This window comes from Aegilops tauschii, chromosome 6 (genome assembly GCF_002575655.3).
Source record: "Aegilops tauschii subsp. strangulata cultivar AL8/78 chromosome 6, Aet v6.0, whole genome shotgun sequence".
NCBI lineage: Eukaryota > Viridiplantae > Streptophyta > Magnoliopsida > Poales > Poaceae > Aegilops > Aegilops tauschii.
In genome coordinates, this window is record NC_053040.3 from 196905443 (window position 1) to 196977531 (window position 72089).

A 72089-nucleotide genomic window follows, 5' to 3' on the forward strand; every position below is an offset into this window, starting at 1 on the left:
ACAAGCAAACGAAAAAGAGGCAAACGGAAAAGAGAGGGCGAATAAAACGACAAGGGTGAAGTGGGGGAGAGGAAAACGAGAGGCAAATGGCAAATAATGTAATGCGGGAGATAAGGGTTTGTGATGGGTACTTGGTATGCTAACTTTTGCGTAGACCTCCCCGGCAACGGTGCCAGAAATCCTTCTTGCTACCTCTTGAGCACTGCGTTGGTTTTCCCTTGAAGAGGAAAGGGTGATGCAGCAAAGTAGCGTAAGTATTTCCCTCAGTTTGTGAGAACCAAGGTATCAATCCAGTAGGAGGCTACGCGCGAGTCCCTCGCACCTACACAAAACAAATAAATCCTCGCAACCAACGCGATAAGGGGTTGTCAATCCCTACACAGTCACTTACGAGAGTGAGATCTGATAGATATGATAGGATAATATTTTTTGGTATTTTTATGATAAAGATGCAAAGTAAAATAAAAGCAAAGTAAAAAAGCAAAGGAAATAACTAAGTGTTGGAAGATTAATATGATAAAGATAGACCCGGGGGCCATAGGTTTCACTAGTGGCTTCTCTCAAGAGCATAAGTATTCTACAGCGGGTAAACAAATTACTGTTGAGCAATTGACAGAATTGAGCATAGTTATGAGAATATCTAGGTATGATCATGTATATAGGCATCACGTCCGAGACAAGTAGACCGACTCCTGCCTGCATCTACTACTATTACTCCACACATCGACCGCTATCCAGCATGCATCTAGAGTATTAAGTTCATAAGAACAGAGTAACGCCTTAAGCAAGATGACATAATTTAGAGGGATAAATTCATGCAATATGATAAATAAAAACCCATCTTGCTATCCTCGATGGCAACAATACAATACGTGCCTTGCTGCCCCTACTGTCACTGGGAAAGGACACCGCAAGATTGAACCCAAAGCTAAGCACTTCTCCCATTGCAAGAAAGATCAATCTAGTAGGCCAAACCAAACTGATAATTCGAAGAGACTTGCAAAGATAACCAATCATACATAAAAGAATTCAGAAGATTCAAATATTGTTCATAGATAAACTTGATCATAAACCCACAATTCATCGGTCTCAACAAACACATCACAAAAGAAGATTACATCGAATAGATCTCCACAAGAGAGGGGGAGAACATTGTATTGAGATCCAAAAAGAGAGAAGAAGCCATCTAGCTACTAACTATGGACCCGAAGGTCTGAGGTAAACTACTCACACTTCATCGGAGAGGCTATGGTGTTGATGTAGAAGCCCTCCGTGATTGATGCCCCCTCCGGCGGAGCTCCGGAACAGGCCCCAAGATGGGATCTCGTGGGTACAGAAGGTTGCGGCGGTGGAATTAGGTTTTTGGCTCCGTATCTGATCGTTTGGGGGTACGTAGATATATATAGGAGGAAGGAGTACGTCGGTGGAGCAACATGGGGCCCACGAGGGTGGAGGACGCGCCTCGGGGGGTAGGCGCGCCCCCCTACCTCGTGGCTTCCTTGAAGCTTCCTTGGCTTAGGGTCCAAGTCTCCTGGATCATGTTCGTTCCAAAAATCACGTTCCCGAAGGTTTCATTCCGTTTGGACTCCGTTTGATATTCTTTTTCTGCGAAACTCTGAAATAGGCAAAAAACAGCAATTCTGGGTTGGGCCTCCGTTTAATAGGTTAGTCCCAAATATAATATAAAAGTGAATAATAAAGCCCAATAATGTCCAAAACAGAAGATAATATAGCATGGAGCAATCAAAAATTATAGATACGTTGGAGACGTATCAGCATGCCTGTTGTCTCAGTCAAAATAGGAGATCACTCTTATCATGGTTTATGTGACATAGGTGCTAGCATGAGTGCTATTCCTTTTACCTTGTATCAAGAAATTATGGATGATATAGCACCCGCTGAAATAGAAGACATAGACATTACTATTAAACTTGCTTATAGAGACACCATCACACCACTTAGGATTGTTAGAGATGTTGAAGTCTTGTGTGGGAAAGTGAAATACCCTACTGATTTTCTAGTTCTTGGTTCCCCACAAGATGATTTTTGTCCCATTATTCTTAGTAGACCTTTCTTGAACATTGTTAATTCTAAAATAGATTGTGAGAAACAAACTGTGAGTGTTAGCTTTGGTGATGAGTCTCATGAGTTTAATTTTTCTAAGTTTAGTAGAAAACATCATAAGAAAGAATTACCTAGTAAGGGTAAACTAATTGGTCTTGCTTCTATTGTCGTGCCTCCTGCTGATCCACTAGAACAATATTTGCTAGACCACTAAAACGATATGCATATGCATGAAAGAAATGAAATAGATACAATTTTGTTTGAACAACGACCTCTGCTCAAACACAATTTGCCTATTAAACTCTAGGAGGTCCTCCTCCACCTAAGGGTGATCCCGTGTTTGAATTAAAACAATTGCCAGACACTTTGAAATATGCTTATCTTGATGAGAAAAAGATATATCATGTTATTATTAGTGCTAATCTTTCAGAACATGAAGAAGAAAGAGTATTGAAAATTCTGAAGAAGCACTGAGATGCTATTGGGTATACTCTTGATGATCTTAAAGGCATTAGTCCCACTCTATGTCAGTACAAGATTAATATGGAACCTGATGCTAAACCCGTTGTTGATCACCGACGACGTTTGAATCCTTGGATGAAAGAAGTGGTAAGAACTGAAATATTAAAGCTTCTTGAAGCAGGTATAATCTATTATAAAGCTGATAGTAGATGGGAAAGTCCTGTTCATTGTGTCCCTAAGAAGGGAGGTATTACTGTTGTTCCTAATGATAAAAATGAACTCATTCCACAAAGAATTGTTACTGGCTACAGAATGGTAATTGAGTTTTTAAAATTAAATAAAGCAACTAGAAAAGATCATTACCCTTTGCCTTTTATTGATCAAATGCTAGAAAGACTATCTAAGCACACACACTTTTGCTTCCTTGATGGATATTCTGGTTTTCTCAAATACCTGTTTCACAACCCGATCAAGAGAAAACCACCTTTACTTGCCCTTTTGGAACTTATGCTTATAGACGTATGCCTTTTTGTTTATGCAATGCACCTGCTACCTTCCAAAGATGTATGACTTCTATATTCTCTGATTTTTGTGAAAAGATTGTTGAGGTTTTCATGAATGACTTTTTTGTTTACGGAACTTCTTTTGATGATTGCTTAAGCAACCTTGATCTAGTTTTGCAGAGATGTGAGCAAACTAATCTTGTCTTGAATTGGGAGAAGTGCCACTTTATGGTTAATGAAGGAATTGTCTTTGGGCATAAAATTTCTGAACGAGGTATTGAGGTGGATAAAGCTAAAGTTGATGCAATTGAGAAAATGTCATGTCCTAAAGATATTAAAGGTATTCATAGTTTCCTTGGTCATGCTGGCTTCTATAGGAGGTTTATTAAAGACTTCTCTAAAATTTCTAGGCATCTTACAAATCTTTTACAAAAGGATGTTCCATTTGTTTTTGATGATGATTGTGTAGAAGCCTTTGAAACACATAGCCTTAACTTCTGCACCTATAGTACAACCACCTAATTCGAACTTGCCTTTTGAAATTATGTGTGATGCTAGTGATTATGTTGTTGGAGCTGTTCTAGGACAAAGAGTTGATAAAAAATTAAATGTTATCCATTATGCTAGTAAAACTCTAGACAGTGCTCAACAAAATTATGCTACTACTGGAAAGAATTTTTAGCGATTGTGTTTGCCTGTGATAAATTCAGATCTTATATTGTTGATTCTAAAGTAACTGTTCACACCGATCATGCTGCTATAAAATATCATATGGAAAATAAAGATGCTAAACCTACACTCATTAGGTGGGTTCTCTTGTTACAAGAATTTGATTTACATATTACAGATAGAAAAGGAGCTGAGAACCCCGTAGCTGTTAACTTGTCTAGGTTAGAAAATGTTCTTGATGACCCACTACCTATTGATGATGGCTTTCCTGATGAACAACTAGCTGCAATAAATATCTCTCATAACACTCCTTGGTATGCTAACTATGTCAATTACATTGTTGCTAAATATATACCACCTAGTTTCACATACCAACAAAAGAAAAAAAAATCTTCTATGATTTAAGACATTACTTTCGGGATGACCCACACCTCTATAAAGAAGGGATAGATGGTATTATTAGACGTTGTGTACCTGAGCATGAAAAGGAACAAATCCTACGGAAATGTCACTCTGAAGCTTATGGGGGACATCATGCGAGGGATAGAACTGCTCATAAGGTATTGCAATCTGGTTTTTACTGGCCTACTCTCTTCAAGGATTCCCGTAAGTATGTTTTATCTTGTGATGAATGCCAAAGAATTGGTAATACTGGTTAGTGTCAGGAAATACCTATGAATTATTCACTTGTCGTTGAACCATTTGATGTTTGGGGTTTTGATTACATGGGACCTTTTCCTTCCTCTAATGGGTATACTCATATTTTGGTTGCTGTTGATTATGTTACTAAGTGGGTGGAAGCTATTCCAACTAGTAGTGTTGATCACAACACCTCTATTAAAATGCTTAAAGAAGTTATTTTCCCAAGGTTTGGAGTCCCTAGATATTTAATGACTGATGGTGGTTCACACTTTATTCATGGTGCTTCCCGTAAAATGATTGCTAAGTATGATGTGAACCATAGAATTGCATCACCCTATCATCCTCAATCTAGTGGTCAAGTTGAACTTAGCAATAGAGAAATAAAATTAATTTTACAAAAAACTGTCAATAAGTCCTGAAAGAATTGGTCTAAGAAATTAGATGATGCACTTTGGGCCTACAAAACAGCATATAAAAATCCTATGGGTATGTCTCCTTATAAGATAGTTTATGGAAAAGCTTGTCATTTGCCTCTTGAGTTAGAACACAAAGCATCTTGGGCAATTAAGGAACTCAACTATGATTTCAAACTTGCCGATGAAAAGAGGTTATTTGATATTAGCTCACTAGATGAATGGAGAACCCAAGCTTATGAAAATGCCAAATTATTTAAAGAAAATGTTAAAAGATGGCATGATAAAAGAATCCAAAAGCGGGAATTTAAAGTTGGAGAATATGTTATTTTGTACAACTCTCGTTTCAGATTCTTTGCAAGAAAACTTCTCTCCAAATGGGAAGGACCATATATTACCAAAGAGGTTTACCGCTCTGGAGCTATCGAAATAAATAACGCTAAAGGTACTAACCCGAAGGTTGTCAATGGGCTAATAATCAAACATTATATCTCAGGTACGCATGTTAATGTTAAGCAATATTATCCAAACTATGAAACCGAAGGAACACATCAAGGAAACCTTCCGGAACACTCCAGAATCGTGAAAAATAGGAGGTACGTGATACGGTAAGTAAACAGACTCTAAAAAATCCAAAAAAATATTTTTTTGTCAGTTTCGGAATATTACAAAAATTAGGAAATAATAAACAACCCAGAAGGCAACCGAGGAGGGCACCAGACACCAGGGCCAGGCGCGCCCAGGTGGGTTGTGCCCACCTCAGGTACCTTCCGAACTCCGTCTTTCTCCCATTTGCTTGTTTCCCAAGATAAAAAATCATTATATACCCCCCGAACCTATTAACCACCGTATCACGGAGAAATCTTCTGTTCTCTTTTCTTGTTGTTTTCTGTTAGATCTGTCAAGCCAGGCTTCATGTCTTCTCCCTCCTCCAACAATGTAGAAGAGGATGTTTGTTTGATGAAGATGGAATTGAAGAGAGAAGAACCAAAAGAAGCCTTCAAGGGGGACAAGAGCAAGGAAGCTACTGGAGATCAAGCTACAGCATTAGAGCAGGCCTTGCCCACGAAAGAAGAAGAGGAAGATATCCTTCAACCATACGATGAATATCTTACCCCCACTGAAATTGAAGCTTTTAGGACCATTGAAACAGTTCATGTTCAAAACAAATATCTCACTCATGAGAATATTCTATTCCAAGAGCACATCATTGCCCTCGAGAGCGTCATCCATAGATTGGAGTATCTTTTGAGCCTGAAGGATAAGCTCGCTTCTACACCACCATCACCTTCTTCACCACCAAAGGAGACTTGATTTTATGGTATGGGCACTCCCCTTGGCTTGTACCAAGCCTGGGGGAGGTGCCCCGATATCGTATCACACTGCCACTTTTGCCCTTATTTATCTTAGTTCGATCTTTAGTTATATTTTGAATTAGTTGAATAAAAGTTTAGTTTGATCCTTTTAGAATGTTTTGCTTAGTGATCTATCTATCTTTGTACTCGTGTGCGAGATATATAATAAAGTTTAGTTTGAGTTTTGCTTTCTTTACTTTTATGTTTCAATCAAAATAAAGACAAAGAATAATGAAAAAAGGGGTCATATGCTATACTTATGGTAAGTAATGACATCACATAAGGAAAAGTATAAGTAGTGAAATTTATTGGAGATTGACAAACACAACATTGGTCAATGATGCAATTCATGAAAATTTAATAAGGGAAGAGAAGATTCACATGCAAATACACTATCTTGGACATCTTTTATGATTGTGAGCCCCCATCAAAATATTTTATGCCAAAATTGTTGACGTTGGACAAGGAAGACAATGTAATGATTTATGCTTGTTCATATTCACATAGAAGTTAAATTGTCATAGATCCTTTAACATGTGGTGCTTGCCCCCTATCTTTGTTAGCCAAAAATTCCGCACTAAGTACAGATACTACTTGTGCATCCAAAAACCCTTAAACCCACATCTTGTTTTGAGAGTGCATACCTACCTATGGATTGAGTAAGATCCTTCAAGTAAGTTGTCATCGGTGCAATAAGGCAATAAAAATTGCTTCTAAATGTGTTGGATCATTTAGTGTAAGAGAAAATTGAGCGTTGTACGAACTTGTGATGGCAAAACAATAAAGGCAACAGACTGCGTAATAAAGGTTGCTATCATGAGGGGCAATACAACGTGACGTTCTTTTTCACTAAGAGATTGAGCATACAAACCAAAAAGCACATGACAACCTCTGCTTCGCTCTGCGAAGGGCCTATCTTTTACTTTCATGTATTTACTTTTATGCAAGAGTCAAAGTATTCTTCCCTATTCCTTTTTATTTTTTCTTTTGCAAGCATCATATGGTGAGGAAAGATCTAGGCACATATATCCAGCTAGATATGAGTGAGCATGTGTTATTATTGTTGACATCACCCTTGAGGTGAATACGTTGGGAGGCGAAACTATAAGCCCCTATCTTCCTATGTGTCTAGTTGAAACTTTTTGCTCATGGGTATGTGGTGAGTGTTAGCAATCATAGAAGACTATATGATGGTTGAATATGTGGACTTGCCAAAAGGCTCCGATATGTGACCCTTCATGAAAACATGATGAATTGTAGTTGCAAAGTTGACTAAGAACATAATTTATTGGTTTTCAATAGAGTTTATGCTTTATACTTCGATGTTGTGATGAATTGTTACTTCTTCATGAGAAGTTTATGATAAAAGCTATGTGATAAAAGTTCTATGATAAAGTTTGTTGTTGTTCTAATAATGTGCATGATGCTTCTATGTCCGTATTTTGTTTTATTCGACACCTCTCACTCTAAGCATGTGGACATGTTTTTCGATATCTGTTTTTTTCGTTTGAGGACAAGCGAGGTCTAAGCTTGGGGGAGTTGATACGTCCATTTTGCATCATGTTTACCTACTGTTGTTTACTATGTTTTTATGCATAATAATGCTTTTTGGAGTAATTCTAATGCCTTTTCTCCCATAATATGCAAGGATTATACAAGGAGGGAGAATGCCGGCAGCAGGAATTCTGGACCTGAAAAAGCTACGTCAGAGTTACCTATTCTACACATCTCCAAATGAGCTGAAAATTTACAGAGAATTGTTTTGGAATATATGAGGAATATTGGAGCAAATAACTACCAGAGGGGGCCCACCAGGGGGCACAACCCACCTGGGCGCGCCAGGCAGCCCAGGCGCACCCTGGTGGGTTGTGCCCTCCTCGTCCCACCTCTGGTGTTCCTCTTATGGTATATAAGTAATTTTGACCTAGAAAAAATAAGGAGAGGACTTTGGGACGGAGCGCCGCAATCTCAAGGCGGAACTTGGGCAGGAGCGATTCCGCCGGGGAACTTCCCTCCCGGAGGGGGAAATCATCATCATTGTCATCACTAACAACCCTCTCATCTTTGGGAGGGCAACCTCCATCAACATCTTCAACAGCGCCATCTCCTCTCAAAACCTAGTTCATCTCTTGTGTTCAATCTTTGTACATGAACCTCGGATTGGTACCTGTGGGTGACTAGTAGTGTTGATTACATCTTGTAGTTGATTACTATATGTTTTATTTGGTGGAATATTATATGTTCACATCCATTATTCTATTTAATACCCCTCTGATCTTGAGCATGATTATCATTTGTTAGTAGTTACTTTTGTTCATGAGGTCATGAGAGAAATCTTGTTGCAAGTAATCATGTGAACTCGATATGTGTTCGATATTTTGATGATATGTATGTTGTGATTCCCTTAGTGGTGTCATGTGAACGTCGACTACATGGAACTTCACCATATTTGGGCCTAAGGAATGCATTGTGGAGTAGTTATTAGATGACGGGTTGCTAGAATGACAGAAGCTTAAACCCTAGTTTATGCGCTACTTCGTAAGGGACCGATTTGGATCCAAAAGTTTAATGTTGTGGTTAGATTTTATATTAATACTTTTCTCATAGTTGCGGATGCTTGTGAGGGGGTTAATCATAAGTAGGAGGTTTGTTCAAGTAAGAACAACACCTAAGCACCGGTCCACCCACATATCAAATTATCAAAGTAGCGAACATGGATCGAACCAACACGGTGAAAGTGACTAGATGAAATTCCCATGTACCGTCAAGAACGCTTTGCTTATTATAAGAGACCATTTTGGCCTGTCCTTTGCCACAAAAGGATTGGGCTACCTTGCTGCACTTTACTTACCGTTACCGTGGCTTGCTCGTTACAAATTACCTTGCTATCAAACTAATCTTGACCGGCTATTTCAGTGCTTGCAGAAATTACCTTGCTGAAAACCACTTGTCATTTCCTTCTGCTCCTCGTTGGGTTCGACGATCTTACTTATCGAAAGGACTACAATTGATCCCCTATACTTGTGGGTCATCAAAGCACGACGGGTGGGTCTTCTACAAATGCCAGAAGCAGGAGGTCAGTGGTTCTTTTCAATTTAGTTCCTTTCCATGATTTTTCTTTGGTTTTGGATCCAAATATTGAAATTTTTGACCTTGACATGTATTTTTGGGGTAGGTGAGTTGCGGTTTATGGCGCTGGGAATTGGAGTACATTGAGTACCTCATTTACAAACACTCTCATCGGCGATGCTGTTGTGGATGCTATTAGTGCGGCGGAGGAATGCAGGGAGGAACTGCTCAAAGCACAAGAGCTTACCTATATGAATGGATCTACCAGCTGGTCTAAGAAGGTTGTTGTAGCTGAAGGTTCTTGATGTTCCTACTCATGTGCAATAGTTTGTGATAGATAAATGGCAAACATGGGAGCATGGAAGTGCCTACCTAAGTATCATAACATTGTTAATTGTGTTAAAACTGGATCAGCTTCAGTTGATGTAGTTGTTTGGGAACCAGCAACACCTTGATCTGGAGGTGGCGCATTGCCAGCACTTGGTGGTGGCAGTCCAGCCTTCAAGTACTTGCAGCCCTTCCTGTTGTGATCTGGCTCACCACAGTAAGAACAATGCATGATGACACCATGCCTTATGATTTTCTTCCCTCCCCTTCTAATGATCAACCTCTCCACGTGCTTGTCTCCTTATAGTACATGGCCTACCCACATGCTTCCGGTACAATGGTGGCTCAATTGGGGGCCGATGTAAATCCTCCCACTCTCTCCTATCTTTGCAAGGATATATAATGTTTCCATATGCCTTTTTGAACATCTCCTTTGAGTAGCAAGGGTTAACCATTTGCAGATGATCAATTCAAGCATTCATGCAGCGGGCTATCACATGAGAGCATAGAAGCCCTGATTTCTGTATTCCTTTACATGTGCATGTTTTCTTTAGCATGTCTACTATATAATTCACCCCTCCATCACCTACTAGGAAAAGACCATCTCCTGATCCCTCCACGTAGCAGGTGTTTGCAAATTATGTTGCCTTCTCAACTGTAGGGTCAAAATTATGTCTAAATGAGGGTGATTAGACTACTTGACCAAATAAAACCTAACCTTTTCCCAATTTTAGTTGTAGGCAGATTTTAGCACTTATGACAAGTCAAGTAACACCCTACACATGCAAGTCTAAGAGTATAGTAGCTGAATGTAAGACATAGCACATGTAAGTAAAGGGAATGGTTTTGAGAAGGCAAACACAATGGGGGCATGACGATTTTTGGCATGGTTCCGATAGGTGGTCTATGGTACATCCACGTTGATGGAGACTTCAACCCATGAAGTGTAACGGTTGTGTGAGTCCACAGAGGGCTCCACCCATGAAGGGTCCATGAAGAAGAAACCTTTCCTATCCCACCATGGCCATCGCCCACAAAGGACTTGCCTCACTCGGGTAGATCTTCATGTGGTAGGCGATATCCTTGCCCTTACAAACTTCTTGGTTCAACTCCACATCATGTCGAAGGCTCCCAAGCGACAGCTAACAAATCTAGGAGACACCACTCTCCAAAAGGTAATAGACGGTGCATTGATGATGAACTCCTTGCTCTTGTGCTTCAAATGATGGTCTCCCCAACACTCAACTCTCTCTCACACAGATTTGGCTATGGTGGAAGAAGGATTTGAGTGGAAAGCAACTTGGGGAAGGCTATACATCAAGGTTCAAATGGTAGTAATGGAAACTCCTAATCCCAACACATGAGTAGGTGGCTCTCTCTCAAAAAATGAATGGTGGAAGTTAGGCACGTTCTGATGGCTCTCATCTATGACAAAGAAGGGGTGGAGGGGTATATATAGCCTCCACACAAAATCCAACCGTTACACACTTTTGACCCAACTAGGTGGCACCGATCGGAAATCTCGGTGGCACCGACCTGTGTAAAAATATGAATGTTAGGAATCTCGGTGGGACCGACGGTAACAACTCGGAGGGGTCAATGTGCAAGGGCTTAGGGAAAACCTCATAAGGCAACAAAGAGTTGGTTAAGCCATCTCGGTGGGACCAATTGGAATTCTCAACGGGACCAAAACAACTGCAGCAAGCAATAGAGAGCTGGCAAGGCCATCTCGGTGGGACCGGCATCCATATCGGTGGATCTGAATTGTTAGTGTTTTGGAAGTGGCTAAGTCCAGATGAACTCGGTGGCTCCGGATATGAAGTATCGGTGGGGCCGAGTTGGAATGTAGGGTTTGGGCACATTTGGATAGAGAAAGTGGTTGAGGATTTTGGAGCAATATCACTAAGCACTTTGAGAAAATAGATCATTAAGCAACACCTCATCCCCTTTTAATAGTATTGGCTTTCCTATGGACTCAATGTGATCTTGGATCACTTAACCAAAAATGTAGAGTCTTGAGCTTTTGCCAATCCATTTCCTTAGCATTTTGAGGGGTCCACAATCACTAGTCCTTGCCATGCCAATCATTGAACATCCTGAAATATTTATCTTAAATGGACATTAGTTCAATGAGATATATGTTGTTATGAATTACCATAACCACCCGGGGATTAGTTGCACTTTCAATCTCCCCCTTTTTGGTAATTGATGACAACATATAGATCAAAGCTTCAAAAAATAATTAAATGAATGAAATACATCGTCGCTTTGAGAAGTATGTGATAGGCAAGAGCTCCCCCTAAATTTGTGCATTATTAAAAATTTGCGTTTGAATGCAAATGCACAATCGATTAGGATCATGGGTCACTCTTCCATGTAACATACAACTTGGTGGAGCACATGAAATTATATGAATGGAATAGTAAGCATGCATCACCAAAAACATAAGTGAACCATCATACACAAATAATGATTAAGGATAAGCACTAAGCATTAGATGAAGCATAGTATGATCAATCACACATAACCAAAGTATCTCACACGCATAACGAGCAAAGTAGCACAAATCAAACAGAAATAGTAGCAGAAATTCTCAAGAAAAACCAACGAGCCAAAGCAAGACACTCTCTCTCGAAGCCTGATGGTCTATACGAATTCTCCCCCTTTGGCAACAAGTACCAAAAAGTTTGAATAGGTATATAGTTATACGTCTCTCTAGGCACAATCCTTGGCAGCTTGTGAAGGTGATCTCTGGCTGGCGGCTCCGGTGTGCATAGATGGCATTGAGAGAAGTGCATCTGCGAAGGCTTCAGCTGACGTCTGCTGAGCTGGTGGCGTAGAGTATGTAGGTGGCACTGTAGAAGTAGCAGCAGGTGCAGAGTGAGTAGTCCTCCTGTCTACAACTGGCACTACAGCAGATCTGGATGCTCTGGGTACTGCCTGGTATCTCTCAGTTGTAGCTCTCTCATCTCCACCATTATAAGCTCTGGTTGCGTCAACATCATATCTGAGCTTCTCCACAATGGTTTGTACCTTAGTGATCTTCATATCAAGATCATGAACCTTAGTCTCAACTATCCGCTCTAGGCTCTCTTGGTTCTTGGTGAGGTTGGCCAGACTTCGCTCAATCCTTAGGGTAGCTTCCAGCAGGTAAGTCATCTGATCATTCTTGGACTTGAGGTTAGCAATGGGTGCATTGGGAGCAGAGGCCTTCTCGGCTGCTTTTGCTCTTGTAGCTACCTAGATCTTCTCTTGGGCTTGGGCAGATGTAGGGTGTGAAGGGTCCATCACCAATACATTATCCTTGAACTCTGGGTACAGTGGGAGATGCTCATGATCAAGTAGATAGGTGCTCATTCCAACCTTGGAGTTGATGAGCAACTGAATGTGAGGAGTAAATCAAGAAGATCTCTTTTGGTCAGTTGCAGTTCTCTTGATTGTCTCAACAATAAGGCTCATTACCTTGAACTTCTGCGGTGTGTCAAACAAATGTAGCAAGTTGATGGAGTGGCCACTGATCATCTTGTCATCTCCAGACTTGGGCAAAAGAGTGTGCCTCAAGATTGTGTTGGTGGTGGCCAAACCAGCGAGCAAATGCTTCATAGAACCAAACTTATGAGTTTCAACATCTTTTTCAGGGATGGGCTTGTGCATGTTAGCCATAGAGTTTTGATCCATCTTGGGTTTTTTCATAGACGTCAATGTCATTCTCCTCTTCTGGAGCACCAAGAAGATCAGCCTATTCAGAGATGGTTGACTGGTATCTGGATCCTTTAGTTATCCATACAATTCTACCATCAGGGTAAAAGTGTGCGGTGGAATAGAATTACATGATCATCTCATCATTCCATCTTGTGAGCTTCTTCCCAACAAAATCTGCAGCACCTGCAATCTTGAAGCTTTCATGAACATGGGGGAAGTGATCCTCATTTGCATCGATGTACTTCTAGTCCACCCACTTCATGTCACTGACTATGGGCTTCTTGTCAAGCAACATTGTCTCATATAAGTCTTGTTGCTCTCGTGTGTGGAAACAATAATCACATGCAGTCCTTCTCCTTGCAGCATACGGATCAGACAATCTCCACTGACGCATGCCCTTGTCCTTCTTGAGCATCATATTCTCCACAACAGGATGTGTGTTATCATGGTCTGGGATCTTGGGTCTCAACCTTCTGAGCACTAGTGTCTCATCATCAATCTCAGCCTCAGGCACTAGGGCCTTGTTCTTCTCACTAGTTGAAATGTTCCTCGTTGATCTCTTTGGTGCTGGAGCTTTGGGCTTGGACTTGGTGGGGGCAGCAGACTTCGTTCCATCAAACATGAGCTTCTGAGTCTTGGTTAGAGGTGCATCAACTATTGGTTCCTCCTCATCAGCAACCATGAGTGTTTACCAATGACATAGGCAGTAGTCTTCCTAGCCCTCTTATTCTTCTTTCCTGCAACAGCTTTTGTATCACTTGGCTCCTTGATTGCTTGTATCTGCGTTGGTATTTCCTCGAAGAGGAGAGGATGATGCAGCAAAGCAAAGGTAAGTATTTACCTCAGTTATGAAACCAAGGTTATCAATCCAGTAGGAGAACCAAGCAACACTATGTAAACAACACCTGCACACAAACAACAAAAACTTGCAACCCAACGCGTAAGAGGGGTTGTCAATCCCTCATCGTGATCATCGTGAGATCCGTTAGTATAATAAAGCAAATCACCACTTTAAGTACTGTTGCAAACCCATTCATATTTTATTGTTGCATTATACCTACTGTATTCTAACTTTACCATGGCTTATACCCCCTGATACAATCCATACATTCATCAAAATAAGCACACAGTGCAACGAAAACTGAATATGTCAAAAACAGAACAATCTGTAGTAATCTGTACTTTAACCATACTTCTGTAACTCCAAAAATTCTGATAAATTAGGACAACACAGAAAATTTGTATATCAATCCTGTGTAAAAAAATCAGAATTTTTCGTCGCTCTAGTGATTTTTAACAATTCTGCTACTGGACGTAAAAGTTTATGTTTTCCAACAGGATCAGTCAACTATCACCCAAGCCATCCCAAAGGCATTACTTGGCACAAACATGCACTAACTAAAAAATAAAAAGCACAATAACAACAGAGGCATAATTGTGTATTTATTGAAAAGCAGAAAAGAAACAAAAATTCAAAGGATAATTATTGGGTTGCTCCCAACAAGCGCTATTGTTTTACGCCCCTAGCTAGGCATAATGCATAGATTCAAGTATTGTCTTATTTAGTTTTTGCTCCAAGGTTTCCCTCATGATTACCTCATATGGTGACTTAATTCTAGTTGTAGGGAAGTGTTCCATACCCTTTATCGATGGAAATTGAAACTTTATATTCCCTTCTTTCATATCAATCACGGCACCTATAGTTCGTAAAAATGGTCTACCAAGTATTATGGGATAAGAAGGAGTACAATCAATATCAAGAACAATAAAATATATAGGACGTAGTTCCTATTTGCAAGAATAAGAACATCATTAATTCTTCCCAAAGGCTTTTTAATAGTAGAATCCGCCAAGTGCAAATTAAGAGAACATTCTTCCAACTTGGTAAAACCTAGCACATAACATAAAGATTTCAGAATTGTGGAAACGCTAGCACCCAAATCACATAAAGCATTGCACTCATAATTTTTTTATCTTGACGTTAATGGTGGGTTCCCATTCATCATATAATTTTCTAGGAATTGAAATCTCTAGTTCTAGCTTTTCTTCTAAAGCTTTCATCATCGCTTCTACAATATGTTTAGTAAAAGCTTTATTTTGTTCATATGCATTGGGTGAATTTAGCATGGAATGCAACAAATAAATACACTCAATCAAAGAACAACTATCATAATTAAAATCTTTGTAATCCAAAAGAGTGGCACATCACTAGGTAAAGTTTTTACCTCTTCAAACCCACTTTTATCAAAAAATCAACAAGATTTTCACCCTCTCAATTATGAGGACGCCTTCTAACTAAAGTTGACTCTTATTCAGTCCTATTATCATCAATTTTAATATTACTAAACAAGGAATCAATAGAAGAAACACCAATCATTTTAACATCTTCATCGTTACTACGAAAAAAATCGGGCAGAAACACTTTTTCTAAAAATTCTCTTTTAGCTCTTAGCATAGTGGTTCTCTTCTTACTTTCATCCACGGAAACATATAAAGCCTTAATTTATTCATCAACCCTTGCGTGGGAAAATTTTAATCTTGAGATTTTCTACATCATGCGTAATTCTACCAATCCTTCTAAACATATCATCAACCTTATTCAATTTTCTTCTATCGTAGTGTTGAAAACTTTTTGCGCATTGATAAATTCTTTAACATTACTCTCAAGATCAAAGGGCATCCTATTATTATTATAAGAAGAATTAGCATAGGAATTGCCATAATTATTAGAGGAATTTCCAGGAAAAGGCCTAGGATTAAAATTACCTCTATAAGCATTGTTGTTAAAATTGTTTCACAAGACAAAATTCACATCTGCGGGATCATTATTTTGCTCAAACAAAGTAGACAAAGGCACATCATTAAGATCAATAGGATCATTTTTACTAGCAGCCAATTTCATAAGTGCATCAACTTTTTCACTCAAAGTACCAATTTCTTCAACAGGATTAACTTTTTTACTAGTAGGTGCTCTTTCTGTATGCCATTGTGAATAATTTGCCATGATATTATCTATTAATTTAGTAGCTTCACCCAAAGTAATCTCCATAAAAGTAACACCCGCGGCGAATAAAAGATTTCTAGAAACAAAATTCAAACCCGCTTAATTTTTTTGTATAATCATCCATAGACTTAAACCATGAGTAGGACAATTTCTTAGCATTAATTTCATTCTTTACCAAGATTGCGCAGCATGTTCATGCTCAAGTTGCTTGAAATTCATAATTTCGTTTCCAAGGGAAATAATTTTCGCGCGCGGAAAATACTTAGTAATAAAAGCATCTTTGCACTTATCCCAAGAATCAATACTATTACGCGGCAAAGATGAAAACCAAATTTTTGAACGATCCTGCAAAGACAAACGAAATAATTTTAATTTCACAATATCATTGTCCACATCTTTTTCTTTTGCATATCACACAATTCTACAAAAGTGTTTAGATGGGACACGACATCCTCATTAGGATTACCGGAAAATTGCTCTTTCATAACAAGATTCAACAAAGCGGCGTTAATATCATAAGACTACGCACTAGCGGTGGGAGGAGCAATAGGAGTACTAATAAAATCATTATTATTAGTATTGGAAAAATCACACAATTTGGTATTTTATTGAGACATAGTGACCACGCAAACAAGATCTTAAGCAAAGAAAGATCGAACAAGAAAAAGGACAATGAAAAATATTTTTGTATTTTTGCAAAAAGGTTTTATAAGTGGGGGAGATGAAAACGGCAGGAAAATGGCAAATAAAGTAATTGCAAGGAGACGAGAGTTTATGCATAGGTACCTGATTGTTGATGATGTCTCCCCGGCAACGGCGCTAGAAATTCTTCCTGATTGCTTATACTACGTTGGTATTCCCCCGAAGAGGATAGGATGATGTAGAAGAGCAAAGGTAAGTATTTCCCTCAGTTATGAAACCAAGATTATCAAACCAGTAGGAGAACCAAGCAACACTATGTTAACAACACCTGCACACAAACAACAAAAACTTGCAACCCAACACGTAAGAGGGGTTGTCAATACCTCTGTGGTATTGAGATAGATTAAATTGTATAGGTTTTGGTAAATAGATGTAGCAAGAAAAAAATAAAGAAAGAAAATTGCAGCAAGGTATTTTTGGTTTAATATGATAGGAAAATGGACCCGGGGGTCATAGTTTTCATTAGAGGCTTCTCTCAAGAAAATAGCATACAGTGGGTAAACAAATTACTGTTGGGCAATTGATAGAAAAGCGAATAATCATGACGATATCCAAGGCAATGATCATGTATATAGGCATCACGTCGAAGATTAGTTGACCAAAATGATTCCGCATCTACTACTATTACTCCACACATCGACCACTATCCAGCATGCATCTAGTGTATTGAGTTCATGGAAAAACGGAGTAATGCAATAAGAACAATGACATGATGTAGACAAGATCTATTCATGTAGGAATAAACCCCATATTGTTACCCTTAATAGAAGCGATACATGCGTGTCATGTCTCTTTGTGTCACTGAGATTGAGCACCGCAAGATCAAACCCATCACAAAGCACCTCTTCCCATGGCAAGAAAAATCAATCTAGTTGGCCAAACCAAACCAAAATTTCGGAGAAGAAATACGAGGCTCTAACAATCATGCATATAAGAGTTCAGTCAAGACTCAAATAATATTCATGGATGGAACTGATCATAAACTCACAATTCATCGGATCCCAACAAACACACCGCAAAAAAAAGAATTACATCAAATAGATCTCCAAGAACATCGAGGAGAACATTGTGTTGAAGATCAAAAAGAGAGAAAAAGCCATCTAGCTACTAGCTACGGACCCGTTTGTAGCCTTCTTCGATAAATAAGAGTGTCAAACCCAATGAGGAGCTAAAGGCAGAACAAATATTCCCTCAAGTTCTATCGACCACCGATACAACCCTACGCACACTTGACGTTCGCTTTACCGGAAACAAGTATGAAACTATTTTGTAGGAGTGATGCTGGAACTACTTTGCAAGAATAAAACTAGAAGTACTTTGCAATATAGTGAAAGTTAGGTGTTTAGTAAAAGGGTTTGTGTCAATAAGAAAGTTATTTGTCCCTAGGCAATCGATAACAAGTACCGGTAATCATTCTTGCAATTTTATATGAGGGAGAGGCATGAGCTAACATACTTTCTCTACTTGGATCATATGCACTTATGATTGGACCCCTAGGAAGCATCCGCAACTACTAAAGATCATTAAGGTCGTGAAATCCAACCATAGCATTATGTATCAAGTCCTCTTTACTCCCATACGCCATAACCCACTTATCCGCGTTTAGGCTGCTGTCTCCCCCGCAACACTGGCAATAAGCAAACCATGAACATATTGCAACACCCTATAGCGAGGGCCCCTCACGTTTGCGCGAGAATGGAGGGCACCATAGGACAACACCATAAATAAAATATACAATCATACCAACCAAGATCACGATTAACCCACAGGATAAAACATATCTACTCAAACATCATAGGATAACCATAGATCATTGGGAAATAATATATGGAGTTGATCACCATGTTTAAGTAGAGATTACAACGGGGAGAAGGGGTGTTACACCGCTGCATAGAGGGGGAGAGAGTTGGTGTTGACGGTAGCAAGATTGTTGATGTAGATCGTCGTCCCGATCGTTGCCCCGGCGGCACTCCGGCGCCACCGAAAGCGAGGGGGGAGAGCCCCCTCCTTCTTCTTCTTCCTTGGGCTCCCCCTAAATGGGAGGAGATCTCCCCCTCTGGTCCATGGTCTCCATGGCAGCGAAGGGGCGGGAGCCCCTCTGAGATTGGATCTCCCTCTCTGTTCTCTTCTGTTGCGCGTTCCCCTGATCTGGCCGAAAACCGTTTCATATATTCTGGGAGATCCATAACTCCGATTGCGCTGAGATTTTAACACGATTTTTTCGGATATAAGCTTCCTTGCACCCGAAGTAGAGCTCCAACTGACGTTCGAGGAGGGCACAACCCACCACCACGCGTCAGGGGCCTCTGGCGCGCACTGGTGTCTTGTGGGCTATGTGGGCCTCCGTTTGCGGTGATTCCAACTCCCAAAAATCACATATGTTCCAAAATAATTCTCCATGAAATTTTATTGCATTTGGACTTCGTTTGATATGGATTTTCTGCGATACAAAAAACATGCAAAAAAAGAACTGGCACTGGGCACTGCATCAATAGGTTAGTCCAATAAATCATATAAAAAGTTGCCAAAAGTATGTAAAAGTTGTATAATATTGGCATGAAACAATCAAAAATTATAGATACAACGGAGACGTATCAGCATCCCCAAGCTTAATTCCTGCTCGTCCTCGAGTAGGTAAATGATAAAAAAGATAATTTTTGATGTGGAATGCTACCTAGCATAAACTTGATCATATATCTAATCATGGCATGAATATTAAGACATAAGTGATTCAAAGCAATAGTCTATAGTTTGACATAAAGACATCAATACTCAGGCATCCCAACAAACAATCATGTCTTTCAAAATATCAGTGGTAAAGAAAGCTATCCCTACAAAATCATATAATCTTGGCATGCTCTGTCTTCTTAACACAAAGTATTAATCATGCACAGCCCCGATGACAAGCCGAGCAATTGGTTCATACTTTTCAACGCGCTTCTGCTTTTTAAACTCTCACGCAATACATGAGCGCAAGCCATGGATATAGCACTATGGGTGGAATAGAGTATCATGATAGGGGTAAATATATAGAAGACAAAGAATTAAGAAAAGTCTCACATCGACGCGGCTAACCAACGGGCTATGGAGATGTCCATACATTGATATCAACGTGAGGAGTAGGGATTGCCATGCAACGAATGCGCTAAGAGCTATAAGTGTATGAAAGCTCAATATGAAAACTAATTAAGTGGGTGTGCATCTAATCCTATAATGATAAATTCGCACTAGTATATGAAAGTGACAACATAGGAGACTCTCCATATGAAAAACATGGTGCTACTTTGAAGCACAAGTGTGGTAAAGGATACTAACAATGCCCCTTCTCTCTTTGTTTATTTTCTCTTTTTCTCTTTTTTTTCTTCTTCTTTTTCTCTCATTGTCCGGAGTCTCATCCCGACTTGTGGGGGAATCATAGTCTCCATCATGCTTTCCTCACTGGGGCACTACTCTAAAAATGAATAATGATGATCATCACACTTCTATTTACTTATAACTCAAAAGAAATAAAAATTACAACTCGATACCTATGACAAAGTATGACTCTATATGAATGCCTCTGTCATGTACCAGGATGTGCAATGATCTAGCCTAACATGTATGAAAAATTATGAACGGTGGTTGAGCCACAACTACTATGTCAGCTATATGATCATGCAAAGCAATATGACAATGAATGCTCAAGTCATCAAATGGAAGCGGTGGAAGTTGCATGGCAATATATCTTGGAATGGCCATGGAAAAGCCATAATAGGTAGGTATGGTGGCTGTTTTGAGGAAGATATAATAAGGCTTATGTGTGATAGAGCGTATCATATCACGGGGTTTGGATGCACCTGCGAAGTTTGCACCACGTCTCGATGTGAGTAAGGGCAATGCACGGTACCGTAGAGGCTAGCAAATTGCGGAAAGGTAAGAGTGTGTATAATCCATGGACTCACATTAGTCATAAAGAACTCATATACTTATTGCAAAAGTTTATTAGCCCTCGAAGCAAAGTACTACTATGCATGCCCCTAGGGGGATACATTGGTAGGAAAAGACCATCGCTCGTCCCCGACCGCCACTCATAAGGAAGACAATCAATAATAAATCATGCTCCAACTTCATAGCATAACGAGAGACTATACGTGCATGCTTCAGGAATCACAAACCTTAACACCAATATTCTTACTAAACACAACCATTTACTAGTACCTCCCACACATTCCATCTCTATATTGCAAAACTATTGCAAGGAATCAAACATATCATATTCAGTGATCCATAAGTTTTATGTAGGATTTTATGACTAACCATGCAATTGACCAATTCCCGCCGACTCTCTAAATATATATAAGTGAGGCATGAGAGTTTAATTATTTCTACAAAATACCATGCTCTAATAAATATAAGTGAAGCAAAAGAGCATTCTACAAGCAACCGTTTTCTATGTGAAGAGAAACAGGCAATCCAAACTTCAAATGATATAAGTGAAGCACATGAAGCATTCTATAAAGTCATACTCAAAAGATATAAGTGAAGTGCAATGAGAATTCTATAAATCAACCATGGACTATCTCATACCAGCATGGTGCATAAAAGAAAAATGAAAAATAAACACAAAAGACGCTCCAAGATTTGCACATATCACATGAACAAAACGAATCCGAAAACATACCGATACTTGTTGAAGAAAGATGGGATGCCTTCCGGTGCATCCCCAAGCTTAGACGCTTGAGTCTCCTTAGATATTTACTTGGGGTGCCTTGGTCATCCCCAAGCTTGAGCTCTTGCCTCTCCTCCTTCTCCTCATATCGAGACTCCTCGATCTTCGAACACTTTATCCACACAAAACTTACTGAACTTTTAGTGGCGGGGTTAGTGAATATGGCAATGAAATCCCATCATGTACTGCTGTAACATTATTGTATAATTATAAACAAACATTACCCACTGTATTCTATCACAATTCTATGGCCCCAAGTCAAGGAGGCTTCAACAAGAATTCAAACATACGCAAATAATGAAGCTATAACAGCAATCTGTGAAAACAGGACAGTCTGTAAAGATTCGAACATCCACCATAGTTCTGTAACTCTAAAAATTCTGAAAAATTAGGAAAAATAAACATTTTGTATAGAAATACAGTACAAAAGGTTTCAGAACTGTTTGACGTTCCAGTGAAAAAGGTAAAATCGCGCACTACAGCCAAAGTTTCTATTTTGCATCGCACAAACCAACATCAATTTAAACATCCTAAAGGCAAATCTTGGCACATTATTTTTATAATACAATGGAATTGTACAGGGGTATAATTATATTTTTTGAAAAGTTTTTTCAATTAAGATTCACAAAGTTTCCGTGAGCATGAACAAAGTTCAAGGAGCTCCCCCACTTCAACAATGCTTGTCTCTCTCACTTTCACTTTCCTTTTTGAAAAGTTTTGTGTTCCCCTCTATATTTTTTTGTTTTTAAACTTTATAAAAGCACTCAATAGAAATAAATGACTCTCTAAAACTTTCGGGTTGTCTCCCTGGCAGCGCTTTCTTTAAAGCCATTAAGCTAGGCATAAAGTCCTCAAGTAATGAATCCACCCGGATCCCAAGGTATATCAAAGCCAATTTTAATTAACAATGATTTGGCATTTAGTAGTGAGCAGAAGGAAACATATATCATGCAATGACGAAGTCTAACTCTCTTCCTATGCATCGGCATGTCATACAAGAACAATTCATGCACATCAAGTAAAGGCCAATACATAGCATAAGTAGTTTCTTGCAATTTTATCGTGTTGGAAATATAGAGAGGCGGAGATGTAGTTCCTCTCTCATAATAACTGCAAGTAGGAGCAACAAGCACATGCATATTATATTCATCAAAATCATCATGTGTAGTAGCAAAATGCAACCCATCAACATAATCCTTAATAAGGGCAAACTTCTCCGATATAGTGTAGTTTGGAGAATTCAAAAAGATAATAGGACTATCATGTGTGGGTGCAATAGCAACAATTTCATTATTAACATAAGGAACTATAGCAAGTTCATATCCATAAGCATAATTCATATTGGGGTCTTGGCCACAAGCATAACAAGCATCAAGTTCATAAAAAATGGAATTTCAAATGAATCAACGGGATCATAGCATTCATCCTTCGGTAAGAACGAAGGGGCATTAAATAGTGTATGAGTTGAAGAGTTACTCTCATTAGAAGGTGGGCACGGGTAGCTAATCCGCTCTTTCTCCTTTTATTCTTCGCTCTCCTCATCATCTTTTTCATCCAATGAGCTAGTAGTTTCATCAATTTCTTCTTCCATAGACTCCTGCAAAATATTAGTCTCTTCCTGGACAGCAGAGTTATTCTCAATAATACATCAATATCGTAATTGTATTTATAATTATCATAGAAATATTTAAGGATAACAAGATTTTCAGGTCTATAAACTGAATCATCAAAATCTTCAAACTTCTTAAACAAAGATTCAATTTCATAAGCACCTTTAAAAGCAACAAATTCTTCTATTCGTTCCACATCATAGTAATCATATATACCATTAGCATAATAAGCCAAGGTTTCATTATTATTAAATTTGCATAAAAAGGAAGATGTGGAGCATTCATTCTAGAGCAACAAGTATAATCATGTCTCAAGCATATATCCCGAGCATACCAACGCAACATATAAATTTGATGCCATAAAAGTTTCCCTTTTTGTGTCAAGCGATAATCCCTAAAGTATTCACGTTGATCCAACGTTACTCCCATTATAAAGTTGAATGGGGTTTTCTCAGGATTATCAAAGTAGTGCATAATATCTGTCACATAACAAGCATCGAGGTTTTTAGGAGGTTCCCCATCTCCATGAGTAGCAGGTACAACTAATTTTTTTGGTGTTTCGTGTTCCATATCCATAACTAAAGATAGAGAACAACTTAGAACAGGAAATAAAAACTACTTGGTGATAAAGCAAACAAGCACACACGAGAATATTCACCCCACGCTATTACTCCCCGGCAACGGCGCCAGAAAAAGGTCTTGATAACCCACAAGTATAGGGGATCGTTTGTAGCCTTCTTCGATAAATAAGAGTGTCGAACCCAACGAGGAGCTAAAGGCAGAACAAATATTCCCTCAAGTTCTATCGACCACCGATACAACCCTACGCACACTTGACGTTCGCTTTACCGGAAACAAGTATGAAACTATTTTGTAGGAGTGATGCTAGAACTACTTTGCAAGAATAAAACTAGAAGTACTTTGCAATATAGTAAAAGTTAGGTGTTTAGTAAAAGGGTTTGTGTCAACAAGAAAGTTATTTGTCCCTAGGCAATCGATAACAAGTATCGGTAATTATTCTTGCAATTTTATATGAGGGAGAGGCATGAGCTAACATACTTTCTCTACTTGGATCATATGCACTGATGATTGGACCCCTAGCAAGCATCTGCAACTACTAAAGATCATTAAGGTCGTGAAACCCAACCATAGCATTAAGTATCAAGTCCTCTTTACTCCCATATGCCATAACCCACTTATCCGCGTTTAGGCTACTGTCACCCCCCCCCCCCCCCCCCCGCGCGCAACACTAACAATAAGCAAACCATGAACATATTGCAACAACCTACAGTGGGGGCCCCTCATGTGTGCGCCAGAACAGAGGCCACCATAGGACAGCACCATAAATAAAATATACAATCATACCAACCAAGATCATGATTAACCCACAGGACAAAACGGATCTACTCAAACATCATAGGATAACCATAGATCATTGGGAAATAATATATGGAGTTGAGCACCATGTTTAAGTAGAGATTACAGCGGGGAGAAGGGGTGTTACACCGTTGCATAGAGGGGGAGAGAGTTGGTGTTGACGGTAGCAAGATTGTTGATGTAGATCGCCGTCCCGATCGTTGCCCCGGCGGCACTCCGGCGCCACCAGAAGCGAGGCGGAGAGAGCCCCCCTCCTTCTTCTTCTTCCTTGGCCTCCCCCCTAGATGGGTGGAGAGTTCCCCCTCTGGTCCATGGTCTCCATGGCGGTGGAGGGGCTGGAGCCCCTCCGAGATTGGATCTTCCTCTCTGTTCTCTTCTGTTTCGTGTTCCCCTGATCTGGCCGAAAACCGTTTCTTATATTCCGGGAGATCCATAACTCCGACTGCGCTGAGATTTTAACATGGTTTTTTCTGGATATAAGCTTCCTTGCGCCTGAAGTAGAGCTCCAACCAACGTTCGAGGAGGGCACAACCCACCACCACGCGCCAGGGGCCTCTGGCGCACCCTGGTGTCTTGTGGGCTGTGTGGGCCTTCGTTTGCGGTGATTCCAACTCCCAAAAATCACATATATTCCAAAATAATTCTTCGTGAAATTTTATTGCATTTGGATTCGTTTGATATGGATTTTCTATGATACAAAAAACATGCAAAAAACAGGAACTGGCACTGGGCACTAGATCAATAGGTTAGTCCAATAAATCATATAAAAAGTTGCCAAAAGTATGTAAAAGTTGTATAATATTGGCATGTAACAATCAAAAATTATAGATACGACGGAGACGTATCAATAGGTTAGTCCCAAAAATGATATAAAGTTTCTAGTAAATGAATATAAACATCCAAGATTGATAATATAATAGCATGGAACAATAAAAAATTATAGATACGTTGGAGACGTATCACTCCTCAAGTGTGAAAGTCGTGCCTTCTCTTGGAGCTGTGGCCTTATCTGCCTTGGAGAATGGGACTTTTCTCGATGCAGTTCTCTCCTTGGCACTGCCTGAAGGTCTTGAGCTAGCTATTGTGCCATACTCCTTAGCAAGCACCACTTTCTTCTTCTTTGATATGGCCTCACTTGCCACAAAATCCTCATCCTCGTGATTTCAGGTTCTCTTCTTTCTAGTCCTTGTGGCAGCCTTGGGCAGTTCAGGTAAGCTCCTCGCTCCTTCATAATAGTTGCCCTTAGGACTAGATCCCTCACGGAGATCCTCATGCTATTCTGACACATTTTGGCTCTCATTGGCACTTGACATCTTGCAAAAAGACCCTGTGAATAGATAGGTATGGGAAAAGTAGATGATTCATCACAAAAAGCAGACAATTTTTCATGAAAATTGAGTTCAAATATTACTTTTAAGTTTTCACAGTATGCATTTGGGATCCACCGAGTTTATAATCTCGGTGATACCGAAGCACTCAACAGAACCAAAGCACACCATTTCGGTCAAACCGAGATGTGATTCGGTGTCTCCGAGATGCTAGGGTTTCACAGAAACGTTACTTTCGGTCTCACCGATTCGTACTTCTCGGTGGCACCGAGACATACTAGTGCAATGGCCAGGGCCAAACCGGTGACTCAAATTTTCTTTTGAACAGTTAAAAACGGCAGGAGAGGCTCCTACTGTTGCTCCATTAAACAAAATATGTACAAAGTTTGGTTTTACATGGCATAGAGGCCAGCTACATAGAGAGGTTTATGTAGTTTGTTTCTATACAACAAAAGAGGTAGAAAAATATTTGATGAACTCAGATAATTCTGGTTTCATTCTATAGCTCAGAATCTCAATATCACTCTTAAATGCATGAAGCCTGTCATGAGTTGAGGCAGGCACCCCCTCGAAGTATCTTGTATTCCTATGTTTCCAAATGTTCCACGCAGCCAAGATCAAAATTTCTTTGAAAAGTGGATGGTGCCAAGTGTTTGAAGCGTGATCAATCATCTCCTGAATGGGCCTGCTGCAATCCCAAGTGAGATCCAGAACATTCCAGCATGCAACACTAAAAGTGCATTGGAAAAACAAGTGGATGTATGTTTCCAAGGGCTGAACAGCACAAAGCATGCAACCATGATCGTCACCAATTGGGAACTGCCTCCTTATAAGCATGTCTCTCGTGTTGATCCTATCCATGAACATGAGCTAGGCGAAAACTTTGTGTCTCAGGGTGCATTTAGTCTTCCATACCATCGTGATATGTTTTGGGGCTTGACAGTTTCTAAACACAAATTTGTAGAATTTTGTGGGATGGTAGGCCATGTCCCCCCAACAAAGTATCCATTCATCCTTCGCCATGTGCTAAAGTTGAAGGCCCTGAAGCACCATCATTAAAGAGTCCAGTTCTGTTCTCGCTTCAATCGATAGGGGCAGAGAAAAATGTTTGTCTGCAAAATGTTTGTCCGACTGTGAGATGCTTTCGGCGGAAACCTAAACCTAATTTTTTTGCTCGAAACTAATCTAAGGAATCTATCCACTGGATAGAAGTGTTTCATTTGTGTCAAGATTCATGGCAAAAACCTAGTGCATTGAATCAGAAAAGTGGATGCACAAGGGGGTGGAATTTTACCCTAACTTGGTGCAAATCCCCTACAACGGCAATGGCGGGAAGGATTTCCGTTGACGACGATGGAGTCCAATGGCAAGGGCACGCTAGACGCAACGACGAAGTCCGGAGACAAGGGCGACGGCACTAGAGGAGTGTGGGAGGCGTGACGTTTGAGAAATATCAACCGTATGGGGCCCGCGGGATATATATACCGAGCTGTTGTCGCTGGCACCGAGTGGAACAAATCGGTGGCACCAAGATGTGTTACTGCGAGCAGTTACAGCATATTGGTGACTCTGAGTTGGTCTAATTGGTAGCACCGAGATTGACAGCCTAGATCAATCAAACTGTTTCGGTGAGTTCGAATGAGAGTGGATTGGCCACACTGAACCAATTTTGAAGGTTTTGGAGGTCAGTCCTTTCAGATCGGTGGCTCTGAGTGCGCCTCACCCGGAGGGTCCGAAAATGACTTGTTCATTTTTTGTGATGTAGCATGAAGAGAATTTGAGACAAGAAATCATAGATAGCTAGAGAAGGTTCTTAGGCATTCTTGTACATCCACTTGGCCAGAAAAACCAAGACAATCAAAACAACAAATGGATGTCCTCGAATGGAGAAAACATGCAAACCAACATGCTCACACAATAAAATAGCAAATGAAATATGTGTCAAACATGCACAACCAATTCTAGCATCTATGAAGCAATTGGAGATGACTAGGTCATCTATACATGAGTATATTGACTTAGGAGTCAAATGAGAAAATTTGATCGTAGGTCATACTAATCATTTAAGAACAAGTGGGGTCGCCACTTTTACATAAAGCATCAATGTGTTTACACCATTAGTGTTGCTTTAGCTCAATTTTTAGAGCGAAGCTCCACCTAGATGTGATATCCCCCCGAGGAGGGATGAGATAACCTTGGGTTTTGTCGATGATGACTTCATGTAGATAGTGAGGATGTGGATGCTCAATGTTGATGTAGACCATCAAGAGTTCGGAGCAATCCTTTGGAGTTTTGCACTTTCAATACCTACATGGGTTAGTCCCACAAGGAACATACAAGGGTATCCATAGACATAGAGTGAATTACACATATGATGATGTCCATGAATGCATTGAGTTACCTTGTGTTGGGGAACGCAGTAATTTCAAAAAAAAATCCTACGTACACGCAAGATCCATCTAGGTGATGCATACAACGAGAGGGGAGAGTGTTGTCCACGTAACCTCGTAGACCATAAGCGGAAGCGTTTAGTAACGCGGTTGATGTAGTCGAACGTCTTCACGATCCGACCGATCCAAGCACCGAACGTACGGCACCTCCGAGTTCTGCACATGTTCAGCTCGATGACGTCCCTCGAATACTATGAACATGTGTATTACTACTATCAAGATTTAGTAAAAATAGACCACTCATCAAGGGTGCATGACCATAAAAGATATTACTCATATAAATAGAACAATCATTATTCTCTGATTTAAATGAATAACTGTCTCTCATCAAACAAGATCCAGATATAATGTTCATGCTCAACGCTGGCACCAAATAACAATTATTTAGGTCTAAACTAATCCTGAAGGTAGATGTAGAGGTAGCGTGCCGACGGCGATCACATCGACTTTGGAACCATTTCCCACGCACATCGTCACCTCGTCCTTAGCCAATCTTCGCTTAATCCGTAGCCCCTGTTTCGAGTTGCAAATATTAGCAACAGAACCAGTATCAAATACCCAGGCGCTACTGCGAGCATTGGTTAAGTACACATCAATAACATGTATGTCAAATATACCTTTCACTTTGCCATCCTTCTTCTCCGCCAAATACTTGGGGCAGTTCCGCTTCCAGTGACCAGTCCCTTTGCAGTAGAAGCACTCAGTCTCAGGCTTAGGTCCAGACTTGGCCTTCTTCACTTGAGCAGCAACTTGCTTGTTGTTCTTCTTGGAGTTCCCCTTCTTCCCTTTACCCTTTTTCTTGAAACTGGTGGTCTTGTTGACCATCAAAACTTGATGCTCCTTCTTGATTTCTACCTCTGCAAGCTTTAGCATTGCGAAGAGCTCGGGAATTGTCTTATCCATCCCTTGCATATTGTAGTTCATCACGAAGCTTTTGTAGCTTGGTGGAAGTGATTGAAGAACTCTGTCAATGACACTATCATCAGGAAGATTAACTCCCAGTTGAGTCAAGTGGTTGTGGTACCCAGACATTCTGAGTATATGTTCACTCACAAAACTATTCTCCTCCAATTTGCAGCTATAGAACTTATTGGAGACTTCATATCTCTCAATCTGGGCATTTGCTTGAAATATTAACTTCAACTCCTGGAACATCTCATATGCTCCATGACGTTCAAAATGTCATTGAAGCCCCGGTTCTAAGCCGTAAAGCATGGCACACTGAACTATCGAGTAGTCATCAGCTTTGCTCTGCCAGACGTTCATAACATCTAGCGTTGCTCCTGAAGCGGGTTGCACCTAGCGGTGCTTCCAGGACGTAATTCTTCTGTGCAGCAATGACGATAATCCTCAAGTTACAGACCCAGTCCGTGTAATTGCTACCATCATATTTCAACTTAGCTTTCTCTAGGAACGCATTAAAATTCAACGGAACAACAACACGGGCCATTTATCTACAACAACATAGACATGCAAAATACTATCAGGTACTAAGTTCATGATAAATTAAAGTTCAATTAATCATATTACTTAAGAACTCCCACTTAGATAGACATCCCTCTAATCATGTAAGTGATCACGTGATCCATATCAACTAAACCATGTCCGATCATCACGTGAGATGGAGTAGTTTTCAATGGTGAACATCACTATGTTGATCATATCTACTATATGATTCACGCTCGACCTTTCGGTCTCGGTGTTCCGAGGCCATATCTGCATATGCTAGGCTCGTCAAGTTTAACCCGAGTATTCTGCATGTGCAAAACTGGCTTGCACCCGTTGTATGTGAACATAGAGCTTATCACACCCGATCATCACGTGGTGTCTCGGCACGACGAACTGTAGCAACGGTGCATACTCAGGAGAACACTTATACCTTGAAATTTAGTGAGAGATCATCTTATAATGCTACCGCCGAAATAAGCAAAATAAGATGCATAAAGGATAAACATCACATGCAATCAATATAAGTGATATTATATGGCCATCATCATCTTGTGCCTTTGATCTCCATCTCCAAAGCACCGTCATGATCACCATCGTCACCGGCGCGACACCTTGATCTCCATCGTAGCATCATTGTTCGTCTCGCCAACTATTGCTTCTACGACTATCGCTACCGCTTAGTGATAAAGTAAAAACAATTACAGGGCGAGTGCATTGCATACAATAAAGCGACAACCATATGGCTCCTGCCAGTTGCCGATAACTCTGTTACAAAACATGATCTTCTCATAAAATAAAATTTAGCATCATGTCTTGACCATATCACATCACAACATGCCCTGCAAAAACAAGTTAGACGTCCTCTACTTTGTTGTTGCAAGTTTTACGTAGCTGCTATGGGCTGAGCAAGAACCGTTCTTACCTACGCATCAAAACCACAACGATTTTTCATCAAGTGTGCTATTTTAACCTTCAACAAGGATCGGGCGTAGTCACACACGATTCAACTAAAGTTGGAGAAACAGACACCCACTAGCCACCTGTGTGCGAAGCACGTCGGTAGAACCAGTCTCGTGTAAGCGTACGCGTAATGTCGGTCTAAGCCGCTTCATCGAACAATACCGCCGAATCAAAGTATGACATGCTGGTAAGCAGGATGACTATTATCGCCCACAACTCTTTGTGTTCTACTCGTGCATATAACATCTACGCATAGACCTGGCTCGGATGCCACTATTGGGGAACGCAGTAATTTCAAAAAAATTCCTACGCACACGCAAGATCCATCTAGGTGATGCATAGCAACAAGAGGGGAGAGTGTTGTCCACGTAACCTCGTAGACCATAAGCGGAAGCGTTTAGTAACGCGGTTGATGTAGTCGAACGTCTTCACGATCCGACCGATCCAAGCACCGAACGTACGGCACCTCCGAGTTCTGCACACATTCAGCTCGATGACGTCCGTTGAACTCTTGGTCCAGCAAAGTGTCGAGAGAAAGTTCCGTCAACACAACGGCGTGGTGACGGTGATGGTGAAATAATCCGCGCAGGGCTTCGCCTAAGCACTACGTGAATATGACCGGAGGCGTAAACTGTGGAGGGGGGCGCTGCACACTGCTAACAATGTTTGTTGTGTGTTCTAGGCGCCCCCACCCCACGTATATATAGGTGGGAGGGGGAGGGGAGCAGCAAGGGTGCGCCCAAGTAGGAGGAATCCTACTTGGGGGCCCTGTCCAGTTCGGCCTCCCCCCTTCCAAAAGTGTTGGAGGGGGGAGGAAAGAGAGGGGGAGAGAAGGGAAGGGGAGGCCGAATCCTCCTCTTTCCTTTCTCTCTTCCCCTCCTTCCTTCTCCTCCTATTTGGCATATATGGGGCGCACCAGCCCACTAGGGGCTGTTCTGTCCCGCCCTCGGCCCAATAAGGCCCATATCTTTGCCGGGGGGTGCCCGGAACCCCTTCCGGTGACCCGATACATACCCGGTACCCCCAGAACACTTCCGGTGTCCGAATACTATCGTCCTATATATGAATCTTTACCTCTCGACCATTTCGAGACTCCTCATCATGTCCGTGATCTCATCCAAGACTCCGAACAATATTCGGTCACCAAATCACATAACTCATACAATACAAATCGTCATCGAACGTTAAGCGTGCAGACCCTACGGGTTCGAGAACTATGTAGACATGACCGAGACACATCTCCGGTCAATAACCAATAGTGGAACCTGGATGCTCATATTGGCTCCTACATATTCTACGAAGATCTTTATCGGTGAAACCGCATAACAACATACGTTGTTCCCTTTGTCATCGGTATGTTACTTGCCCGAGATTCGATCGTCGGTATCATCATACCTAGTTCAATCTTGTTACCGGCAAGTCTCTTTACTCGTTCCATAATGCATCATCCCGCAACTAACTCATTAGTCACATTGCTTGCAAGGATTATAGTGATGATCATTACCAAGTGGGCCCAGAGATACCTCTTCGATACACGGAGTGACAAATCCTAATCTCGATCTATGCCAACTCAACAAACACCATCAGAGACACTTGTAGAGCATCTTTATAATCACCCAGTTACGTTGTGACGTTTGATAGCACACAAGGTGTTTCTCCGGTATTCGGGAGTTGCATAATCTCATAGTCAGAGGAACATGTATAAGTCATTATGAAAGCATTAGCAATAAAACTATACGATCATTATGCTAAGCTAACGGATGGGTCTTGTCCATCACATCATTCTCTAATGATGTGATCCCGTTCATCAAATGACAACACATGTCTATGGTCAGGAAACTTAATCATCTTTGATTAACGAGCTAGTCTAGTAGAGGCATACTAGGGACACTTTGTTTTGTCTATGTATTCACACATGTATCAAGTTTCCGGTTAATACAATTCTAGTATGACTAATAAACATTTATCATGATATAAGGAAATATAAATAACAACTTTATTATTGCCTCTAGGGCATATTTCCTTCACCTTGTCCCTTGTCTTATCAACAAGAGGGTTTGTGACTCCATGAACTAGTGCAAGATGTGAAAGTTGGTTGCACAAGTATTTGCCAAAATGAATGTGACTGAAGTATGTTGTCGGAGTCACCCTCAAGAACACTCTAGTTCTTATTCTTTGGGACCCACATCAACTTGATGGGAATGCTTGGAGTTGTAGTTGAACTTGATGAAGTAGAGATTGATAAAGTCTTGGGAACTCACTTGACCATGGCTTTAGATGCTTCTTCAAATGAGCCAATCTCCTCTTGAAGCTTGTCCTTGCCTTTTAGCTTGTGGTCTTGTGGTGGAAGATCATCTTGTGCTTATGTTCCCTCAAAATAAGCGGGGTCATACTTCTCTACTTGAGGAACAAACATCTCTTGGGGTATTGATCTTCTTCCCATTCAACTCCACTGGCATTGAACTTCCGTTCAAAACCAACACCTTGATTCTTCCGGTGTCTTCCTTGTTTGCGTACAATTTTTTCAAATTGCTTACTCCCGGGAAGATTCTTGTAAACACATTTCTCTATAATTCCCTGTAATAAGTTATTTTCTTGCTCAAGTGTAACTTGGCTGAGAGAATCATTAGTGGAATCAAGAGAATTACTAGAAGCAACAATATTGGATTTAGCATGGTTATTGTTACTACTAGAAGAAGAATATTTCTTGCTCTTGTTACTAGGTTTAACTTGTGCCATGTAAGTAGACAAGAGGAGACGTTTGCCAATGTAAGAATAACTCTTCTTTCGGAGATCATCATTGATTGCTTTTAGGATTTCATGCTCTTGCTCTAAATTTAGCTTCTCGAAGTGTAGCTTCTCGTGAGTTCTTAGGATCTCTCTATGATCCTATTGAGTTGTTTCATGAGCTAACTTAAGAGTGTTTAGATCTTTAGTTAGGTGCTCAATCTCCTTCTTAGCATTGTCATTCGTTTCATCTTGACTATCATGATTACTAGCAGGTTCATTATAGTTCACATCACTAGTTTTATCAACAAGCAAATCATCATCACCTAGCAAATCATCTTCATCACTATTGAAATCAAGATACTCGGGGTGTGATACTTTGGGGCCTTTAGCCATGAAGCATCTTCCAATTCCTTCATTTGGTGAATCAAATATGTCAGGGGAGTTGGATGACACTAGCGCAAGACCGGCAACACCTTCATCTTGAGTATATTCGGAGTCGGAGTGGTAGCTTCTCTCGTAGTAGTTGTCGGAGTCAGAGCCAGAAACCCATACACCAACATGAGCTTCATGTCTTCGTGTTGTGTAGCTCTTCGATGACTTGTCTTTCCTTTTAAAATCCTTGCTTCTTCGAGAGGGTCTTCATTCATAATGATCATCTCTATTCCTTCTCTCTTTATGAGGTGATTCATATCTTCTACTCCTCCTTTTTGGTGAGTCTTCTATTTTCTTGTAGGGAGTCGTTGATGACCCACAAGTATAGGGGATCAATTGTAGTCTTTTCAATAAGTAAGAGTGTCGAACCCAACGAGGAGCAGAAGGAAATGACAAGTGGTTTTCAGCAAGGTAATGTCTGCAAGCGCTGAAATTGTAAGTAACAGAGTAGTTTGATAACAAGATAATTTGTAACGAGCAAGTAACCGTAATAGTAACAAAAGTGCAGCAAGGTAGCCCAATCCTTTTGAGGCAAAGGACAGGCCAAAACGGTCTCTTATAATAAGCAAAGCGTTCTTGAGGGTACACAGGAATTTCATCTAGTCACTTTCATCATGTTGATTTCGTGTTCGCTACTTTGATAATTTGATATGTGGGTGGACCGGTGCTTAGGTGCTGTTCTTACTTGAAAAAACCTCCTACTTATGATTAACCCCCTCGCAAGCATCCGCAACTATGAGAAAAGTATTAAGAATAAATTATAACCATAGCATTAAACTTTTGGATCCAATCGGTCCCTTACGGAATAGCGCATAAACTAGGGTTTAAGCTTCTGTCACTCTCGCAATCATCTAACAACTACTCCACAATGCATTCCCTTAGGCCCAAATATGGTGAACTGTCCTGTAGTCGACGTTCACATGACACCACTAAGGGGATCACAACATACATACTATCAAAATATCGAACACATATCAAGTTCACATGATTACTTGCAACATGATTTCTCACGTGACCTCAAGAACAAAAGTAACTACTCACAAATCATAAACATGCTCAAGATCAGAGGGGTATTAAATAGCATATTGGATCTAAACGTATAATCTTCCAACAAATAAACCATATAGTAATCAACTACAAGATGTAATCAACACTACTAGTCACCCACAAGCACCAATCTATAGTTCCGGTACACAGATTGAACACAAGAGATGAACTAGGGTTTGAGAGGAGATGGTGCTGTTGAAGATGTTGATGGAGATTGCCCTCCCCAAGATGGGAGAGTTGTTGGTGATGATGATGACGATTGTTTCCCCCTCCGGGAGGGAAGTTCCCCCGGTGGAATCGCTCCGCCGGAGGGCAAAAGTGCTCCTGCCCAAGTTCCGCCTCGAGACGGCGGCGCTCCGTCCCGAAAGTCCTCTCCTTAGTTTTTTTCTAGGTCAAAATGACTTATATACCAGAAGATGGGCACCGGAGGTGGGCTGGGCTGAGCACAACCCACCAAGGCGCGCCTGGGGGCCAGGCGTGCCCTGGTGTCTTGTGCTCACCAAGTGGCCCCCTCCGGTGGTTATTGGCTCCAGTATTTCTTATTTATTCCATAAAAAATCCTCGTGAAGTTTCAGCTCATTTGGAGTTCTGCAGAATAGGTGGCCTAACGTAGCTTTTCCAGGTCCAGATTTCTAGCTGCCGGAATTCTCCCTCTTTGTGTGTACCTTGCATATTATGAGAGAAAAGGCATTAGAATTACTCCAAAAAGCATTATTATGGATAAAAACATCATAAATAAAGTAGGTAAACATGATGCAAAATGGACATATCAACTCCCCCAAGCTTAGACCTCGCTTGTCCTCAAGCGAAAACCGAAATCAAAAAACATGTCCACATGCTTAGAGAGAGAGGTGTTGATAAAAATAAAATATAGGCATAGAAGCATCATGTGAATTATTATAGCAGCAACAAACTTAAACATAAAACTTTTATTATAGAAATTTTATCATAAACTTCTCATGAATAAGTAACAATTCATCACACCATCGAAGTATAAAGCAAAAACACAATTGGAAACCAACAAACTATGTTCTCAATCAACTTTGCAACTACAATTCATCATCTTTTTAGGAAGGGTCATGTATTGGAGCCTTTAGGCAAGTCCACATACTCAACCATCATGTAGTCTTCTACGATTGCTAACACTCACCGCATACACATGAGCAAAACGTTTCAACCGGACACATAGAAAGATAGGGGCTTAGAGTTTCGCCTCCCAACGTATTCACCTCAAGGGCGAAGTCAACAATAATAACTCATGCTACCCATATTCAATTGGACATATGTGCCTAGATCTTTCCTCGCCACATGATGCTTGCCAAAGGAGAAAAATAAAAAGGAGAAGAGAGAAAAACTTTGACTCTTGCATAAAAGTAAATACATAAAAGTAAAAGGTAGGCCCTTTGTAGAGGGAAGCTGAGGTTGCCATGCGCTTATTTGTTTGTATGATCAACTCCTTAGTGCAAAAGAACATCACGTTATATTGCCCCTTGTGATGGCAACCTTTATTATGCAGTCTGTCGCTTTTATTCTTTACCATCACAAGTTCATACAACGCTCAATTTTCTCTTACACTAAATGATCTCACACTTTTAGAAGCATCTTTTATTGCTTTATTGCACTGATGACAACTTACTTGAAGGATCTTACTCAATCCATAGGTAGGTATGGTGGACTCTTGAAAATAAGATTTGGGTTTAAGGGTTTTTGGATGCAGAAGTAGTATCTCTACTTAGTGCAGAATTTTTGTCTAGCAAAGATGGAGGGCAAGCACCACATGTTGAAGGATCTATGACAATATAACTTCTACGTGAATATGGACAAACATAAATCGTTACATTGTCTTCCTTGTCCAACGTCAACAATTTTTGCATATAATATTTTGATGGGGGCTCACAATCACAAAATATTTTCAGGATAGTGTATTTGTATGTGAATCTTCTTCCCTTATTAATTCTTTCATGAGTTACATCATTGACCAATGCTATGTTTGTCAATCTCTAATAAAATTTTCTACTTATACTTTTCCTTATGTGGTGTCATTACCTACCATAAGATTAGCATATGATCTTTTTCATTTATTTCCTTTCTTTTTATTGAAACATGAAAGTAAAGAAAGCAAAATCTCAAACTAAACTTTATTATATATCTCACACACGATTACAAGGATAGATCACTAAGCAAGCTCTCAAAAAGAATGGATCAAACTAAACTTTTATTCATCTAAAGCAAAAGATAACTATAGATCGAACTAAGATAAGTAAAGGCAAAAGATAGTGGGGGTGATACGATACCGGGGCACCTCCCCCAAGCTTGGCGGAAGCCAAGGGGAGTGCCCATACCCGATACTCAGTTTTCTTTTGGTGATGAAGAAGGAGGCGATGGTGGTGACGAAGTGGTAGTGATCATGTCCTTCATGATCAATAGATTCTCCAATCTACGGATGACGCTCTGGAGGAAGATGATGTGCTCTTGATGTGGAATATTTTCACGAGTGAGGTATTTATTTTGCACATGAACCGTTTCAATGATCCGAAAGGCTTCAATCTCAGTAGGGGTAAGATGAGCATAGTAAGGTTTAAGGATATCTTCTTCTTCCTCCTCGGCCATCAGTGCTTGCTCGACCTCCGGGGCTTGATCTCCGTTAGCCTCCTTGCACTTGTCTCCCTTAACTGCTTCTACGAGCTCTTCTCTCTTCAGCTTGATCTTCATAAACCACGCATCCTCTTCCACGTTATTGGAGGAGGAAGAAGACATGATGCCTGGCTTTAACAGATCTAACCGAAATCAGCAAGAAAAGAAAATAGAAGATTTCTCTGTGATACGGTGTCAATAGGTTCGGGGGGTATATAAAGATTTTTTATCTTGGGAAACAAGCAAACGGTAGAAATACGGAGTCCGGAAGGTACCCGAGGTGGGCACAACCCACCTGGGCGCGCGCGCCCTGGTGTCTTGTGCCCACCAGGGTGACCTTCCTGGTTGTTTATTATTTTCCTAATTTTTTAAATATTCCAAAACTGACAGAAAATATTTTTGCAGATTTTTCGGAGTCCGTTTACTTACCGTATCACGTACCTCATCTTTTTCATGATTCTGGAGTGTTCCGGAAGGTTTCTTTTATGTGTTCTTCCGATGTCATAGTTTGGATAATATTACTTTCAACATTAATGGGCGTACCTGAGATATAATGTTTTATTCGTTGCCCATTAACAACCTTCGGGTTAGCACCTTCGGCATTATTTATTTTGATAGCTCCAGACCGATAAACCTCCTCGATAACATAGGGTCCTTCCCATTTGGAGAGAAGTTTTCCAGCAAAGAATCTGAAATGAGAGTTGTACAAAAGAACATATTCTCCAACTTTGAACTCACGCTTTTGGATTCTTTTATCATGCCATCTTTTAACTTTTTCTTTAAATAGCTTGGCATTTTCATAAGCTTGGGTTCTCCATTCATCTAATGAGCTAATATCAAACAACCTATTTTCATCGGCAAGTGTAAAATCATAGTTGAGTTCTTTAATGGCCCAATATGCTTTATGTTCTAACTCAAGAGGCAAATGACAAGCTTTTCCATAAACCATTTTATAAGGAGACATACCCATAGGATTTTTATATATTGTTCTATAAGCCCAAAGTGCATCATCTAATTTCTTAGACCAATTCTTCCAGGACCTATTGACAGTCTTTTGCAAATTAATTTTATTTCTCTATTGCTAAGTTCAACTTGACCACTAGACTGAGGATGATAGGGTGATGCAATTCTATGGTTAACATCATACTTGGCAAGCATTTTACGGAAAGCGCCATGAATATAGTGTGAACCACCATCAGTCATTAAATATCGAGGGACTCCAAACCTTGGGAAAATAACTTCCTTAAGCATTTTAATAGAGGTGTTGTGATCAACACTACTAGTTGGAATAGCTTCTACCCAGTTAGTAACATAATCAACAGCAACCAAAATATTTGTATACCTATTAGAGGAAGGACAAGGTCCTATGTAATCAAATCCCCAAACATCAAATGGTTCAACAGCAAGTGAATAATTCATAGGCATTTCTTGACGCTTACCGATATTACCTATTCTTTGACATTCATCACAAGATGAGACAAACTTACAAGCATCCTTGAAGAGAGTAGGCCAATAAAACCCAGACTGCAATACCTTGTGAGCAGTTCTGTCTCCCGCGTGATGTCCTCCATATGCTTCGGAGTGACATTTCCGAAGGATTTGTCCCTGTTCATGCTCAGGTACACAACGTCTAATAATACCATCTACTCCTTCTTTATAAAGATGTTGGTCATCCCAGAAGTAATGTATTAAATCATAAAAGAATTTTTTCTTTTGTTGGTACGTAAAGCTAGGTGGTAAATATTTAGAAACAATATAATTAGCATAGTCAGCATACCAAGGTGTGTTATGAGAAACATTATTGCAGCCAACTGCTCATCAGGAAAACTATCATCAATAGGTAGTGGGTCGCCAAGGACATTCTCCAACCTAGATAAGTTATCAGCTATGGGGTTCTCTACTCCTTTTCTATCTGTGATATGTAAATCAAATTCTTGTAGCAAGAGAACCCATCGAATAAGCCTAGGTTTAGCATCTTTCTTTTCCATAAGATATTTAATAGCAGCATGGTCGGTGTGAACAATTACTTTTGAATCGACAATGTAGGATCTAAATTTATCACAAGCAAACACAACTGCTAGAAATTCTTTTTCAGTAGTAGCATAATTTCTTTGAGCACTGTCTAGAGTTTTACTAGCATAGTGAATAACATTTAGTTTCTTATCAACTCTTTGTCCTAGAATAGCACCAACAGCTTAATCACTAGCATCACACATAATTTCAAAAGGCAAGTTCCAATTAGGTGGTTGAACAATAGGTGCAGAAATTAAGGCTTTCTTGAGTGTTTCGAAGGCTTCTAAACAATCATCATCAAAAACAAAAGGAACATCCTTTTGCAAAAGATTTGTAAGGGGCCTAGAAATTTTAGAAAAGTCTTTGATAAATCTCCTATAGAAACCAGCATGACCTAAGAAACTACGAATACCTTTGATATCTTTAGGACATGGCATTTTCTCAATTGCATCAACCTTAGCTTTGTCCACCTCAATACCTCTTTCAGAAATTTTATGACCCGAAAAAATACCTTCATGAACCATAAAGTGGCACTTCTCCCAATTCAAGACAAGATTTGTTTGCTCACATCTCTGCAAAACTCGATCAAGATTGCTTAAATAATCATCAAAAGACTTCCCATAAACAGAAAAGTCATCCATGAAAACCTCAACAATCTTTTCACAAAAGTAAGAGAATATAGCAGTCATACATCTTTGAAAGGTAGCAGGTGCATTGCATAAACGAAAAGGCATACGTCTATAAGCATAAGTTCCAAAGGGACAAGTGAAAGTGGTCTTTTCTTGATCAGGTTGAGGAACAAGTATTGGTGAAAAACCAGAGTATCCATCAAGGAAGCAAAAATGTGTGTGCTTAGACAATCTTTCTAGCATTTGATCAATAAAAGGCAGATGGTAATGATCTTTTCTAGTTGCTGTGTTTAATTTCCTAAAATCAATTACCATTCTATAGCCTGTAACAATTCTTTGTGGAATGAGTTAATTCTTATCACTAAGAACAACAGTAACACCTCCTTTCTTAGGGACACAATGAACATGACTTACCCATCTCCTATCAGCTATAGGATAGATTATACCTGCTTCCAGAAGTTTTAATATTTCCGTTCTTACCACTTCCTTCATCTTCGGATTTAACCGGCGTTGGTGATCAACAACGGGTTTAGCATCAGGTTCCATATTAATCTTGTGTAGACATAGAGTGGGACTAATGCCCTTTAAATCATCAAGAGTATATCCAATAGCAACTCGGTGTTTCCTTAGAACTTTCAGTAATCTTTCTTCTTCATGTTCTGACAGGTTAACACTAATAATAACAGGATATATCTTCTTCTCATCGAGATAAGCATACTTCAAAGTGTCTGGCAATTGTTTTAATTCAAACACAGGATCACCTTTAGGTGGAGGAGGGCCTCCTGGAGTTTCAATAGGCAAACTGTGTTTAAGCAGAGGACATTGTTCAAAGAAGATCTTATCTATTTCATTTCTTTCATGCATATGTAAATCATTTTCATGGTCTAGCAGATATTGTTCTAAAGGATCAGTAGGAGGCACAGTAATAGAAGCAAGACCAATTATTTCATCCTTACTAGGAAATTCTTTTTATGAGGTTTTCTACTAAACTTGGAAAAATTAAACTCATGAGACTCATCACCAAAGCTAACACTGACAGTTTGTTTCTCACAATCTATTTTAGCATTAACGGTGTTCAAGAAAGGTCTACCAAAGATAATGGGATAAAAATCATCTTGTGGGGAACCAAGAACAAGAAAATCAGTAGGATATTTTATTTTCCCACACAAGACTTCAACATCTCTAACAATCCCAAGTGGTGTGATGGTGTCTCTATTAGCAAGTTTAATAGTAGCATCTATTTCTTCTATTTCAGCGGGTGTAATGTCATTCATAATTTCTGGATATAAAGTAAAGGGAATAGCACTCACGCTAGCACCTATGTCACATAAACCATGATAACAGTGATCTCCTATTTTAACTGAGACAACAGGCATGCCAACAATGGGTCTATGTTTATCCTCTATAGCAGGTTTAGCAATCCTAGTAGCTTCATTACAGAAGTAAATAACATGCCCATCTATATTTTCTTCCAGGAGATCCTTAACCATAGCAACACTAGGTTCTACTTTGATTCGTTCATCAAGTTTAGGTGTTCTAATATAGCTTTTGTTGACCACATTTGAAACTTTAGCATGTTCCTTTATCCTAACAGGGAAAGGTGGTTTCTCAATATAAGCAGTAGGAACAACTGGATCAACATTATAAATAATAGTTTCCTCTTTAGCTAGTACCGGTTCTTTGATTTCTTCTTTAATAGGTGGGTGATATTTAAACCACTTCTCCTTAGGGGGATCAACATGAGTAGCAAATGATTCACAAAAGGAGGCTACTATCTCAGAGTCAAGTCCATACACTACAAAAAAAAGACACATCCGTGACATTTTGGGCCGAACGAATTTTTTTCTGTCATACTTATGACAATAATTGTGACAAAACCCGGTATCATCATAGATGTGGTGGGGTCCTACTTCTATGACAGAAAATGGGATTTTCATCCTGAGCGGGCCGGAGACGCAGCTGCATGACATTCTTTGGGTCGTCCATGACGGAAAAAACCATGGTAGAAGCGAGGGCGAGGAAAATATCAGGGAGTTCCCGGTTACGGTGGCTGGTTGGGGGCCGAGCAATCCGCGTTTCTCTCGTACGTACGCGCGTATGTGCGAGGCGTTGCACTCTAACTGAACCCGAGCGAGGTGTTGGGCTCTAACTAAACCTGAGCGATTGCACTGCAGGCTACGCGTTACTGAACCCGAGCGATCGGTTGATTCCTTGTTGTTAACTGAACCCGAGTGATTCCTTCGCTACTGCTGCTAACTGAAGCCGATCAAACACTGCTGCCTCCTTCCCTGGATGAACAGTGAGCGTTGTTGAGGGGGTTTGGATGAACAGTTCCCGGTGGGGGGTTGGATGAACAGGAACCCATGGTAGTAGAGGCCGTTGCCGCTGGATCAACAGTACCCCGGTCGATTGAGCCGGTGGATGAACAGGACCCCGTGGAGGGCTGGATGGACAGGACCCCGTGGAGGGCTGGATGAACAGGAGCCGGTGGAGGGCTGGCTGAACAGTAGCCGGTGGAGGGCTGGATGAACAGTAGCCCATGGAGGGGTGGTTGAACAAGACCCCGTGGAGAGGGCTGGTTGAACAGTAGCCGGTGGAGGAGCGCGCGGTGGAGGCTGGATGAACAGGAGCCCGTGGATGAACAGTCACAGGTGGAGGCTGGAGGAGGTCGACGGTGGATGAACAGTAGCCCGTGGAGGCTGGAGGAGGTCGACGGTGGAGATGAACAGTATCCCATGGAGTCCCGTTTTGCGGTACGCCACACCCCTCCCGATGAACAGGACCCCCATTTCGACCGTAGCGCTCCAACACAAGTCCGTTTCCTCCGTTTTGCGGTATGCCACACCCCTCCCGGTCAACAGGACCCCGTTTCGACCGTAGGAGGTCCAACAGAAGTCCGTTTCCTCCGTTTTGCGGTACACCAGACCCCTCCCGATGAACAGGATCCCGTTTTGACCGTGGCCGATCGAACACAAGGCCATTTCCTCCGTTCTGCGGTACGCTGGGCCTCGTTTCCATCAGCTGTTCCGTCCAAGCCGGTTGGCTCCCGATGAACAGCACGCGTTCTGTTGCCTCCCGATGAACACGACGCATTCCGTTGCCTCCCCATGAACACGACGATGACGCAATTCCTCCGTTCCGACCCAGCCATGTACATGCGCCCTGGCCGTACGTATGCGCGAGTAGGCGTTCGAGACCCCGCCCGTATGGACGTACGTGGCCGTATTTTCTTTCTTGCACCCTGGCCGCTATACATACGTGTACATGCTATGTGCGCGCCTCTACTACGACATGTGCGCGCCTCTACTACGACACGTGCCCTTCCTTGCACGGCCACGATTCATCGCTGCAGCCTGCAGACAGACCGATCGACCAGTATGTACGTACATGTTCACGACCAAAATTACAACGCTACGTACGCTTCGACCAGGTGGGTCCCGACTGTCAGGCACTTCCTTGCGTGCGAAGATGTAGCTAGTGGGTCCCAGCAGTCAGGGGGTGAATCATTTTTTTGCCCGTAATATGGACGCACTTCCTTGCGTGCGAAGATGTAGCTGGTGGGTCCCAGCAGTCAGGGGGAAACTTTTTTTCATGAAATACGGTGGCCCGTCCGGTGGGTCCCTGATGTCAGGTGGAGGAATCATTATTTTCCACGTAATAAGGAGGCACTTCCTTGCTGCGGCCGTGGACCCAGCTGTCAGCCTCTCCACGTACAGTACTCTTCTGATGGAAGTCGTTCCTTGACCACGTTGACCACGCCGCGCCGAGAGCACCAAGGCGGTGAACGACGGCGAGGCCTAGGAAGGGGACGACGCGGACGGGGAAGACGCGGCAGTGGATGCCCACGCGGAGAGGAGTACGAGGGTTCATTGGTTCGGCTGCGGTGTGAGGCTGCCGTCACCGCAGGGCCTAGCCAGCGGTGGGAGTAGTAGGGGCGGTGAGGCTTCCGCGGAAGCACAGCCGACCACGGGAGGCAGGAGCAGGCGGTCTCGCCGGCGCTGGTTTGGGCGGCTGGTGCAAGAAGAGCAGTGATTGAAGAAACAGCAGGACCGTTCGATTCAAATCCAACAGTCACTGCTGCTAGAATCGTTTGTTGACAAGCCATGCGTACGCGTCAACTTAGTAGGCCCACAGGTCAGCCTCCCAACCGGTGCGCCCCGGATGTCAGTGGGAGGAATCATTTTTTTCGCGTAATAAGGAGGCAGTTGATTGCGTGCGGCCAGGCCAGCGGAGGGAGTAGGGTGGGCCAGTGAAGCCTGCGCGGCATCACAGCGGGCCACAAGAGGTGGGAGCAGGCTGTCCCGCCGGCGTTAGTTTAGGCGGCTGGAGCAGGAAGATCAGAGATTGAAGAAGCACGTCGGCCGTTGGATGGACATCCAACAGTCGCTGCTGCTAGAATCGTGTGTTGACTGACAAAGCCTTGCGTAAACAAGTCAGCCTCGAAATATGTGGCATGTACAGCCCATTTGCTATTATTTTTATAATTTTTACTCATTTTCTAATTCATATGGAATTTATTGCAGCCCATTTTCCATTTTTAGAATTGTTTCCCATTTTCTGGTCAGTACCAGGGTTTAAAAATTGAACTAAATATGTGCGAAATTTTGAAAATTCGCAATTTTTTGCTGGGGAACAAAATATTCTTAATCCAAAAATTAGTAGCCATACTAAAACAAATTTAAAATAAATTAGTACTATGTCATGTTAAATCCAATGAAATATAAAATATCAGTGAAGAACAAAAACAAAAAAAGAAACTAATTTCCCATTTGCTATAATTTTTTTGGAATTTTCAACCCCTTTGATATTACTATTAACAGACACTGAACATACTCTTTGGCCAGGCCGGAATGCATCCCTCCTCGTCTTGAAAGATTTGCAGCCTAGTAAGTCGGAGAAAACAAATAGGCCTAGCTTGGGTATTCTTCAAAAAGAAATACTAGGCTACCTATTTTCCCAAAGAAAAACTGCTGGGCTCGTGATGTTGTTAGACAGGCCGCAGAGACCGCACAACCCAGTTTATAGCCTGCTCCTCTGAATTACTACTAAAAAAAGTTGTGCAATTCTGTCGTTATTTGACTATACGTTGAAAATGATGTGGGTCCCAGATATCAGCAGGGTGGATTAGAGTAAAAAACGAGGGGTGCATCTGAGTAGTAAAAGAGGCGCTTGCTTGTGTTCGGGAGTGGACCTGGTGGGCCTGTACTGTCATACTCACAACTACAGTCCTCTCCCGATTCACTATGTTGACAGGGCCGGACGGCGGCGCCGCGGCGAGCGCACCAAGGCGGAGGATAAAGTGTTGTCGCCAATGTGCTGGGCTGGGTTGGACATTCTTATTGAAAAATAAAAATGGAACGGAACTATTTACGACGTTGACTATGATTTGCATGGGTCCGCTGGTTGCAGGAAGAAATGGTGGGAGAAAGAAGACTGGTCGCTATCTTTGCCTAAGAATAATATCGACTGAATGTAACAACACTATGATAGGAAATAATATCTTCCTATTAAATCGTGAATTTAAAGAGCTGGTTCATGAGCATTTAGCTTTATTTATTTACTTATTTATGTTTAGGGGACCATGAGCATGTACCTGGGCCGGATTCATGTGAGAGCCTCCCTTCCAGATAATTATGGGCTCCTCTATTGGGTCTTCATCAGTGGGCTGCATGTTATCAACAAGTGGAAAATGTGTTCCGTACCAAAAATAGTATGCGCTATGTACGGTACGGGGCACTAAAGGATCGGACCGTGCAATGACTTCCAAAACATTGTGTTTGTCGTTCTAACAACACATTTATTCAACCAACAGACGAAATATACTACTTATTGTACATTGAAAACAACAGCAGCAGCGACCAGGGTTGGGGGTGCAACAGAAGCATTAAGCAGGCCAGAAGAGTAAAGACGCAGCTCTCTCTTCCAAACCAAACATCAGCCATCATTACAAAAGGGCTACCAAAAAAGAGCAAGTGTATGCATCAAACTAAATAAAGATCCTACTACACCAAGTGTACACATCCAACTAACTGGCTCAGTTAGACGTTACTATTTATTAAGCTGTGGAGATTGGCTGACGGCTTGAACCAGATGGGTGCCTGACGGGGGAAACTCCAGCCAGCAGGTCGAAGTCTAATACTTGCGACCCTCTCTCCTACTTTTGGCTGCAGAGCGTGGCGGCACATATCAGGGTATGGTGCATGCAGAGACGCATGGTACGCTGTGTACACATAGTTTTGCCTGATGAACGAAACCGCGCTGCCATCATGATCCTTGCAGTCGGTTATCTCCTGGTTAATCGGATAATTCAGTCTGAGAAACAGAGAGCGTGTACCAAGGCTACTTACCAGCCTCCAGTCAAGAATTCCTAAAGGCCCAGAGAAGCTGGGATCCTGCTCAAAGACCTTGTAGTGATTGTGATTGTATTCCTCGAAACAACACGTCCAGTACGTGCGAACGATTATCAATCGTTCGCCATCGTCTGATCGAGCCAGGAACCACCTGCAACTGCCATGCCGCTTTTCTTTGAAAGGTTCTGGGATTAGGAAGGGTAGGGACACCAGGCGGCCTACAACATCATATCAAGTTGGAGTCAAATAAAAAAGGGCTCTTAATGTAGTCAATCCTAAGAACAACATGTTATGAGCATGAATATTTTTTTTGTAAATGTTGACGGTAATATAAGCAAGCCATCATGGTATCATAGGAAAGTAACATACTGCTGTAACAGATGTTTGTAGCGATGACTGGAGTAGGCCAGCAATATGTCCAGCCATAGAAGGAGTCGACAGCGTAAATGAAGCCCTTGTGTTCAATGGCATCAGAGAACCATGGAGGATGTATGATCCTGCGATGGACATGCAGATTTATCCACTTACCGCAGTGAGCTGTCAGATAGGCGAGACCGCGGTTGAAGAACGCAATTAGCCTGAAGTCTTTATATTTCGCAGATCTTGTAGGCACTTGGCAGATTACAACATTGAGCTAACCAAACTTGGTATCATGTTGGCTACTGTAAGATTCCGAGTATTCTGGGCCGCGGTGCCAAAGCAGTGCAGCGTTAATCGAAGGAAGGGGGATCAATCGCCGGGTGTAGACCTCCACGAGCATCTAGCTGCCGCGACCGTCGACGAGCACCATCCAAGACGTGTTCATGCCGACCCAGTACATACCGTTAATGTAGTTGAGGGTGACGGGGATCGGATCGCGGTCAAGGGGGTTGATGCTCGCCACCCTACGATCGTTATGCTGCGTGACATGCCATTTCTGAAGCTCAGGCGGCATCAGCAAGCAAGGAGCTGGCTTAAAAAGCTCCGGCATGAGGGCTTTGAGTAAACGGTACAACCCCGACGAGAACGCGGCAAGCGGCATGGTACTGGGATTGTCCACACACGAAACAATGAGCTTTATTACCTTTGTGGGGATTGAATTCCAGCCACTCTTTCGGCGGACGCTGCTCGGTTCTTCCATTGTTAGTGCTTGGGTTTCGGACGAGGGGGGAAGGCGCCTTAGCGGGGATGGAAGATTGGACGAGATTATGTGCAGACAAAGATGGAGAAGCGAATATGTGCTGCGGGAACTGGACAGGTGATGACTACAGCACGCCGCTTGACTTACGAGACACATACCAGCAGTGTAGGGTCATATCGATGCCAGACAACTTGCTTGAGTGATCACAGTACTGGTACTCCCTACAGTACCTACTACTATGCCCTAACTTGCTTGAGTAAAGTAGTAGTAGTGGAGTAGGACTGGAGGAGTAGTATATTCTAATCTAAAAATAGTTACAAAGTTCAATGCACGAGCATGGAACGACTACGAACCGCCATCGGTGCTAACTCCAATCCCCAGCAAACGTTCGCTGGGAGACATGGCAGTTGCAAACGCCCGCGACGCAGTTACAGTACGTGTGTAAGGGTGGTGGTTTTGTCAAATACTATGGCTTAAAAACAGGCCACCGTCGGATGGAAATCTGACGGTTACGTGGGATTCGCCAGGATTGAGCTCGTGGAGAACAATCGCTGGATATCATTACTAAAAAAAGGTTAAAACACCCGGGGCTATAACTTGCACCGGCTGACACTAACAATGATACTAACATAGTTGTAAAATGGTCAAAGACCGTGTCTACGTGGTGTTTGGAATTATATGCAAAAAATTAGCAAGATGCCCGTGCATTGCACGGAACATCAAGATGCATTTTTTAACAAAACACCTGTTGTGATTGACCCATGCAGGAGTAATCCCATGTGTAAAAACCCCTTAGTATCTTGAAACCAACCACATTCCTCCCTTACTTCATCAAAATAGCCCAAAGAATATATTTGGAGTGAAACATAAGATATTTTTAGTGATATGTATATCAAAAGTAAACTGTTTTCTTTCAAATTTGTGAATATGTATTATTCTACTTTGGATCCGTTGCAACGGATGGGCTCATTTTTATAAAGGTTTATCTCTTGCATTCTCCGCAACCAACACCTATTGTACTGGTCCGGGCCGGATGCTCGCAGCGCGATGACCTGAGTTCGAATTATGTCCTAAACTTTAGCTTTTTAATATATACTTCTTTCGCTACTGTACTGGTAGTGGAACCCACAGAGTACTTATTATACAAGATTAAGGATGGATTTGTTTCTTTTTAACTTTCTGTACGAATCTGTAGCCAGCCTGCAAGTCATGTACACTGTACTGGTAGTGGAACCCACAGAGAATACAAGATTAAGGACTCAAATGGATTGGACGTGACTCTATTATTCTCCAACAGCAACCGGCAAATTTCCTCCCGCGGGCCAGAGTAGGTTTCTCGGTTTGCATGCGGGTTTAACGGAGGGGTTTGATGGAGGCGAGGAGGCGTGTTCATCCGGGCGTGCAGCGGACGGTGCAGTACTATTCGATTTGACAGCTACAACTAGTATATTATAAAAAGAGTAGTAGAGATAGAGATAAGAATAGAGACTAGGGAGGAGCACCATCTACTGCTTCGTGGGCTACTCCTCCGCTCCATTCGGCGGCCGCAACGTCCCCTACAGCCACTCCCTCCTGCGCTCCATTCGGCGGGCGTTGTTCAAATTTGGGGAGCGCACTCTCGCGACTGCTGGCAGCGATGACTTCACCGACGACGACTTCTTCCCCGACCTCGGCAACCTCTTCCTCAACGACATGGGCGACAACCTCAACGCCAACGGTGCTTCTCCCATTGCACCGTATGTGTTTCTGTCCTTCCTGTTCGAAATCATGGTAGAATTCATGTTTCTAGTATGTGTCCTAGATTCGATCTGTTCATCTATTATGCTAGTCCGCATGATTAGTTTAATCTCTGTTATAGCCGTCATGATTTATTTTGTGCTTATTCAGACTAAATCTCGTAGTAACTTGCTCATATATTCAACTAGCGGAACGTACCCTACAGCCACTCCCGTTCCACAGACGGCATGGTCGATGCCTCCAAGGAGCCCTTCGTCTACTGCTATGAGTGTCCGATGCCGTTTTGGGGCTCGCCGGCGGACATCGTGCATCACCTCACGCAGGCGTGCGGCGATCACTACTGTCCCTTGGCGGAGAACATCAAGTACGAGACGTGCTACCCTTTCACCATGCCGGAGTCGCTGGAGGATCACCGCCGCATGCTAGTCTCGGAGGAGGACGGCAGCGTCTTCCTCTTGATCGTGGGCACCGCGCGAGGCCCGCGCAGGCCGCCGCCCCATCTCTGTAGTGTGCGTCAGGGGCGACGCCGCTGACGCTGACACTGACACGAGGCTGACGTACGGGTGTGTGCTCACTATTACTACCCCTCGGAGGGACGTGGGCGGCGACACTGGCTACATCAAGCTGACTTGGACTCTGCCAAGCTGGGACCTTCCCACCGATGTGGACATGGAAGACGCATGGTATTATTTGAACCCCAACAATGTGCACAGGGACTCCAAGGAGGTTCACCTGGACATCTGCATTACCAATTTAAATGTTGATCATTAGTCTTCGCTCAATGTAATCTGATGTAAAGCATGTGGAGACTTCCATGCATGATCTTGCTCTATTGGAGTATCGCGCATGAATAAAAGTGTATCCATTTATGGTTTAGTCTAGAATCTTCCATGTATGAATTTTTACTACAGTACAGGTGAAAGACTTATGATGAACCATTTCCTACATCTCCTCTGCCCCCTTCCAAGTCATCCTTATTTAATCCCTCCGTCTAGGTGTACAAGGGCATGGTTAATACTTAAATAGTATAGCCAACTGTTGACTATAAGAAAGTGCCATGTCATCTGTAGCCAACATGTATAACAATGGATACTCAAAAACTAATTCTTGAAGATCATTTCTTGCAAAGCACAATAAGTGTTATTTCTTCACAAGTTTTGGATGCAGGTTGAACAGTTGAACGCTTTTGTTTGCAAAAGATACTTTTTTATCTATTTCACCCGGATGTTTGTGAGCTCTAGAGATGAAATAGTATCCGAAGAAACCTATCGATACCCGTTACACATGAGATGACCCCCGCATACTTTGTCAAAATAAACAACTCCCTGATCAATGCATTTCACTCTTCCGTGCAACGCACGGGCACCTTACTATAGATTAGTACGACCAAAAATTGAACTAACATTATATATAGTACGATAAATGCAGATGCATGTCACCTAAAATTATATCATTGAAAACTATGTTCAAATATGAATCCAACGATATTGTTTTTGTTGACATGCACTAACATTTTGTCAGTTAAATCTTCAGTCAAATTCAATGGGGGATAAACCACGACCGATGTAGTATTAGTGTAGAGGGCAGCGCTGCATGGGAGTCTCACCCCGCTCGTGGCGCGGCAGTAAAGCCGTCATATCACAAAACCCAACCACTCCCAGTAATAAGTAGCCTGGTAAAATAAACGGACAAGCAACCATCACATCCCTCCGTCTTTTTTGCATTTCATCTCTCTGCATTTACTTTCTCCGGTTCATCTCGCACACTCGATCCCTAGCTACTACTCCTAGTATCCCTAGCTACTACTCCTAGGGCCAGTTCTTTTAGCGGCTTCCCCATCTTTTCCCATAAGACTAGTCACAGTGGAGAGTAACATTAAGGCGCCTCACTCATTTATTTGGGCTTCTAAACTGCTAGTACTAGTACCTCCGTCCTGGTTTATTTGTGACCATTGTAATTTGTGCTAAATTTTGACCGAATATTTAACTGATAAAATGTTAGTGCATGTGACATGCACTAACATTTCATTAGTTAAATTTATGATCAAAATTTGACACCGATTACAATGGGGACCAATAAACCAGGACGGAGGTAGTAGTTATGGGATTACTAACCTAGAAGCCTAAAAGAAATGGCCCCTGGTACTGTACTCAAGTTGGAATTCCAATTGCACGGCACAACTTGTGAGGCAAAAAATTCGATACAGGGTGTAGGAAGCGGTTTGGGAATTTGCATGCCTTTCCGACAAGTGAGATACTCCATACAAAGTACGACAGAGAAATAACCACAGAGAAGGAAGCTAAAAGTAAACAATCAAACGAGCATTTTTGCATTTGTTTTACATTGAATCGTTTCACAAGCTTGACTAGTGCTGTTTTTCTACTTTTACAAAAACCGCATCGTAATGTTAAAACGTGCATTTGCACGTACATAAGTAATGGTAGTACTCCCTCTGTCTAGGTGTATAAGTCTTCCCTCCTTCTTGGTCATGGTGCACAACCAAAGATGACTTATTCACCTAGACGGAGGGAGTAGCACAGTCTGCAAGCATATAGAGAGAGATACATGTAGTGCGATAGTATATAGTAAAGTTTGTGTTATATACACGTACTTACAAAATCCGTACGGATACACAAGGTTTCCAAACTTTCCCTTTTACATACTTAATTAAGGACGCTAATAATTCCTGAACGTTCGGGATTTATCATTTGCGTCCCAAAACTAATGAGATCGCCTTACGAAACTAAATTATACTCCTACTAAAAGCCAATGCGCTCGCAGGAGCGCTTGCGGCGCACCACTAGTGCCCTGGTGCGTGGCCGTTTCCCAGCGCACCAACACAATGCCTCTTCCTCAGCCTCGCAACTCGCGAGGTGCTGATTGGCGGCTTGCCGGCGGGCGAGCGCGATCTCACTGGTGTGGTGATCCGGTGCCAACAGGTACTCCTCCTCGCTGGAAGCGTGCACCCGGTCCACGTACCGCCAAGCGTAGATGAGGCGCTTGGGCCCGACTGCACTCAGGGCTTTGGCACGGGCGTCCTCTACCACCCTCACGACCCTCGCACGAGCCTTCTACCAAAGTGCTAATTGCCTGACTCTCTCGAACGCGACATAGGCCTGCCAGGCAGCTTGTCCCGCGGCACGCTTCTCTTCCTCGGCTTTCTTCTCCGCCTCTATTTTTGCGCTCTCTGCCGGAGGCAAAGCCTCCTAGAAGGCGACATCCATTTCTTTCCAAAGCTCCTCAAGGCTAGGGGGCTCAGTGGGCGGCGCAGCGTTCTCCTCGTAGCGGGGAGCTGACGCATCCTCCGACGCACGTGCTGGCGAGATTGGGAACGCCGACGCATCCACCTCGACGCGTCGCGGCGAGGAGCGGAATCACTACAGGAATCCAGTATTTTGCCGTCTGCCACGGCGGACGGCAAAGGCACGGACGGCGGACGGCAAAGAGCTTTGCCGTCAGCGGCGGACGGCAAATAGGGACGGCAAAGACAGGGTCGGCAAACAGGTCCTTTGCCGTCTGCTTTTTATGGCGGACGGCAAAGAGGAGGGACGGCAAAATACTAGACGTCCGCCAGCGTTAGTCCGTTAGGCGGCTAACGGCGGCTTTTGCCGTCCGCCAGCGGACGGAAAATTTGAGCGCCTCTTTGCCGTCCGCCAGTTGACGTCAGCAATGCGTCAGCGCCCGCTGTTTTTTGCCGTCTGCCACGGCGGACGGCAAAGGCAAAGTCTTTGCCATCAGCTTAGCTTTGCCGTCCGCCACGGTAGGCAAATTTGCCAAATGGCCCATCTCTCAGGAAGCACAGGTGGGCGCCACGTGCCCCCTTTGCCGTCTGCCACCGATGGCAAAGGTGTCTTTGCCGTCTGCCGCGGACGGCAAAGAGCCTGCACTGCCTCTTTTTTATTCTGTTTTTCTTATATCCAACAATTATCACAGCAAATATATCACATGACTCTTTCACAATAAATATCCAGCACATATATATCCAACACAATAAATATCCAACACATATATATCCATCCATACATACATAGTAGGTTGCACATAGTTCCATCGATCCATACATATTACAATATGCAAAGTTTCATCATAGCAATCTAGTTTCATCATAGCAAGTTAATTCCATCATAGCAAGCGAGCAGAATACAAGAAGTGCATCAAAGGAAAAAACAAGCAATCCATCATAGGAAGCTGGCTTCCGTGAAGTGAATGAAACCTGCAAAATGACAAATAAGAAAGTTAGAAAAAGAAGACTAGAAGAAGAATTAGACTAGAAGAAAAAGAATAGAAGAAGAAGAAGTATATGCCATTTATTAGCTAACTTAGGTGAACTGGATCATTTATGAGCTAAATTAGTTGAAATGGATTGTTTATGAGCTCACTTAGGTGAAATGGATCGTTTATTAGCTAACCTAGGTGAAATGGATCGTTTATGAGCTATCTTGGGTGAAATGGATCGTTTATGAGCTAAGTTAGGTGAAATGGATCGTTTATGAGCTAACCTAGGTGAAATGGGTCGTTTATGAGCTAACCTAGGTGAAATAGGTCGTTTATGAGCTAACCTAGGTGAAATGGGTCGTTTATGAGCTAACCTAGGTGAAATGGGTCGTTTATGAGCTAACCTAGGTGAAATGGGTCATTTATGAGCTAACCTAGGTGAAATGGATATTTTGGAGCTAAGTTAGGTGAAATGGATCGTTTATGAGCTAACCTAGGTGAAATGGATCGTTTATGAGCTAACCTAGGTGAAATGGGTCGTTTATGAGCTAACCTAGGTGAAATAGGTCGTTTATGAGCTAACCTAGGTGAAATGGGTCGTTTATGAGCTAACCTAGGTGAAATGGGTCGTTTATGAGTTAACCTAGGTGAAATGGGTCGTTTATGAGCTAATTATGCAATTTTTGACATAAGTAAGCTAAGTACATATCGTTTTAGAGCTAACTTAGGTAAAATGGATGGTTTATGAGGTCAGTAAGCTTATTAAGTCATTTTGGAGGAAAAGAAGCTAACTCTAGGTCATTATGGTAAGCATATTGGAGGAAATAAAGCTAAGTCTAGGTCTTTATGCATTTGTTAAGCAAAACACTAGAGAAACTTACCGTGATCAGGGAGGTGTAGGAGTGGGCTGGCTAGTGCCGGTAGCTGGAGAAGGATCGTGCGATGCGTTTCTGGAGTTAAGCTGCACCAAAGATCATTTCCAATGTCTCATTAGCATTATGACACTCAAATGTTAAGACTAGCAAGTAATGTCCATTCAAATTAAACTCACCGTGCTCCCAGGAGCAATCACTGGCATCGGCGGAGCGGTCTGACCGGTCTTCTTGCACACAGACTGCACATTTGGTTTTGACGACTCAGTCATACTAGTTAGTAATGAGACAAACACTACATGAATGTTTTGGCTAATCTGCAGAAGAAACTTACCACAAGGAGCTCGTACATGGCCCTTGCCTGCATGTCATTCCGTGCCCTCTCCTCCTCCATCATCTTTGTCGTCCTCTCCTCCAACTCCCGCTGCCTCTCCGCCGCCTCCGCCAGAAGTTTCTCCGTTCTATCTCTCTCACTCTGTATAGCAGCCTGCAACACCACTCACATGACCATTTGTAATCATTGATGGAAGCGCACACAATGTAATGGAGAAAGATAGCTGAGTACGTATCATTAACCTTGATGGCGAGTTGCACTGGCCGTTCATGAGGCCTTATCTCAGGAGCGGAGCTCGACTGGCGCGCCTTGATCTCCGGGAGAGTGCTAGGACAACGGATAAGTCCATCTCCAATGGCTATGGAGCCATGGGACCTCCCGCCACCAGATATCATCACCATCTCTGGATCAATGGGACCCTGGCTCGGGTTAAAGTCCTCCCCTTTCCTCGCCTTCCCCTCATCTCTATATCTCACGAGCTTGTTGTGGGAGGAGATGTTGGTGAAGTTGTTTGCATCATCGAGGTCAGACTGAGAGAAAGCCTTGACTTTCTTGAAAGAGGCAGTGTGGGCCATGGCATACAGGTCGTACACCTCTAGCACCTTATCCACCTTATTGTGGCGTGCCTGAAAGAGAGAAACAATGTAAATTAGTAATTGAAGGGCTCAAGCTAGCATGATGAATGAATTGCATGAATCATGAAGCAAACCACATACCCAGTTCCGCCCGAACTGATATAAGTTGGAGCTGCCTTGATGGTGTGGCACACCTTCCATTTGGGCACGTTTGTCCTTGGCCTCGTTGTGGAGGGCTAGCCATTCTTTTGAGCACCACTCATTGACCAACACCTCCCAACAATCCATCCGATCCGCACACCATCTCGGAGGCGCCTAAGTTAGCAAATAGAAACTTGAGCGCTACGGCTAAGAATTACTAAATGAAGGAACTTAAGTAGAAGGCCTTAAGAATTACCTTCATGTACTGCTCCTTACTCAGGAACTTATCGCAGCACGCCGGCTTGGTCTTCTTGATACCACGCAAGGCGTAGTAGTCTCGAACAGCCTGCACCCGAGCCTCGTGCCGTAAGTTCTGTAGTAGGCGCTTGCAGACATTCTCGATAACATGTGCCGCGTCCTCCTCATATCCCTCCTCACACCTGTAGAATGTCTGCAATCAAATGAGACAATATTGATTAGTACAATTAATAACTAGCTAGTTGAAGATTTTTAAATGTGTAAAGGAGAAATTACCCAGAACTTTCTGATCACCATGTCTGCCCTCGTGTCGCACAAGACACCGTCGATAATCTCATCCGGCGGGGCCGGGGCAGCCAAGTAGTGCTCCCAGCGCAATCCAAGCTCTGCAAGCCGACCCTCACCAGGCAACGTGACAAACCCCGGGAAGTTTTGCCGGCAAAGAACTCCAAGGACGGAGTTGGGCCGGCGGACACTATGATGGTGGTCCTAACCCCTGCAGCATGACAAGGCCAACGCATTAGTTATTTGAAGAAACATGAATGCAGAAGGTACAAAAATATTAAATGCACTTACGTACCTCTCCCCATCAGGGAAAATCAACCACCTCTGCTCGCGGGTCGCCGGCACGGACGGGAGCCGTGTAGCACCACGCTGGTAGACGGTGCCCCCCTCCTCCTCAATATCAGTCGGCTCCCCGCCATCATCAGCATGGCCACTCGGCTCCTCGGGCTGATCCGGCCAGGTACCCCATCCGGATGTGTGCTCCTCCGGGGTCTCGTGGGCCGAACTCTCATGGGCCGAAGGCCAGTCGACCCGAGGCTCGTGGGCCCAAGACCCGTGGACCGGAGGCTCGTGGACCGGAGTCCGTGTAGCCTCCTCCTCGGACGAATCCACCCTAGCAGTCACGTGCTCGGGTGAAACAGCTGGGGGTGGCGGCGAGGAAGGCGTCGTAGCAGTCACCCTACCTCCTCTCCCGCGACCACGTGCCCCACCTCCTCTCTTCCTACCTCGTCCCCTGCTGGGCACCGCGGTCGACGAAGAAGGGCCCAGCGGTGTCGCCATACTGTCCAGCAACGCTCGGCGGAGAGGTGCGTCTGGAATGGAAGACCTCAGACCACGCGTCGACGAAGAAGGGGCCTTGGCGCGCTCCCGACCAGCGCCCACCATCTTTCAACACCTGCCATGACAAACAGTAAACGAAATTAGTACAACATAAAAAAAAGACCGACATGAATAATAATATGTGTATCACTTAAGTGTATCATCATCAAGTACAACATAAAAAAAATTAATACCTGACACTACTAATAATCTCGATCAGTATCATCAATAAATGCATAATCATCATCATCACTATAATCAATGACGGACTCATAGGGTTCAGTGGCATCAACATGTGGAAGGCCACCTTGACGTAATCGGTCAAGCAATGACAGGTCATCCGCAGCAGTAACCTCTTCTTGTTCCGGCTCTTCTTGTTCCTCCTCTGGGGTGATGTCGGATTCACTGTTGCTGTCTACTTCAATGTTTTGGGGTGAAGTATAGCGGTTCTTGAAACGCTTTTTGGAAAGACGTGTCTCTTGGAAGAATTCTCCTTCATATGTGTCTGGGTTAATGTGAGGTTCATAATCCTCTTCCTTTGGGGGAGATAGTCTAGCACGTGGCGGTACTTCATAAACGACATCCCAACCTTTCAGATTTGGATTAGTTTGGCAGGCCCATGGTAGATATAATACTTGGGTCGCCTGTTGAGCCGTAATATAGACATCAGGAACATCTAAATGGGTGCTTTGGTTGATTTCAACTAGCCCTATATGTTCATGAGTCCTTCTAGTCTCCTTCGGCTGAAACCAATAACATTTGAAGACTACGACATTCGGTGGGTTTTCACCATAGAATAGAAGTTCATAAATTGCTTCAACTCTCCCATAATACTCGGTACCTCCTTCGCCGATAGCAGATACACAACAATTTGTAGACTTTCGGTCGGCCATAGATAGCTCTTTGCCATAGGTACGAAAGTGATACCCGTTGATGTCGTATTTGTCAAATGAACGGACCTTATAGTCAAAACCATTAGCGACTTGTCTCAATTCGGCGTCCATAGACTCTGAATTAGCCTACAAGTTTAATATGAAAGGATTTTGCATTACGCACAAATTAGCGAATGAAATGAAATTGTCTAATAGAAAATACCTTTTGTTTGAACCAAGAGATGAAACCGGGATAGCCGCCTCCTTGCTTTGCGAGAAGCTCATACTCTTCGACAGAATCCTTTTGGATCACCGCTCCATATGAGAATAAGGCGACGTATCGACTGTATGAAATATCCAGGAATAAGAGCAGTTCAAAGGAAATAGAAGTTGCGAAACTATGTACCGAGAACTTACTCGATGTACGGCCGCACTTCTATCAGGTTGTTGAAGATATACAACGAAATGGTCCGCCATTGTTCGTTATCCAAAGATACTGGATTTGAAACACTGGCTGGTGCGAGATTCCCTTTGAATAGGCTGAGGTTGGATCCACCCTTTTTAGGGTCATCAGCATTGTACCGAGGCTTCAGATTATGCAAATGACGATTTTTGGCTTCGTAGTGTGCTGTCACGAAGTTTGCCGCCTCCTCAGTGATGAATGCCTCAGCCATCGATGCTTCAATTCTACGTTTATTTTTACATTTTTGTCGAAGCGTCTTCTGCATCCTCTCAGTTGGGTAGCACCAACGATTTTGCACGGGCCCCCCCAATCTTGCCTCGGTCGGGAGATGCAAAATCAAATGTTGCATTGGATTAAAGAAGCCCGGTGGAAAGATCTTCTCTAACTTGCAGATCAACTCCGGCGCCAACTCTTCCATTTCTTCTAGCACGCCAGGCAATAGTTCTTTCGCACAAAGAACACGGAAGAAATAGCTGAGTTCTGCCAGTACTAGCCATTCATCCTCAGGGATGAAGCCACGCAACATCACCGGCATTACCCGCTCAATCCATATGTGCCAATCATGACTCTTGAGACCAAATATCTTCAATTTATCAAGACTGGCTCCCCTCTTTAGATTCGCTTCATACCCATCGGGGAACATCAACTGCATTTTCACCCACAAGATAATTTCCCTCATAGCTGGCCTTCCAAGATTGAACCATGCCTTTGGCTTCGTCCAGTTCTGCTTTCCTTTCGGTTCTTTCATGTTTTGTAACGGCCTATCACATAGCGCCTCTAGATCGACTCTAGCCTTAGTATTATCCTTTGACTTCCCATCTATGCCGAACAATGTACCAAAAAGTGCCTCGGCGATATTCTTCTCAGTGTGCATCACGTCGATGTTGTGTGGGCAAAGGAGGTCTTTGAAGTAAGGCAGATCCCATAAGCATGTTTTGTGAGTCCAGGCGTGCTTAGAATTATACCCCTTGAAGTACCCTGGACGCTCTGGATCTGGCTCGAGAGCGTTTAACTGATCCAGGGTCTGTTGTCCTGTCAATGCAGGTGGTGCAGAGTTTTTGACAACTCTACCTCTGATGAAGTTCTTCTTGTCTTTCCTGAACTTATGGCGAGGATTCAGGAACTGTCTATGCATGTCGAAGCAAGAAAACTTGCGACCGGCCTGAAGCCAACGAAATTCAAGAGCTCCCTTGCATGTGGGGCACGGGAACCTTCCATGCACACACCAGCCAACGAATAGCGCATACACCGGCAAGTCATGCGTCGAGTACATGTACCAGACACGCATTATGAAGTTTCGTTTGCTATAGGCGTCGTATGTCTTGAACCCATTATCCCAGGCTTCTTGCAATTCATCCTTAAGCGGCTGCATGTACACATTCATATTTTTCCCCGGATAGTTGGGCCCTGGAATTATCAACGTAAGGAAAATGTTCTTTCTTTGCATAATCTGTCCGGGGGGGGAGATTGAGTGGAAAGACAAATACGGGCCAACAACTGTATTGGGCTGCCGTCATACCAAACACACTGAACCCATCCATGCTGATGCTGACTCGAGGATGCCTCGGATCTGCCGCTTTGTCACCATGTAATTCATCAAACTTTTTCCACGCAACACCATCCGATGTGTGTACAATCATCAGATTCCCATCTGCATCTAGTTCGGTTCTTTTGCCCGTTTTGTGCCATGTCATCTGTCTGGCCGTCTCTTCGACCATGAGAAGACGTTGAAGTCTTGGTACGATTGGCATATACCGAAGAACACTAACGGGGATTTTGGTCTGTGTCTTCTCACCCATACCGTTGTCTACCACAACATACCTGGAAGACTTGCAAATGGGACAATAGTTCAAGTCCGCATAGTCAAGCCTAAACAAGACACATCCTTTCTCACAGGCATGTATCTTATCATAGGGCATCTTTAGTGCACGGAGGATTTTGTCCGACTGGTACAGGTTTGCAGGCATTACATGGCCTTTGGGTAGAAAGCGTCCAAATACTGTCATCATTGCATCGTAGCATTCTCTGCCCAAGTTGAACTGAGCCTTCAGAGCCATTACTTGTGAGATGGCATCCAACTGACAAAGCTCAGTGTGCTCATGGAGCGGACGTTTTGAAGACTCCAACATTTCATTGAAGGCCTTTGCAGATTCCTCCATCTCCTCGTCCGAATCCCGAGCATCATCGAAGTCTTGCACCATGTTTTCCATCCCGGTACCATGCCCGTCGTTGCGACGACGATCCACCTCAGCTCGGTCACGTTGGGCAGACTCACCATGAAATGTCCACACCGTATAATCGGGCGTAAAACCACTCTTCTGCAGGTGTTTGCCCATTTCAGCCTCTGTCCTCTTTTCCCAATTGCCGCACCGTAAACAGGGGCACCAGGTTTTCCTCTGGCCATTTGCAAATGCGGCTCGCACAAACCCCTTGGTTTTTGTGAACCATTCAGTGCTCCATTTGTTCTGACCAGTGTGACCGGTGTACATCCACGCACGATCACTCATCTTGACTTTCAGAGCTACTAGACACACAACAAATATATATATATATATAATTCACCATGTATATATTCATCAGTTGATCTACTTTGTCAATTTTATTACGTCCATGCAACCTACACTCTAATAGGTAATGATAGGTCCTAATCCCACCCGAGTATGTTTAGATTGGGTTCATTTTCCCATGCTATGCTCCGGATCCTACGCAAAATTTCGGCAGCACCTCCCCGCTGTTCTCCTGATACACGTCTCTGCAATAAACAGAGAGGATGTGTACCCAGAGAACAACAGGGGAGGCACTGACGAAATTTATGCGTCGGATCCGGAGCAAAGCATATGGGAAAACGAACCCAATCTAAACATACTCGGGCTGTCCATGGATAGCGTTGGACAATTCGAAAGAATCAAGGTTATAAATATGCAAATGCATGCATATTTATAACTATGACGCTTTCGAACGGGAGACACATATTGGTTACGCATACTGATGATTCAAGACACATATATAGCTAGCTATCAAGTTTCATCGGAATAGATCAAATAATTAATGGGGGAGGAGGACATGTCATTTGTGCTCACCCACGAACGAAGGGGCAGAGCTCGTCAAACGCACGGTGAGGTCGTCGAACACCAAACCTCGCAGCGATGAAACAACTGCACATTTAAAACTACCCGATCAACACAATTATATATGATGTTTTTCATAACAAAATCGAAAAATATATGACCTAACTAATAATTCACAAATATATGACCCCGTCGGCCTCTGGAAGGCCAAAGAACACCTTTTCGGGAGGTGTTGGGGGTCGGGTGTCGTGTCGGTGTCGGGGTGCCGTGTCGGGGTCGGGGTCTCGGGGTCGGGGTGTCGGGTCGGGGTGCCGGGTCGGGGTCGGGGTGTCGGGTCGGGGTGCCAGGTCGGGGTCGGGGTGCCGTGTCGGTGTCGGGGTCGGGGTGTCGGGTCAGGCTCGGGGTCGGGGTCGGGGTCGGGGTGTCGGGGTCGGGGTGTCGTATCGGGGTGCCGGGTCGGGGTCGGGGTGCCGTGTCGGGTCGGGGTTTTTTCCTCTTTTTTCCTTTTCTTCTTCTTCCTCTTCTTCCTTTTCTTCCTTTTCTTCCTTTTTCCTTCTTCTTCTTCTTCTTCCTCCTTTCCTTTTTCCTCTTCTTCTTCTCCTCCTCTCCTCTTTTTTCTTCTTCTTCTTCTTCCTCTTCTTCTTTTTTCTTCTCCTCCTCCTCTTCTTCTTCTTCCTTTCCTTTTTCCTCTTCTTCTTCTCCTCCTCTCCTCTTTTCTTCTTCTTCTTCTTCTTTCCTCAAACTAAACTAAACCTAAAAATAAACCTAAATCTAAAACTAAAACTAAAACTAAACTAAACATAAACCTAAAACTAAAAAAACAGAAAAAAAAAAGGAAAAAACTAAATCTAAACCTAAAACTAAACTAAAACTAAACCTAAAACTAAAACTAAAACTAAATCTAAACTAAACATAAACCTAAAACTAAAAAAACAGAAAAAAAAAAGGAAAAAAGAGGAGGTAGAGCTCACCTGGGGCAGGGCCGGTGGAGGAGGTGGCCGGTGGAGGAGGGGGGCGGGGCGGCCTGGGGCGGCGGCGCCGGGCCCGGGGCGGTGGGGCGCGGCGGCGCCGAGACGGTAGGGCGGCGGGGGCGGGGGCCGGTGGGGGAGGTGGCCGGTGGAGGAGGGGGGCGGGGCGGCCTGGGGCGGCGGCGCCGGGCCCGGGGCGGTGGGGCGCGGGGGGGCCGGGGCGCGGCGGCGCCGAGACGGTAGGGCGGCGGGGGCGACGGGGCGGGGGGCCGGTGGGGCGCCGGGTGGTGGGGCGACGGCGCCGGGCTGCAGTGGCGACGGGGCAGGGGGCCGGTGGGGCGGCGGGGTGGTGGGGCGACCGGGCGGCGGCGAGTGGTGGGGGCGGCGGCGCGCGTGTGAAGAGCAGGGAGAGAAACAGGGCGGGGTGGGGCGCGGCCGTTAGATATGTTAAATCTTTGCCGTCCGCCCCCTTTGCCGTCCGCTTTTTTGCTCTTTGTCGTCTGCTAGCAGACGGCAAAGAGGGGGGCCGTTAAGTTTTTTTTAAGCAGCTCGTCAGTGGGGCCCCCTCCCTCTTTGCCGTCAGCTAGCCGACGGCAAAGAATCTTTGCCGTCAGCTAGCGGACGGCAAAGAACTGGCTGATGGCAAAGAAAGTCTTTGCCATCAGCCAGTTCTTTGCCGTCAGCTTTTGGGTAGCTGATGGCAAAGAGCTTCTTTGCCGTCTGCTAGCTGACGGCAAAGAGCTGGCAGATGGCAAAGTAGCTGATTCCAGTAGTGAATGCCGGCGCGTCCTCCTCGACTAGTGGCGGCGAGGAACGGAACGGCAACGTGTGACCGTCCGCGCGATGCAGCGAGGGGCGCCTAGGGCTTGGGAGGGGCGATGCCATGGTGGTCGCCGTGAGAGGGAGGGGGAGGAGATAGCGATGAACGTGAGCGTTCTTCCGAATGCCGTGGGAGGCACAGTATTTATAGCGAGCAATGGCACACCTACGTAAGATATGGAGTGAGCTACACTGACTTAACTGCAGGTCCAGTTGCGTCACTGACATGTGGGCCAGACCCCTGTTGGGCCCATATGTCAGTGACCCAATGCACCTGCAGTTAAGTAACTGAAGCAGCGTCCCGTAAGATATGTTGCGTGATTAACGTAACAGCTACATGGGCATATTTGTTGGAGTAAATTATGAGGGAGGGAAGGGGTGGAAATATTGCTGGTCACAACGGATTGGACGAGCGCGGGGGAGGAGAGTCATGCATGCAGATTTTTTCCACACGGGGTGGAGTGGTGGGACCGCCGGAGGGAGAAGGAGAGTCAAGCAGGCATATTGTTTTCACACATGGAGAGGAAAAAAATTGGAGACGAACGGGCTTCCTGCAGGTATGGGGAATGGTGCATAATAAGTCATCTTGCATGCCGAGCTAGGTATAGTCTCAAGTCATTAAAAACATACACGCCCCACACATGTTCATATTTCAAGGTGCACTAAATTATTGCATGCGATGATTAAGGCTGGCCATAATGGTGGTATCTTAGCTGGTATCATGCACACGGGAATAGCAACCATGCTGATGTGTCAAAGAATTAAAGAAGAGAGGGGGGTTAGAGTAACTAGTGTTCATGCATGCATGCAATGCGATAATGCATTGGTAAACACATTTTTTTGTGAAGAACGACAGCATTAGTTGAGTACTTTTGCATACTACAAAAACTATTCCACCGCCTCTATCTTGGTAAGAGTAGGTGAAATTTTTGAATCGAGCCCTTTAAACTAGAAGGAAGGTAGTAGTACTCTAATAGCTAACCTTGTTGTGATGACTAGATAGGACATGGCACTCACCTGGATGGAGGAACTAGTCTGCATTGTGCATTTAAGTTTTGTCTAAAGTCAATGTACCTCTACTTTGACCAAACTTATAGAAAAATGTATCAACATTCACAATGTCAAATCAATATTTTTATACTCATTATGAAACGTAGTTCTTATACTCATTATAATCAGTATTGTAGATATTGATATTTTTAGTATAAATTTGGTCAAACACTTTGCAAACAATTGACGGAAGTAAAAAGGACCAAAGGGAGTATCATGCATGCGGACTAAGCAAAAAAATTGCTCATTTACAGCCGGTCGAAGTCTCAAAGGGTGCGACCGCGCGAGGGAGGCGAAGGTCGTGGGAGGCGCGACGGTTGACGGAATTAAGTGAAGTTACATCCACGCGCCGGCATGGCGTGCGAACAGGCAGAAGCTATACCGTCAGGCCTACGATATGGGTCTAGTAGACATGACATCTAGTGGGTCCCGCATAGTACTCGAGAACTCTTAGGGGGCTTGCAGCCATTTATCCACCGGGCAAGCCAACAACCCCACGTCGTTCGCACGCCCTACTCGTTCCCGTCTTCTACTACTACCTTACAACAGTTCGCTCCCAGTCGTCTCGTCCTTTCACATTACACCAGTTCAACTTCTCCTAACCCTCCTCCAAAATCCATGGCCTCCCAAATCTCCATGGTCGCCGCTAAGTACCAGGTTAGAGCCATCACCGGCGATGAGTTCATCATCATCTACACACGTGGATCCGCGATGGTGAAAGCATGCCTTGCTCGCTTCCTACGCATGTTCAACAGTTCAAAGGACGAGGAAGCCATGGCGCTGTGGCGCCAATGCTTCCCGCAGGACATCATCAATGAGCGCAAGTTCTACGTGCCAAGGAGGGCGGAGAGGGAGAAGAGGAGGGCGGAGCAAGCCGCCTATCGCGAGGACAAGCGTACGCGAAAAGCGGACGCTCAATTCAACATGAGGCTAGGAGCAGCGTCGCCCTGGGAATCCGACAACGATCGGTATCTTCATGCCTACATTGAGACGTCGGAGGAGGACATCACCGAGGAGGAGTCAGATGACGAGGAGTAGTTGAACTATCTATTTTTTTATCTATCTATGCTATATCTATGCTGAGAACTATCCTCTACTCTCTAGTCTCTACTCTCTATCTCTACTTCTCGATCTCAGCACTGTAAACGCTTTTTTAAAGCGCCGCGCATTGCGCTTCTGTTGGAGATGCTCTAACATTGCAGACGAGTGCTTTAATGTTGCCCACAAGATGCGTGAGTATTACTAGTAGTATATTTTTCTTGCCATGTTGAGATTTTAAAACCACGAGTGCGAACATGCAGAGGAGCAATGAAGACCAAACACGAGATATTGGGGACATCTTCAAGGAGCGTGGCAAGTTAAAGAGGAGCTGCACTGAACCTGTAAAACGAGCTTTGGTAAGTAACACCCTTTCAATTACTTTCGTTTAGCCTCGTGTTCTTCGATGTGTATATGTTGTAGTTTCTGTTTCTCTTAGCCTCATGTTCTTCGATGTGTAATAAGAAGAGTCTTAATCGTCCTAATGCTTTTCATTTTTAGCTTGATGTAGGAAGTGGGTGTTCTCACCTTGTAGTCTATTTTATTATTTTTCCTTTTGAATTCACTTCTACGAGTCCTGTTTATCTTGCTTCTACAAAATCGATCTGGGTTGCTTTGAGTATTGATCTAAAAAAGAAGTAACTTCATGTCAGGATGCAGTTCCTGCGAGGAGGGAAGTATGGTCAACCTCGAGATCATGTTTCCAAAATGAGGCTGGATTACACACAAGGTGCCAGTTCCCTAATGATGCTGGATTAGACACAAGGTGCAAATTCCCAGATGATGCTGGATTATACACAAGCCAGGTGGAGTCGTCAGCTATTCGTGTCCTCATGGGTCTAGTAAAGGCTGAAAGAAAGCATGCAGCAGCCCTTGAGAATGTAGCTGAGTTCCTGAAGAAGCGAAAAGAGCAATCAGATGCTCTCTTCACCCAAGCCAAAGAAGAGATGGAAGAAGCCAGAAATAAGCTAGCAGAGGCAGAGCAGGCTAGGCGTCTCCTGCTATCTAAAACTGTTGTCAATACAAAATTTCCTTCATAATAGCTAGGTTCAAATGTTTATCCAGTCAGCATGCCTGTTGTGATGTCCGTGCATCTACTGATGTGGCACAAAATAAATTTTTTCTGGGTCATGTAATAACAGCAATTACTTTCCAAACAATAACAGACGAAGCATTGGACATGGTATAGTTCACGCGCAAGCCCGACATTCCAAGTTCAACTTCCACATCAAACTCATGTTCACAGATATCTGTGCATTCATAGATAATGTCCACAATCATGATTCACTTCAAAGCCAAAAAAATGTGAGGATAGTTATAAATAAAGAAAAACCTCTAGTTCCTGCTACCACTGCGAGCACAACAAGTCAAGACCATGCGTAATTAATTATATTTTGGTCATTTTTTGTGTTCTAAAATGCCGGCCCGCTCGCGGAAGGACGTGTTGTCGGCACATGCACCGATTCAATGGAGGCAGGCGGGGTAGTCTGAGGCCAGTTGCATGCGGCAAGGAGGCGTGTTCAGCCGGGCCTGCAGCGAGTGGGGCCCTCTTGGCCGGTGGGCCGGTTCAATGCCTGCGCTATGAGAGGTCGCGTCCGTGTCAGAGCAATCACTCCCTCCAGTCCTTTTTTGTTTGAGTATAACAAAATTTCGTTTTCCATTCACATTTTACAAGTAAAATTCATGGATAAACTCTGACCCAAACTACGATGGGGACTAGTAAACCGGAACGGAGGTAGTAGTTTTTTTATCAAAGAAGGGTTTCCCCCTTATGATTTTCATTACTGAAAACCAACATCTAAACCATAGTATTTGCCCTAGAACTACCAGGTTCAACATCTCGCAACATAAACCCATACAACCATACGCCAAGGAGGTACAGTAGTTATGAATTCCATTTTCGCTCCATACCAATTGTTCTAAAAACTACTTGGTACTTATAGCGCGCCATTGAATATCGGAACTCTTACCCCGCTAAAAAAATGATATTTTAAACGTGGCTACTCGATCTATGGCAACTGGTGAGCCACCGCCTCCAGGTTGTTCACCTGTGGTCCCGACCATCAACTCCTATGGATCAGATTATCACGCGAGCTGACTATTCCTACAAAGGTGCGCTCCACCACGTAGCCCGTACCCGCGCATGCAGCAATCGTGCACCTAGGGTTTTAGGGTTTATTTGTTAACGGTGCCTTTACATAACTCTCATGTGTGCGAGACAGCGAGAGACCGGCTGCGTGCGTGCGCCTCTTCTCTTCGTATATGTACTCCACCGTTTGTCTGGTGTCTAAAAAATTATACAGTGGCAATTACTACTCCCTCCGTTCCATAATGTAGTGCCTATAGATTTTTTGAAAAGTCAAACCTCACAAACTTTGACCAAGTTTGTGGAGAAAAAATATTTACATCTAGAGTGCGAAACATATATCACTAGATTCATCATATGATGTAGTTTCGCATTATATATTTTTGCTGTTGTAGATATAAATATATTTTTCTACAAACTTGGTCAAAGTTTGCAAAGTTTGACTTCTTAAAAAGTCTATAGGTACTACATTGTGGAACGATGCGTTGCCACATGATCAAAGTTGATTAATACATATTCACCGATTTGATAGAAAAAAAGTCTAGTTTTGAAATACGTATATCACTAAAAATATGTTATGTTTCACTCAAAATATATTCCTTTGGCGGTTTTGATGAGATAAGGGAGGAATGTTGTTGGTTTCAAGATTCGAGAAGTGGTATATGTCTAATTTCTACTCTTACTAGCAAGATGCCCGTGCGTTGCGCGGAACATCAAGATCTTGTGGGAGAAAAGGATGAACGAGGGAAGGCCTTATCTGCAAATGTGGAGAGGAGTGCGGGTAAATTGCCATAGTTTCCTTCCTATCCGTTAGATATAGATCAGACGGCCTATATTGCAGGATGGCATGCACACCATCATCACCGACTATGCTTTTTATAAGAGTAGAGATAAAAACAGAGTTGGTGATGATGGTGTGCCTGCTATCCTGCAATATAGGCCGTCCGACTTATATCTGGCGGATAGGAAGGAAACTATGGCAATTTTGCAAAAAGATACCCACACCCCTCTCCACATTTGCAAATAAGGCCTTCCCTCTTTCATCCTTTTCTCCCACAAGATAAACTACTCATACAAATGCATCTTGATGTTCCGTGCAACGCATGGGCATCTTGCTAGTTGTTGCAAAAAGTCCATGTGTATGTGAGAGAGAGGGAGAGAGGAGGAGGACGGAGTGCATGTGTGACAAAGACACAAAGAGTGTGTGTGCGAGAGGTATCAGCATAAAATGTGGCGATAGTGTGTGTGTGCACGATCGAGAGGGCGTGTTTCAAGAAGGGAAGAAAAATCTACATAGATACAAGGAGCGCGACAGAGACATGTATGCGACAGTGGAAGCACGAGTGTGCGGGTGTATAAACCTATCTAGAGGCTAGTCGATAAATGTTTGTGAGAGAAATACGAGTCGGGGGTGTGAAAGCGAGAGTTTTGTGTGTGTGAGGGAGAGACGGTAGTCGGGAAGGGAAGTGGAAGCAGGAGTTGTGTGTGTGTGAGAGAGAGAGAGCGAGAGAGAGAGAGAGATGGGGGGAGTTTGTCTAATTGGTAAACAAATGAATAATGTCAGTTTTATAACTGGGATGGAGACGGAAAGGAGACCGCAAAAAATGTTGTGTCTGCAGGAGAGAGTAATTTTAGTGGTATGAGTCATATCTAGAGACATATAGGGTGTGTGAGAGAACCCCATAGAGAGAAAGACAAAGTGAAAGACGAGTGAGACTGTGTGTGTGGCGGTGAAAAAGAAAGCTTAGGCACCTAGTGATACCAGAAAACGGTAGAGACGTGAGAGATAATGAAAACCGCTTAATGTATAACGATAGGGAGAGTGTGACACTTCTCAAGGGAGACGTCGAGAGACCATGTTTGCGAAGATAGGAAAAACATGAAGTGAGCGTGCGGGTGAGCTGGAGAAAAGAGAGTGATAGCTACATGAAGGAGCATGCATGCAAGAGAGATGGGCGTGAAAGGAGTCAACATAAAAGGGATTCAAATATTTGAATTCGAGATGATGATACATGTAATTCATACTCGAACCAAAATTGATCTATCAAACATGCATACTCATATGAATTCACGCGCATCTATGTTATTTAATATGTAGATATTACTGATCCATACATTTTACTAGAACATAATTTGGTTTAAATTTTTTGAATTCAACCTTATGATTTTGAGATCATTGTATTTGTAAATCATATTATACATATAAAGGAGCAGAATTCTTTGTTGTGCTTCTGAAAGTATATATATATAAAATGATGTATATAGAATTTTATTCCAATCGAAAATGGATCCTGCCCGAACAAAAATAGAATACAAACTGGATTCGAATTGAGTTGGCCCGGTAAACGTGCACTCTTGCTTTGCAAAAATTTGAACGAAGCGGGGAAAGTCGCAGTAACCGCCCGAAACCAAAATCTGCGAGATGGAAATTACTGCCTATCCCTGCCACGCAAAGCCTATCGGCTCGATTTCTATAGGTTTCGCTAGGGGTAGGTTTGTAATTTCACTCAAATGTGACATAACCGCCTCTCACCAGGATTCATACACGGCGGGCGCCAAAACACAGTGTCTCCTCGGCCGAAATCGACTCCCTCCCTGATTCATACACGGTGGGTGCCAAAAACCAACTCTCATCGGCAAATATTCGGTGTATGCGAGATTACCGTCCTATCCCCAACCAACTAATATTGCTGTGATGTAGGAAATTTTCAACAGAGGCTAAGTTTGTAAATTTCCTCGCATTTGAGACAAGCGCGCCCTAAAGACATGGTTCCCCCTTCCTCTCTCCCTCCATTTCCCCATTCGTACTCCATGGGCGCCAAAACACCCTCTCCACCCCAGCCTCCTCCGTCCGCCACCCCATCCACCATCGTCCTCCTCCACCATGCTGGAGCTGATACCCGACGCCGTCGGCCATTACAAGAGATCGACCTCTCTCATCCACGGCTTCGGATCGGGATCCTTGCATCCCGTCCTCTCACTTCATCCCCGCCATCGTCCACCTTGCCGGCGCCGCTCCCACGACCGTCTCGTCCACCGCGCCCCGCTGCCACCGTCTACCCTCCTAGATCTGCTTCCAGGCCGCTGACAGCCATCGCTACTGCAGCACCGTCAAATTCTCAGCAGATGCATACATGGCGCCGCACCAGAGGCGGTACTCTTTTGTATCTGCTCAACTTATTTATCGCGGCAAGAAAATAGATCGCCACTGCTTTACTATGATTTCTTGTCCATCACTTACTTGTTAGTTGAAAGCAAACATTGGTTGTGAAGTTGCCTTTGTCCGGTTTGCACCTTCAGATCCGCCATGGCACGCTCAACACTATACTCGCAATGCTTATGGTTTCCCCCTTTTATATTCCACACTAGTTAAATGACAGTAGACTAAAATTCAAAATTGGGTCAGTCGATTTTTGAGAGCTCGTCGGAGTTCGCCGATGCGAAGGAAGGGGCTCGGGTAGGGACGGTGGTTGTGGGGGGCAGTGGTGGGGCCTCGCCGAACGAAGAAAACTCGACGAGGGTGGGGGCAGGGCTGGGGGGTGGTGGTGGCGGAGGAACACACGCGGTGGGGGCCGGTGGTTCGTCCGACGGCCCGTGCGGTGTTCTGTATGGGAAGCACAGTATGTTCCTTGTCAGGAAGGGGAGCAGAGACATCTGCAGTCAACAGCTGATAGAGCTGGCCTGTACATGATCGATAGGCTTTCAATTAGTAGCGGCAATACAACACCATAATTTCCAGCAAGTTCCACTTTCCTGATTTATATATCCTGGTTATGGTGTACCCCTTTTATGTACACTACGATCTGCCTAGTTGTTGTGTGCTCTTGTTACCATGGTTTGGCAATAAACTCTCTATACAGTATATTATGAACCTATCATCTGCCAACTATCCTTACTTCTGGAGCCTATTTTTTGTGTACTTGTGCCAGATTATATTAATGCACGCACCATATTACACCACACATGGGCTCTCTCATCAGAATCCAGTGATAGCACATAGGGGTTTACAGGGGCGCCCCTATATTATAATATCCTCTGCATTACAGAGATAATCTCACTACTATTTATGTTTTCATGCTTCTCAGATATTATACGTAATCATAGTGAATATCAGAATCCGCACATCAGAAGAATATTGTGGGACACTGCAACGACTTACAAAATTGGCACCAAGGCATTGAGTGCCATTCTGGATACACTGAAACTCATACGCTCCCCACCTGTAGATTCTTGTTCAGAATATGATCCTAATGACTATTCTGACCTCGAGGAGTGAAAGGCAGATGGCCTGTCCTGTTCACCCATCAAGGTGCCTATTCTAATTTGGCAAGATTTTATTGATTGCGCGTATCTTGCATAAGTTGTCTTGCATTTCTTCTACTTTGTAGCACCGCCATTTGCTTAGTTTACTCATCATATATGTCAAGATGCCATGCCCATCCATTATCAATACATATTCCATCTGTCATCATACCATGTTTTTCCACTCAAATGTTGTTCTTGTGCATCAGACATCAGAAAGGAAGAGGGTGATTGTCGAACCTGAAGGAGCACCAGCAAAGTCCTTGAAAAATGTGGTGGTGCCGGAGAAATCAGACACCACCCCACTTATATTGGCTCTACAACCAGTGACACAAAATGTAGGACCGACTCCAGCAGACTGTACCCATACTTCACTGGCCACACCACTAGCCCCACCACACAGGACCTGCACTCCAGTAAAAGGTATGCCGATTTCAG